Here is a 72,089-nt window from a genome sequence, read left to right on the forward strand (position 1 = left end):
ATATAGCATGGCTAGGCGAAGCAAGTCCGATCGCCACTCTTCGTCTTGTTGATGGTAGAGGGGACATAATAGTATTTCCTCTCTTTCTTGCACCTAAAATTTTAGAAGCCCACAACGTTAATGTAAACACATCTAACAATCAACAAATACTACTTAACATTAAAACAACAATACCTGGCCTAACATCTGCAAACCACTCGGTAGGCTTTGTCATAGCTTGATGTAGGGTCACAAAATAATCAAGGTCCTTAGATTCGTACATCGCCCACTCTCTTGGTACTCTATCAATGTGAGATCGTCAAAACCTCTTATCTTGTTCATCTTCATCCATATGCACTTGAAAACGCTAAGTATATCCACGATGTACTCCTCCCTCCCCTAGTCTATGCCTCTCCTTTGTTTGCGACCCCTCTTCCACACAATTTTTACATCTCTCCTTATATTTTCACACACACACACACACACACACACACTCTCTCTCTCTCTCTCTCTCTCTCTCTCTCTCTCTCTCTCTCTCTCTCTCTCTCTCTCTCTCTCTCTCTCTCTCTCTCTCTCTCATGTACACATGCATAAAATGATAGATATGCATTTGCATCTAGGTGTATAGAGACTCACATATGTATACAATGCCTTTTACACACCAAACTTGTAAACTTTACCCATACGTACTTTGCATGATACCTAGAAGTAGCTCTATACGATCCTTAGATGTTGCAATTGGAAATAACATTGCACCAAACCATAAACAAAAGACGTACAAAATGCATATTTTGTATCCTTGAGTGCAAGAAACTATATGCTTCCTTACCATATTCTCTCTATTCCCCTCCCTATCTATCTTCACCCCCCCTCCATTTGTTACCCATCTCTCTTTCTCACATCTATCATCCTCATTCCCTCCCTCCTCCCTTGTTATCTTTATTCTCTCTCCACAACCTCTATCTCTTCCTCCCTCCCCCCTTGTCACCTCTCACTCCCTCCCCTCTTTTACCCCTCTCCTCTACTCTCTCTCTCTCCCCTTTTACAACTCTCCCCTCCTCTATTCACACTCATTCACTCACACTCTCCCTCCCTCCCTCCCTCCCCCCCCCCCCTCTCTCTCTCTCTCTCTCTCTCTCTCTCTCTCTCTCGCATGTACAAAAGGCCAAACATGCATCTAGGAGTACATAGACTTATATATATACATGTAATGACCATGTACCAATATTGTAGCTGCATCCATACTTGCTATGTACAATAGCTAGAAGTAGCTCTACATGATCATTCGATGTTATAATCAGAAATAACATTGCTACGCTGAAATGAACCACAAAGTGTAAGCATATCCAAGCATCAAATACAGATAGGTGAAGCAAAGCCCAAAACCAAATCTTGCTCTAGAGCCGAAAACTTTGTACCATAAATCCAAGTGTCAACAAACCACAAAGTACCACTTCTTGATTACACCTATACATCTACATCCAAACGCTACAAAAATGCTGAAACTTTCCATGGGATCTAACCAAGATGAAGCTTTCTTTTCTTCAAGGAATCACTGGGAAAATTTCCATTCTCCAACATAGCATGCTCAGGTGAAGCAAGTCCCATTACCACTCTTCGTCCCGGTGATGGTACAGAGGGCATGATAGTCTTTCCTCTCTTTCTTGTGCCTAAAATTTTAAAAGCCCGCAACGTAAACATGAACACATCCAACAATTGACAAAGATCACTTAACATTGGAATAACAATACCTCGCTTAACACTTGCAAACCACTTGGCAGGCATTGTCACAGCTTGATGTAGCGTCACAAAACAACTAAGGTCCTTAAATTCATATGCCGGCCACCTCCTCGGTATTCTATTAGCGTGAGATCACTGAAACCTCTTATCCTGCTCAGCTTCACCCATATGCACTCGAAAGCACTGAGTATACCCACAATGCACCACCTCAATAAAAACTGGAAGTAAAATCTCTATGTTGACATCATCATACAAACGCTCAATGACCCTTGCAAGCGTTCTTCTTATAATATCATGTGTTGTCACTACACACAAGTTACATTGTAGTTCCTTCTAATACTTAGAAGCTGGATAATAACCCCAGCTTGGAGTAGGCATCTGCAAAAGTCAAGCAAACACTTATATACAGTGTAGGGAATATATACTCAATTACCATTGAGCATATGCTAACCGAATACAGCTTCGAGGCTATTTCACATACACACTAAGCAAGGACTACAAAGCCATCAAAATTCAATAGATACATCTCTGAAAAAATGCAAGCATATCTTCCACCCTCCAAAAAATTCATTTGTGTATGCATCTTTGCAAAAAAGCAATGCACCTCATTGCATCTTCTGAAGTACCTCCTTGTACACAATGTTTGTCGTGACATTCACAGTACTTTCATCCTCATCTAATAACACCCTCACACCGCATGAGGATTTCACCCTTGAAAATGCAACATACAACTGTCCATGTGTAAATACTATTGTCTTTAAGTAAAGACCAACAACAGATAATATCTGACCTTGCGACTTATTGATCGGCATAGCAAATGCCAATCGAATAGGAAATTGCCTCCGCCTCATAGCAAACGGAAATTGCAAGGTGCTAGGAATAAAAGTATCCTAGGAATAAAAACTCATTCCCCTACATTTGTCCCTATTATTATCTCAGCATCTATCACCTTTTTATTGAATGCCTTACACATCAACCGTGTACCATTACACAAACCTTTTGCTGGATTTAAGTTCCTAAAGAGAATAATAGGTGCATTCATCTTTAGCAACAATAGATGGGGAGGAAACCCACCTCCAAGATCTAGTGTATTTAAATACTCTACAGAGTATAAAAATGAGCTATCATCCATCTCTGCAATTGAATCCGCACTATAGTACTGTATAACTTCTCCTGGCATCGATTGCAATGCACAATGATTCAAAGAAGCCACCTTTGTATTCCATGCTGCAAGTATAGCACGCTCACTGAAATATGCCCCAAAGTCTCTCACCGTGAACACTTCACCGTACACACTATTAACCAAGGTTTCAATAGAGCGCCCTTTCAATACCATGCTAGATGGAATATGTAACTTATCACAATTCTCCGTAATACCCACTCCATCCCCTATCCCTTGAATCTAACCAACAAATCCATTATCCATTACACCACTAGCAGTTGACATCCTCATATTCCCAGACAACCTTAGCACCTTAACATACTACCATAAATGAGAGTAACATAGTGCCGCATTAGCAATATCTTCATGGGATCCCTTCATCACGACGGGTAGGATTTGCCTAAAATCACCCCCAAGCAAAGTAACCTTTCCACCAAATGGTTTATCACAGCTCATAATATCTCTTAAAGTTCTATCAATAGCTTCAAATGCAAACCTGTGCATCATGGGAGCCTCATCCGATAAAATAAGGTTCGACTATCTGAACAGTTGAGCAAGATCACTCTGAACAGGAATATTACAGGTGGATCGATTACATAGATCCAATGGAATTTTAAACCTCGAGTGAGCAGTACGACTGCCCTGCAGAAGCAAAGCAGCAATGCCAGATGATGTCGTTGCTAATGCTATATAACAATCATTCCGCAACCTAGCAAGCAAACACTTGTAGAGAAATGTCTTTTCAGACCCACCAGGACCATCCAAAAAAAAACATCCCCAAAGTTTCCACCAATGGCACCAATTTGTACAGATGCAACCTCTTCCAAGCACACAACACACTCATCATCACCCTCTAACATGCCCTTTGCAATGCAGGCTTCCTTAAAGGTGTTGTACACCACGTTGCCAATAGTACGCAAATCATGAAAAGACATACATCCTCGAGACACTATCAAGAGCATTCGCAAGTAATAACGCTCACCGAATGTGGGCAGCACAAAGTATATTCAACCACATGTATTTCCATGCTTTCTCTTCATCCATACCTTTCATTGTGCATTCCACACCCAATACACCGGGAAGTCTTGATACTGAATAGCTTGAGCCTCTGGATGAATACGATTGCACACAAACAATTTCATAAGAGTAGTTTTCTTGATATCTTCATTCTGCATAACATCTGATATGTTGTTTGTATCTTGAAACACCACATAATTCTCATCAGGCAACTGCACCTGCAACGACTGTATATCAGGCTTCTCATTGTGCAATGCATAGTCATATATTCGCAAACACGCTTTCGAAGCAGAAACATACCGTGCATCTAAATAACTCTCGATCTCATCCACTTCACGAAAGGTTGTACCATTTAACCCTGAGTTTCCAACAAAAAATTTAATCGTTGCATGATCATGTCCCTTGTATATATACTTATACAAATACTTAACAGCTACCATTGTTGAGCATACCTCAACATTTATATGTGCATTGTATTTTTTACTCAAGTACGGATTGTATGGAACAATCCATCGATTATCAATAGTATTACCCTTTATTGTGACTGTCTTTCCATCATCTCGTCTTCTATAAATAGGATAGCCAGAGCTATCAATAGTTGTTACATTCACAAAGCTCCGAGGGAATTTTTTAGTGCATCGACCATTGCGCATGCAAGTGCTCTTGGGATTCATTACACCGCAAGGACCATGGACATTGCATTTTGAGATAGTTTCAAACAAAGTTGAAAAATTTGCTCTATCAGGAAACTCAACACAAACAAATCTATCATAATGGGATGCTTCAGAGGGTTTAAAAGGATGCTCCAAAATTAGCAAAGTATGAGAATGCGGTAGCCCCCGCTTTTGAAACTCAATCACACTAACATAGCCTGCAACATTCCCAAACAGATTCCTTTTCACCAATGTATGCATCATATCAACATGTTTTTTATGGAATACCCGAGCAGTCAAATCAGGACGATCATAAGCGGTCTGTCCAGGCAACAAAGCATTAGTTATCTCTAACCACTTTGGATTACATGTCATCGTTATAAACAGATTAGATTTTCCCTTACTTCGCACTATAGACATGGCATCCTGATACAACTGATACATGTGACTTGGCCCACTAGTAAAAGAAGACGGCAGAACCACCCTTTTACCAATAGAGGCACCAATAATCCCCACCGGCCCATCATCCATCACTCCCACCATATGTGCTAAGCCCTTATAAACTTCCGAGCGTAAAACTGATTGATTTTGACGACACCAAGCTAACCTACATTGCTCTATACTACAATAAGCATCAACAATAAATTGTTGCAACAATCGGCCACCCTGCAACATGCACACCTCAGTGTCCTCATGCACTTGTAGTCGAAACGCATAAAATTGCATTTGAGTAACACAGTCCTTATTAGACAATCCATGTATATTAATTGGAACATTAACACCACTATAAGGTACCTTTACATGCCAACCATCATCACCCATAGGAAAAAGAAGAACGCATAGCATTGGCATATATGCCCTATGCAAGTTTGAAATAGCAATACATCGTCCATCCCGACTATAAATATGTATGTCTCGATACTCAAGAGTATTCTCATCGCCTTGTCCTGGCATGATAGCTACAACCTCAGTTGCCACTGGAGCTGAGTATTATCTATTAGCATGTTGAACCCCAAAAATAGTCATTCTCAAATCATGCAAGGGATTGTTTTGCAATTGCATACCCACGGATCTAAAAGCTTGTGCATATGCATTGTGTTAATGCATCATAGACTGAAGCTCCCCAAGCAAGTTTGGCAATAAATTAGGCATAACATCCAACCGATTAGATAACTCATGCTCAGTATTATAAACATAAAGTTGTGCAAATCTTGACCTTTCCTGTCGTTGCACATTAGGAATTAAAGGGCCTATACGATGATAAATGGAGCCATGCACTCTAAAGGTATAAGAAATTCCCACAATAATGCAAGAGCACTATTATATGCTCATATATTATTTTTAAATACTATGCTTTGAGGATGCATACCATGCAACAAATCATGCAATAGTTGTGGTGGATATTGCAACTGTGGCAACATTACTTTTCCATTTCGACAACAATGTTTACCAAATAAAACAGACCCCTGCACTTGAGCCTCATCTCTACAATTTAGCCGAAACATTGCCACACATCTCAGAAAGACTCCCCATGGAATGCACAATTGGGTCTTGAAATAGCAATATTGTAGTTGCAGGATGAATATCCATTGCAGGCAAAGCATGTAAAATGGAGCAAAAACCTCCATTTCGAGCACTAAAGGTTGGAGCATTATTAACACGTGACTCATTAATCATAGAATTTCCTAGGTTTTGGTGATTTCAACATCACAATTATAATCATTAGCAAATTGCTGCTCAATCAAACTATGAAGTCCCTTACGAATCAAGCTATCATGATTTAGAGCCCCTCCTTGCAAAACGTTCCAACACTCAACTATAGTAGAACACATCTCTTTATACCCCCTCCGGTCATGTCTTGCCATTTGAGCCCTAAGCCTAGCAATCTGTCGTCGTCTATATTGTGTGGAGTTGAGTCTATGCCTATGAATACGCAACACATAATCCCTGCTAGTTCTCAGATTATTTAATCTCATATTGTTTGGATTCTCACAAAGCTTGCACATTAAGAGAAAACATGCATTCTTTCAACGAGAGACTTGATTGGGATTAGTATTTTCAAAAGGACTTAAAAGTAGAATCAATCTAGAATCATATAATCCAAAATACTACGACAATTTAAATTAGCATTGCAAAAATCAATGAAGTTTTCTCTCTAGATTGCAAGACATAATAATTATATCTATAAATAAACTATAGATCAAACCTCAACAAAGAGACAATGGACACATACATAGAATTATAAATGCGATCAATGTTTACAAACTCTTTAAAAGAGAGAAGAATGAATCACCCCCAATAAATTGAACCAAACACTGGAGAGAGAGAGAGAGAGAGAGAGAGAGAGAGAGAGAGAGAGAGAGAGAGAGGGGAGAGAGAGAATATTACAATTAGACCATACAATTAGAGAATATTACTCACATGCATTACACCATAAAAATGAATAAAGTTATATGTCCACATTGTTTGACATGATATCAAGCGTCAAGAAAGAGACATCACACCACACTATAGATACCCAATACAGTTTACTCAATTTAGTATCGTTACAAAAAAAGAAAGCACACATTATCACAAAAAAAGTAGTGGCCCATTTCAATATCTTCATAAGCGAGACAACAATAGATCATAACCTTCATCCAAATGTTGGAGAGAGAGAGAGAGAGAGAGAGAGAGAGAGAGAGAGAGAGAGAGAGAGAGAGAGAGAGAGAGAGAGAGAGAGTGAATATTCAAACATTACAATTATAATTAGACCATACAATTAGAGAATATTACTCTCGCGTGCACTACACTACAAAAATAAAAAAAGTTGTATCCACATTGCAAGACATGATAATTCTTTATACAGATCAAACCTCAAGAAAGAGGTATCACATCGTTGCATTAAAACCAATATAAGCTTCACAAAAAGGAAGCACACATCATTGTCAAAAAAACATTGGTCCAAGCACTTTCAAGTAAGATATAAGCCAGACGATAATAGATCATAAGCCCCAACCAAGCAAATCCTCCTCAATTGGGACCTTTCATTTGACGAGTCAATTGTTGCAGCAAGCCATTGAACCTACTAACATTCATTTGGAACTGCAAAAACGGTAGTCAACAACCCCTCTGGCAAATCACATGCTCGTGGTCATCTCTAAGCCCCCAAAACGATGCCTACATATCATTCAACAACAAATTCATCAACCTACTTGTCTCAGAGACAATTGCTGAAAGTTCCCTCACTTCACCACCCAAATCACTCGAGACTTGTTGAAGAGCACTCTGGGTGTGCTTTGTCTTGCACACAACACCATACAAACCTTTAGCTTATTTATGCAACTCTGCAGAGTAAATAACAAGTGCATGATTGACACATGTGGATAAACACGTCTACAATTCCATCAACTCATTCATCTTCGTCTCGAGGCATTTAAACTCCAAAGAACTTGAAGCAGCCTTTGTGTTTCTTCGGATCGTTGATGTCCTTGTGGATTTACTAACATGCCCTCCCTGTTGCCTCGTCACTTCTTTCATCTTTCGCACATTAACTTTATTCACTCTATTAAACTCCACATTTTGGCTGCAACAAAATACACAAATGACTATCTCCCCAAAAAGAACACAATACCTTGGCGAAAATACAATGATTAGAATAACTATCTCCCATACCCATGCGAACTGCTCCAAGCAGGCAAGCGTCGAAGAGATGATGTTGTGGCTGTTTTCTTTGATTCAACCAAATCAATTGCATTCAATGGAGTCGAATGCACTATGTCTGGAACATCGTCCATAGCTTTGCTTTGTTCCATGGTGACTACATGAAACTTTCAATAGAGTATAAGAGTCCCAATAGAGAAATCTCAAAGCCATTAAAGACAAACACATTTTCAATTGAAAACCCTGAATCAAAAGTGTCTCGGACTCAAAGACAAAAGAATAGTCATGCACGAACACATGTGTAAACAATCATGCATGAGCACATACATACACAGTGCTCGCCAAAAGCCAATTAATGATTCCCCTCTTCAATGGATGTCCATTCATCCACATGTGCACATGACACTCATCAAAGGCCCACCAAGCATCACTCAAACTTGAAGACATGTTAGTCTCGATGATATCCTAGACTCAAAAGTGAAAAAATACACATGTATTAAGCCCAACACGTATAACCAAATGCATATATAGCCATGCCTTACCTCCTCTCCTCTGACGCTCTGTGTGTGTGTGTGTGTGTGTGTGTGTACAAGCCTTACTAATGGATGTTCATTCGTCTAGATCCATACATAGGTCTTGCCAAAGGCTCGAATGTGTTAAAGATCCAAAGATGTTCGACGCTCAAAGATGAACGAATACCAAGGTGAAAATATGGAAATATAAACTATTAAAATGAGATAAAAAATCTTAATAATTTGGAAGAGATAGATAATGTTTTTTAGAATGGAGATTTTCATCAATCGAATAAAACACAACTCATTTAAAAAGTTTTGCAAAGATTATATATATCAAGTATGTGGCAATTTTCAAGTTGGAAGAGATAGACAATGTTTTTCAAAATGGAGATTTTCAAGGATGTGCTTATGCAGCGGCGACTCATCCAAGTTAACATTGCCAAAAACCTATCTAAATAAACTTTGAAAGAAGCAAATTGCACATCAAGGGCAATGCTCTCGAGTGAAAGGGAATCCCACACGTTGATTCATCTAGGTTAACATTGCCGAAAACCTATTAAGAGAAACTTTCAAAGAAGTAAGTTACACATCAAGGGAAACATTTTCATTCTTGTGAGCAATTAACTCATATACGCCATCCTCTATACGACCAACACTATCAATAAGATCTTTCATCTTCTCATCATGATCATCCAAGGATCCAATACGTGGCCAATACTTTCGGACATGGTCATATATCTCCCCTATGTAACCCTTGATTTCTTCCAACTCATCCTATACCCTCACCCCGTCACAAAGGTTTCCTTCGTATTTCTCCTCCAAAATTCTCTCAATCCTTTGTAGACAGCTATCAATGCTCTCACAAAGAGAAACTGAAGCCCTTTCACGTCGAAATAGTGCCTTTACTTGCTTCTCAAGCCAATCCAAGCGATGAATGACTCTCAAAAAACTAACATAACTTTCATTTCCTCCAACATGCCTGAGTGTATGACGAACTGCCTTCTTCCTTATAACCCCTTTCCCTTTGCACACATTCATTTGCACACTAGGAGCGCACTGGACAACATTTGCTACAGACACATTTTTGTCCTCCATGCTGCGCAAAACACATGCATCAACATCAAGGTGCATATCAACTATTCTTATCTTATCTTAAAAATTAGAAACAATGGAAAATCCTAAATGACATTAGATTAACTTCCAATGCATTAAATTTAAACATACGTGCATTAGACCATATGATTGACTACAATAGAATTTGCTATAGTAAGTAGAGGTTTCAATTTGTTTATCCCACACATAGGACTCAAGTGGGTCTTCAATATGCATTCATGGCTCCCTAGCTGAGAGATTAGGCTTTTTGTCACAATGGATGTATCTATTTTATGATGCAAAACCCCCCTTGCATAATGAGAAAAGTCAAGGATCAAAGCCAATGCCACAATGACCAGTGAGTTGGTATTTTAAGTGGTGTACCTAACGTTGCATGGTGCACACCACACAATATCCTTTCTTAGAAAATCATGCCCCAGGACAATGCAACATTCCCCACCCCTGCCAATAAAACTATAGTTCACACATTAAACAATCTCCTAAGTTTAAAAACATCAATAACTGATTTTTAATGCCATGAAGGGTTATTATATCCATGCCAACCCCACAAATCACAACGAGTGAAGGATAGTTATACCTCTCAATAATGAAAGTCACGACCACGAATAAGTAAATAGTAATATGATATAATATAATACATATATATATCTTATAAAGTTACTACAAAACCTTCCACTCCATAAAATACATGTGTATTAGACCTAAGTTTGTATGATGCCAATAAAAATATAGCTCACACACTAAATAACTTTCTAAGTTTAATAATGCCCCACGAATCGCAATCGGTGAGGCAAAGGATAATTCTATCCACTCCATGTCTTAAAACACATATCCTAAAACGTTTATTAGTAAGATAATAACAATAATAAAATAAGATAACAATATTAATAAACTAATATCTATATCTATCCAATCTAATCTTCTATATCTATATCTATTTATCTATATATTATTATAATATAATTTAGCTCCACATATCTTAAAGTTACCTTCCACTCCATGTCTTAAAACACATATCCTAAAACGTTTATTAGTAAGATAATAACAATAATAAAATAAGATAACAATAACAATAAACTAATATCTATATCTATCTAATCTAATCTTCTATATCTATATCTATTTATCTATATATCTATATACTAATAAAATAATAATAATAATAATAATAACAACTAAATGAACTAATTAATATAACAAAATAATATTATTAACAATAAATTCAATAACAACTAAACTAATAACAATAACAATAACAATAATAAGTAAACTAATAATAATAATAATAATAATAATAATAATAATAACAAACAACAATATCTAACCAACAACTAAACTAATAACAACAACAATAACAATAATAACTAAACTAATTAAAATAATAATAATAATAATAAACAATAATATCTAACCAACAACTAAACTAATTAAAATATCTAAATAGCAAAACTAACTAACTATTAACTATTAATTACTATTACTATTTACTACAACTATAACTAACTATAACTATTAACTACAACTATAACTAATTATTTTATATTATCACTATTAATATTATTTAATATAATATTAATTATTTTATTATTATTATTATTTTGTATATATATATCTATACTAATAAAATAACAATTACAATACCATAATAAACTAATAATAAATGGAATAATAACCAAACTAACAACAACAACAATAACAACAACAACAACAATTAAAATAATAACACTAACGAAAATAACAATAACAACTAAACCAATGAAAAGTAAAATTAAAATAATAATATAGCCAATAAAAAATAACACATACAACTAACAATATCTAAATAAAATAATACCATAATAAACTAAATAATTAATAATAGAACTACATAACTATAATTATAACTAACTATTAACAACTAATTAAACTATTTAGCTATATAATATAATAATAATACGATAAGAATGTAATAATAATAATATAAAGTAATATAACATTCATAACTATACAATACAATATAATAATATAACAATAATAATATAATAATAACTAACTATTAACTATACTATTATTATTATCTATATTTATTATTAACTATAGTATAATATCAATTATCAATATATGTATCTGTATTTATAATTAGTCTACTATACATAAATAATACATTAATAATATTATATATATATATATATAATATACTATACTTTGCAGGCATAATAATAATAATATAATAACAAATAACAAAGAACTAACAATACATATAATATAATATAATAACTAACAAAAACAAAGTAATAAGACCATAACAATAAAATATAATAACTAAAACAATATCTAAATCTAAATAAAATAACATCATCATAATAATAACAAATAACAAACTAACAATATATATACTATAATATAATAATAATAACTAACAATAACAAAGTTAAAATAACAACCATTAATAAAATTATATAACTATGTAACAATAATAATAGTAAAATAATACAATAATAATAAAAATAAAAAATAAACAATACGATAATAATAATAATATAAAATAATATCTAAATCTAAATCTTATCTTAATCTAAATAAAATAAAAAATAATACCACAATAAACTATAAACTAACAATAAACATTAACTTTAACTATAACTATAACTTTAACTAACAATAGTTAACGTTAAAGTTTATTAACTATTAACTTTAACTATAACATTAACATTAACAATAACTATTAATTAAGAGAGAGAGAGAGAGAGAGAGAGAGAGAGAGAGAGAGAGAGAGATGCCATCACAGTGGAGGGGAGGCACTTGCACCAAGCAATTCCAAGGGATTCCAAGCATGCTCCCCTGCTGAGTGCTCCCTTGCTCCAAGCGTGCTCCTCTTCTCCAAGCAATTCCACCTTGCAAACCAAGCAATCAAAAAGAGAGAGAAAAAATAGATATAGATGTCTCTCACTAATCATGAGAGAAAGAGGTCGTGGGGTATTAAAGCCATGTTAACCTCCTTCAACCCTACATGCATGCAATTCAAAAATTCAAAACAGGCTTTGGGGTTCAAAAATAGGCTTGGGGAAAGAAATGGAGGTTTGGGAGATCGAGCCAAAATGATAAATAGATATAGATATAGATTATATTAGTCTAAGTTCTGAAAGCTTGGGATTATTCCCTTGTACGAACCTCTTACGAAGCCTCCTGCTACACCTGACCTTGGCGCAAGGCACGAGAACACTGGGGTAACGCTCAAGGAGTAGGTGATGGGGATGGTCTTGAAACACTGAGAGACAGAGAGAGGGGTTCACCAGAAGAAAGGAAAGGGGCATCAGTACCTTCGCATGCACGCAGGCCGCTTCATCAGTTCCTGCAATGCAGTAGCCTAACTTCAGCATTCCTTCATTGCAGGAAGAATTCTCCAATTCTCATCGTAGTTTCAGAATTCTCAGACACCTGCCCTCCCTCTCTGTTTTTGGATAACTCTGGTTCCTTGTAAAGATGGGGGACGCTGGCGATAACACCACTTCATCACAAGATGATTTCATGTGGACTCAGGCCAGTGCTGCTGCCGAGGCGAGCAGCGATGTTGAACTGCTGCGGCGAGTCTGGCGCAATGAAAAAGCTGCACCTGAAATCTTGCCTTTTGAGAAGCCTCTGGTAGATCGTGTCCGCGAGCAAATCCTTCTCATGGTACATGCCCTAGTTTGTAAAGTTCTCTGTTCATATCATCAAAAATCGCCATGTGCTTGAGCCTTACAGCTCATGCCTGCTTGATCGTCTCCACGAGCAATTGGTTGGCCTCCATTTTTATCACAATTGTGCTTGAGCGTGCACAACAAGAAACTTATTGCATTTGTTTGCTTTACCTGGATAAAAGGGGTCTACAAAATAATCAATCTTCGTACTTAGTATGTTAAGAAATCTGCCTTCTCCAACAGCATTATGTTTTCTGTGTAGGAAGAGACCCTTTCAACCTTTACAGGTGAAGCATCAGAGGAACTCATGGTCTCCATGTATAGAATGGATGTTGATCGAACCATGTTTCTTCTCAGGGCTTATCTGAGGAACAGGCTGTTAAAAGTGAGCTCTTTTTTCTTTTGGGCTTCTGAGTAATGCATGATCACCAGCGACAGGATAAAGTAACAGCAGTCTTATGGTTATGCTACGTGCAGATAGAGCAATTTGCAATGCACATTTTGCGAACGGAAGAACTTTGGGACAGGCTTTCAGACCAGGAACAAGATTATGCACAAAGGTACACCAGATACACTTTATTGAATAGGGAAACCTGAGAGTTTTTTTATGCATGCTGAATGTGTCAAGAAAACAAGTATGCTTTGATACCATGTCAAGAAATGATTGAGCAGCTAGAGAGACAGCAGGGTGTACAGGGAGAAACACAGTGTGTGTATTGCAAACACCGAGAAGAGAAGAGAAGTGAAACTCAGGTGAATGAAATGAAATAATGAAGTGAATCTGATACAAGGTGCCATAGCACAAAGGATATCCTTGGAGTAGGGAGGCTGCCGAAGAATCCTTTGAGTCTATAAATGTAGGGATGGTGAGGTGTCACTTGGAGCAGGGAGAGTGCCATCGAAGAGGAGCCTATGAATCCGCAATGCAAGGATGATGACTAGTGATGCCTAGAGCAGGGAGATTGTTGTCGGAGGATGAGGAGCCTTTGAATCTACAAATGCAGGCCTGAAGGCTGACGCCAGCTGCTTGAGAGTGGCGCTGGAGAAGATGGAAGAGCCAGAAACTGAAAATGCAAATGTAGGAGCCTTTGATGATGGAAACGCCAGCTGTGATGTGATGCCAAATGGAGGAGGATGGGCTAGGCTGCCTAAACGCAAGCAACATTGGTCTTTGGGGCTGTTGCCAATTGGAGGAGATTGCCTATTGTAGAGGAACCACCAGGCAGTCAAAACACAAGTAGGGCCTGGAGATGATGACGTTTGGAAGAGGTGGAGCTAATGCCAGATGGAAGATGTTGATGCGAGAAGGTGGAGTGCTGTCACCAAGGTGTGGATGGTTGCCAGCTAGAGAGGAGAAGCCACTACCACCACAAATGCAGCTCAAGAAAGCTGGAGATTGGCACCTGGCAACAGGCATGGAGATGATGGAAGGAGAGGAGAGAGAGATGATGGTCTCATGAAGTGAGTGAAAGAAGTGGGCGAAGAATGAATGGGAGGTGCTGTATATATAGACATGAATAGTCTCGAGTCTTGCCTATTGAAGTCTCTCGTACGACGCTCCGACTCTCTTAGAAAGCCTTTTTGGAAATGGGACTGAAGAAGGGAAACTGTATAGAATGATGTGGTTTCTCAATAGGATGTGTATCACAAGTTTCTCAAATGCTACATATAAACTAAACGAAAGAGGGAATAGTAAATTGGTTGAATTGGATTAGTCAATCTCAAGTGACACTTATGTCTAGATTAAACATATGGAATGTGGAGTCCTTTATTTGCACATTCTTGCATTTAGACAGGGGTGCAATAAGCTTTTGCCAAAAGGTGTGCTCAAGTCCCAAGCAAATACATATTTGTGCAGACCAGTCAACATCCTTTCTTGTTGCTGTTGATTTGACCTTTCCCACAAGAGTTGGTGGGCCAGTTGTTCATGTGCAGGTTGAGGATGAGGCTAGCAGTGAGCCTTTGTGGACCGTTCTACAAGAAGGTGGGTTGTGTAAGCTTGTGGCTCTTGCAACGAGGTCATCCTTTGAGTTGGGCCTTTAATACCATGCGTATTATGGCCATTTACATTATGGGGCCTTGCGATAGGCTAGCCGTTTGCATTTGATTGAGGGGTCACTAGTTTTTAGGGTGTGCCTTTTGGCATCTTGTCTTAGGTGCATATGAGGCAAGCAACATAGTGAGCCTTTCTTGCATAAGGCACCTTGTTAAGCCCCCACTCCTTGAACTTGTCTACATGGATTTGTGTAGCCCCATGCACTCTCCTTTTCTAGAAAAAACTATTTACTTCATGTTGATTGTTGATGACTTCTCCATAATATATGGGCTTTCTTTTGCCTTTGCGATTGGAGAAGCATGGTAGAGAGGCAGTCTGCTCGCATAGTTTTGACTATGATAGCAAATCAAGGGGGAGTTTACCTCCCATGAGTACCATCTAAGAATGGTGAGGTAGAGTGACAGAACAGGATATTCTTGGAGATTGCTTGCTCCATGTTTGAATATCGTAGGCTACCTCATTCCTTGGGTTGAGAATGTGGTCATTGTGGTTCACATCTATAACCATTATAAGTATGACTCCATTTGAGGCTTTTTGTGGGAGAAAATCCTGTGTTTCTCATTTTTGTGTTTTTAACTATGATGCTTACTTGCTTGTTCCTATGGGGAATAGAGGAAAGTTGGACTCTAAGTTTAAGTTTTACATCTTCATTGGTTATAGTTAGACTATTTGAGGTGATTGCCTCTATGATTTTTTTCTCTAGGAATGTCATTGTTGGCTAGGATTTTGTCTTCCTTGAGAATGAATGCTAATACACTACTATTAGGTGGTTCTTCTAGTTCCATTAGCATGGAGATACAACCCTTCATTGTTTAGGAGACACGCCCTTTGTTAGCATTTCTTGTGTTCATGCTGGTCTTCTCTTGGTTGTGAGCTCTGTTAGAATCTGATGGAGACAAAGGAGCTTTGATAGTTAGTTGTGCATTTGCACGTGTATTTCTAACATTACAAAGTCAATTTTCAGTTATGTACCACATTGTACAAGTTGAGTGCTTTATGTTTTTGCCTCTTAGTAGGCTTGTAAGTTATGACAATATTTAGTGCAATCCAGCAACAATTTATGTAGGCCAACTAATTTTCATGCCATTTATGGTATGTGGTTGGCTAGTTTTACTTCCATCAGCTTTTTATAGTTGGTCACCCTTAGTGTGCCACACTCTATTAGTTTCATGCTAGCACAACACTCTCTCTTTTAGCTTGCCGTACATTTGTCTGCTTGTTTTGGTGCCCTCACTAATGTGTACCAGCTGCTTGTAGGGGGTGATCAGGCCAGCCTTGTATCCAACATTCTTTTGCAGATCAGGTTCAGTCCCGTTCCTTTATTTTCTGCAGTCTTTTAGTCACTCTCTTCCCTTTTCTCTTTGTGTTCGTGATTCTCTTTTGTTGTACACTCACATGGTATCATCACCTAACAAGAGGAACCGGAGGTGCCCCAAAGAGGAGACAACACAAAGATGCTGATTTTTTGCAAGCTTTGCTGCGTTTATAGCACCTATAAGTTAATTGATATCAAAATGCAGCATCCTTCGTGATGGATTTGTCTATTTCAGCCTTGATGATGCTTCTATAGCATGCTGCCATCAAAACACAACTGTTGTACTGGTTGTCTTTATCTTTTGAAGCAGCCAAACATAAAAACTCAACAATTTTCTTGTGTATCTTTGTGTTTTTTCAGGAATTCTTCAATAACAAATGACAAACTGGTATGATTGGCAAGACAAGGTGGATTTTCACTTAGATGATGATTGTGAGGATTGAAGATGCCATGATTGTGATTGTGAAGACCGATGGGAATATTGGGATGATCGTTGGTTGCGGAGAGTATCATGAAGATGAAAGAGATTGTCGATCCAAATGAGGTTGAAGATTTGAACGAGATCGAAGGTTAGAGTGTGTTCCAAACTATGATTGTGCACCATCATCACGCCTCCCCCTTCATCTTTCTTCCCTTAGAGCCATCAAGGGATCTTGCCTAGCTATCATGGTATCTTATGCGTAGGTACTTGTGGAAACGTCTCCTTAGGATCCAACGTGCACATGAGACACGATGCATGCCAAACTCACCATAAAAGGGACTGGACATGAGATTCACCTCCCAACTGTAGAGTTAAACAGACTCACCTCTGAGCCTGGGAGCTCACAGCATTGTGGTTCACAATCACATCCCAAGGGTTGGCGTCCCATACCACCAATCCATACCATCCCGATATATGGATGCATTGGCTAACAAGCTAAGAGTCCAAGAGTGGTGATCACACAATAAATGTGCACAATAGGGCCTTGAGTCCTATAAATAGGACTCGGCTGCTCTAAACCCGAAGTGTCCCTAGTACATTCGTACTGAGTCACTTTGTAACCACTGTGACCAATGCTACTAGAGCCCATCCAAATGTCCAGGGATATAACACTTCCCCCCCTTATGAATGATTGTTGTCCTTAGAAATATCCTCAAGAATGAGGTGAGAAGAACTATTGTTCAATGAACGTACTGACTCCCAAGTAGCCTCAACCTCTAGGTGGTTTTCCACTTTGATTAAATGCTCGTGATAAACGTTTGTTGAGATTATTTAGTCCTAAGGTCAAGAACCAATTTAGGTTTGAGTGGAATGTAACGAGTAGTATCCTCAAGGCACAAGACTTTCTCAATTAGTTGGATTTCGAAGGTAAGTCTAATTCATTGGATATGCTAGTTATCTTCTTGGTAATTTGGAAAGAATGCAGTACCTTGAATAGCACTTGCCGGTAGTCATTGAATCAAAGTCCTTTGGACTTTAAGGTTGATTCATATGCCTTTCTAGAGCTTCCTAGGAGTACGATGTTATTCAGCATAAAATGTGGCACGACCTTGGGCTGTTTTAATACTTTCCCTAGCAATCATCGACATCTTCAGCATATCTTGCAGAAAGTCGACTATGAACTCCATTTTCACCCCCTTGACCTCTATGGCAATTGGTGGTTTCGGCTCATAACCGTACATAAAGCATAAACGAACTATAACCAGTTGCCGAATGCTTTGCATTGTTGTAAGCAAACTCAATCTGAAGAAGATAGCGCTCCCAATCAAATTGTCTATTGGAGATATATTTACAAAGCATATCCTTCATGGTTGATTTGTTGGTTTAGTTTGTCCATTGGTTTTAAAATGTTTTAAGGATGACGTGTACAATTGAGTTTTCAGTTTTTGAAAGGCCATTTGATAGAAATGGCGAGTGAACTTATGATCCCAGTTATTGACTATTTCATTGGGCAGACCATAAAGTCTATAAAGGTGTTCAACAGAGAGACCAATCAACTCATGGCTTCTCACGGTCGTCTTTGTAGGAATGAATTGAGCCATTTTCGTCGATTGATTGTCCACAATCTAGATTGCATCACGACCTTGATCGGTATGGGGCAACCCTACTATAAAATCTATAGAAATGCTACTCCATTTACATTAGGGATTTGTAAAGGATGCAACACCCCCGCCTATTTGTTTTGCTTAGCTTTGTTAAGTTGGTACTGTGGGCACTTATGCACATAAGACTCAACAATAGTCTTAATATGTGGCCAATAAAAATAACGGGTGGCCAAGGCCAAAGTTCAGTGTATGCCAAGGTGTCCAACCTCGGTGCATTGTAACACTTGCATAAAATTTTCTTATGGATATCTTGATCAGTGGGCACACACTCTTGGCCTCGTTTAAAAAGTAATCCATTCCGAATGGAATACTTTTCCGCCATCTTTCTCTTAGTAGCTAGCCTTCAGGCATTCGAAACGCCTTCTTGGCTACTAGGTCCCTTCTAAACTAGTTGCCAGATCTTACCAAAGTGAAGATTGTTTTGGCAATGCCCTTTGAGAGAAAGATGGAAATTAGTTGAAATTTCAGAGAAAGACAAGGCATTGATCTTAGGAATTCAACTAAAAGCATTGGTAACCATATTAGTTGCACCCTTCCTGTAGCGAATTTCGAAGTCAAACTCTTGTATAAGCTTTGCCATCATGCTTTGTGGCCATGGAGATCGGGCTAATCACATAGATATTTCAATGAATGGTAATCTATCCAAATAATAAATCAAGCATTATAAATAATGATGCTATATTTTAAGCGTATGAATGACCGCCACGTGGACACTGTGAGCTTATGGCTCTTAAATACGATAGATTGGTTGTCTTGATAAAGGACAACACCTAGAGCATATGGTTCCTTGCATTCATATAAACCTAAAAAGGTTTATTTTGATTGATAATCTACAAGTGGTAAAAAGTCATTTTAATGTTTGAAAACATTGATTGAGCTCACTAGTCCAAAAAATTGGCGGACTAACGTGCTTCTTTTTGGTTCAGATATCCTTAAGAAAATGTGTCAACGATTTAGCAATATGAGCATAGTTCTTAATGAAATTTCGAAAAAAACGAGTAAAACCTAAAAAGATTTTACTTGCCTTATGGTCCTGGGAATAGGCCAGTCAAGTACTAGTACCTTTTTAGGATCAATTCGAATGTCATTAATGAAGATGAAATAACCATGGTATAATAGCTCAATGTGAAACAATTCACACTTGGATAGTTTGGCAAACAATTGCTCTCATCTTAAGAGACGTAAGACAATATGTAAGTGTTTGGCATGCTCCTCCAATGACTTACTATAAATAAGGATGTCTTTAAGAAAGATGACTATTCACTTTCCAAGATATAGATGAAGTAAGTTATTCATCATCTGTTGGAAAGTTGCGTGTGCATTGGTCAATCCAAAAGGTAGAACAAAAAATTGATATTGTGCATAACATGTTCAAAACGAAGTTTTTGGGACATTCTCCGAAGCTATTCGTATCTGATGGTATCTGGATGTTAGATTGATTTTGGTGAAATATTGCGCACCAGAAAGTCAATCTATAAGGTCATCTATCCTCGGTAACGGATATTTATTCTTGATGGTCACATTATCGAGGCCTTTGTAATTGACACAGAAGTGCATGATGCCATTTCTTTTTTTGGCAAGAGGGACAGACGCGTCTCATAGGGATTTACTCGGGTTAGTATAACCCTTAGTCAAATAGTCATGAAGTTGCCTAGCTATCTTATTCTCCGCTTTTGAGCTAAACCTATAAGGTTGCCGAGAGACAGGATGGCTACCGTGTTAGTAGTCTAGACAGCTCATGTGCTAGTTTGGGGGCATGGCTAGGTTATTCAAGCATTTTATTATGGTTATTATGATGCTTATTTGGGGCATTTTATGTTGGCTGACCTGCCCCTATTTTGGCATTATTTTCTTCTTTATATACCTAGCTCTCTCCTTATTAAGCCACATCATCACCTATAGGTTTTGTGGAGAGAGGGAGCCGGTGCCAGTGCCTTGGAGCTAGAGACTCACTGTTGTACACATCATTCTCATGTTTGGTATATGGATTCCATATCCCAAGCACATCTAAGTTCTCCTCTTTTGCATTGTTTTTTTGTTTCCTTTCTCTTCTGTCTTGTGTTCAACAGTTTATTTCAGCACTTATCTATGCTTCCATTGATACACCATTTTTGACATGGTATCAAATTACAAGATCTAGGTTCTTGCTGTGATTTTTCTGTTGATTACAGGTCTTTCTTCGCTTGGTGATCAGGCCTGTGTTTTTTCAGACCAGCAACTTGCATTTTCAGTTTGCACCTAGATTCCGGCTTGCAATCGTCAATTTGTTGCATTAAATGCTCCCTTAGCTTGTGTTTTTCATCTTCTATGCCTAAGTCATATGTGGAGATCGAAAAGATTTCAAGTGTGGCCACTCCAATAAAAGAAATTTGATCCGTGATAGCCATCTGATGAGTGATTAGGATAATTAGATTGCTTGCGATACATCGGCTCCCCCTCTACCCTGTCCATCACTGTTTGATAGAAATGGGACTGTTACCATAGTCAAACTATCCGTCAATGTCCGATTGAATTTACAAGCGATGCCCCACCATGATGGAGAAAATATTCCACCACTTTTCTCTCTCCACGACCATTTTCCAATCGTGTACACGTCTCTCTCCGATTGTCAATTGTCATCTTCTTTCTCTTGATGATAGTCGTTCTCTCTCTCTCTCTCTCTCTCTCTCTCTCTCTCTCTCTCTCTCCACGATTATCAATTATCTTCTCTCTCCCCGATGCCCACATTCACTACAATATTGACGTAACATTTAATCTTAATATTAAAATTAAACGTAATTCTAACATTAAAGGTTAAAACAATGATAACATTTAATGTTATATTTATACTAACATTAGCAATACCATTAAACTTAAATGCCAAATCCATTAACATTAAATGTTAAATCAATAGAAATTATTGTCAATTAATACTTTGATGCCTATTTGGGCTACAAGATTTCGTTCTTCAATGACCCTCGACACAAAACTTGAGTATAGGTACAAAACAAAAAACATGCCTTGCTCTCGTACCCACCACCTGCAACACATGCCCCTTGTGTATGCCTCTCCTGTTAGCAGTGTCCCATGCCACCCTTAACAAGATAAAGTTGTGCTTGATAGGCGCGAACCATCATGGTTTCATGAGCAAATGTGGTTTTGTGCACGTTATTGGATCTCTCGTCCAATTGTAGGTTAACTCTATGAAACCAATGAAATGTTCCCCTAGGATCCAACTTGCACATGAGACACAATGCAAGCCAAACTCACCATAAAAGGGATTGGTCATTGGACATTAGACTAACCTCCTTGCTGTAGAGCCAAACGGGCTCACCCTTGAGCGTGGGAGACTGTAGCACTCTGGCTCACGATTGCGTCCCAAGGGTTGGCACCCCGAATCACTAGCCCACACCATCTCAGTGTATGGATGCGTTGGCCAATGGGCCAAGAGTCTAGTGATCACACAATGAATGTGCATAATAGGGTCTTGAGTCCTATAAATTGGACTCGGCTGCCTTAAACCTAAAGTGTCCTTAGTGCATTCGCACTAAGTCACTTTGTAACCACTGTGACCAATGCTACTAGCGTCCATCCAGATGTCTAGGGACATAACACTCATGGTTCCTACTATCCCTGAGAAGGAGCATTGGTTCAATCTACTCCCTTTGGTTATGCAAACTAGAGTGCATCCTAGATTCACTTGACTTATGGGACTTTGTTACCATCTCCATCCATTGTCCTTTACTGGACCCTCATATTGGTTGTACTCTTGATCAGGCAGTCCTTTGGGATAGGCTCAATTCTTGAGCCCATTCCTTTCTCTTCATGAGCTGCTATGATTGGTCCTTCTGCATATTAGAAGAATCCTCTTCATATCAAAGGTGTGGTCTTGGTTTTCATACGTTTACCAAGTTCGCATCTTTGTGTTAGTAGTCATAAGTGTCATGTACAATCTTCTCCTACCTATGAGCTTCAGTCTGAGTCTATTGATTGGTTGGTCAACATTTTTGGCCTCTATAGGCAGCAATCCACCAATTTTGGCATATTTCAGCTATTTATAGCTATCCTCCATGCTTGGCTGGTCATTCATAGGCTTATCCTTTGTAGGTTTCAGCACAGTTTGAGGTATAGGGACTCTTCTTTGCCTTGCGATACTGTTTTCTGTCATCAGCTTTGATCTGATGCCCTCACTGATGTTTTGGGCCGGATGGAGAGGCTGATTAGTCCTCTTTTGTATTCAGCTTTCATTTGGTTTAAAGCAAATTTTCTCCTTCCGTTCTCTTCTTTCATTGTAGTCTTTCTTTCCCTTCTCTCTCTATGTTCGTGTTTCCTCTTCTGTTTGCACATTCTCACATGGTTTCAGGGCCAAAGTGAGGACTCTGAGGTTCTACAAATAGAAGGCCACACTCAGCTTGCTGTTTGGAGTAGATCTGTTGCAAGGAATACATTTTTTGCCTTTTTTGGGCCTTCTTAGAAGTGTGTAGGGCAACTATAGCTTCCTTTTGTAGGTTGTAGCTGACTTACTCTCTATTCGGGCGTCTTGACACCAAAATGCAAATTTCCTAGTGCGCTTGTAGGTTCTTTTGAAGACTTATGGGCTATCTGTTTGACAAGTTTGATGACTCAAATGTGGAGATCATTCACTCTTTTGCCCTGAGCAACATGAAGATTGACATTTAGAGCCGCATTCTCGCTTTGATAGATTGAGAAGATCGGAGCTCCCTTCTTGTCCCTTACTTCTCTACATCTTTCTCATAGGGCTTGTACTATAGGTCCTTATATAGTTGTAATGGCCCCTTCTGTTAAGGTGTTTGTGCTTCCTTCTCTCGCCAAAAAAGATTGACTTGATAGTGCAAAAGGTGCTTTTGATGTCCATTTGATAGATCGGCCAACCGTGGTGAGTGGCTAGTGCGACTAATAGGTGGAATGATGTCAATGGCGTTGTGGGTGCAAAGGTCTCCTTACAATCAATCGCATGCTTTTGTTGAAGACCTTGCACTACAAGGTGAGCCTTGTACTTATGCAGAGTTCCATTAGGTTTCATTTTGGTCCTAAAGATTCACTTAATCTTCTTATGGTTCAAACGATCCACCAAGGTCCAGCTTCTACTCTGGTCAATGCTCTCAAGCTCCTTTTCCATAGTCTCATGCCATGAGGCATGCTTTAAAGCCTCTTGCCAACTCTCTGCTTAAGAGTTTGCTATGTAATTCGTAGTGAAGATAGACACAAATGAGGTAGTAGGTCTAAGCCGGGCAGGTCTTCCTGGGAGAAGGCCCAGGTGTGAAAGACTCTGTAGATGGGTTAGTTGTGGGTTTTTAGACTCGGGAGGAATTGGCTCGGAGGCTAGGGCAGCGGGCTGTATTATATCCCTCTCGTCAAGAGCTACATATCTCCGGGTAATCACCTTCTTTGTTTGAGGATCAAACAAGCAATTGGCTTTCGCGTGGGAGAAGTATTTTACAGAAATCAAGAGATCAGCTTAGGTATAGAGCTTTTCTATCTTATCATTAGGTATGAATGACCTAGGCCAATAACTGGCACTAAATACCACAAAGTATTTGTGCAGTATAACTTATAGCAACTTTTGCCTTTGACATCCTATGATTTTCTTGGGTCCGGGGCTTCGAAATTTACTCTAACCCCAGTTGCACCTCACATGTGTAACATTTACATAATCATGTGATTAACATGTGGATTAACATGTGCAACATTTACTTAATCATGTGATTAACATGTGATTAACTATGTTTAGAAGAGCCCAAAATGCGTGATGAGCACAACAATTGGTATCCATGGGGCAGCAATTGAAAATGCATGGCTAACTTGGTAGTGCCAATCCATGGGAACATGGGAAACAAGGCAATTATGCACATGCAAGCATGGGACAGCAAGGATACTTTGGTGGTGGTACCATTTTTCATGCTATGGTTGGACAAGTACTACATATGAGAATGTATGGCACAAATCCCTATGGTATCTAGTAGTCAATGCATGGCTCACAACACCCAATATATTCTGGTAATGCAAGTGGAATGCCTAATCCCATGTATGGTAGTATAGGCATGATATCTGGGGCACAAAGCGGGCCATATGGATATGCATCGGCATCTCCAGGGACTGTTGGAGCACAAGGATTTGGTGTTGGTCATGTAGGTGCTTTAGATATTGTTGGTTTTTATGCAAATACAGCCAATGCACCCTTTTTGCAGCAGCCCATTTATGATAACTTGACTCCCATAGGTCCACCGAAGGACTATGATGAAGGTGGCAAAAGCGTGAAGTTTGAGCCTTTTAGTGGTGCACAAGATAGGCTGAAAGAACTTGTTTGTATTCAGTAGTTTGATGCAGCCTATTCCGGAGGCATCTAAGATATGTAAGGCAGCCACATTTTTGAAGGGAAATGCATTGTAATGGTGGACTACACTACTTATTCAAGGGAAGTCACCTACCACTTGGGACCAGTTTAAGTAAATGTTTGCTTCAAATTGGTTGACAAGTACCTTTGAAGTAGACATTACGACAACTTGGAATTAGCGAGAAAATCACGGGATGTTAAAGACAAAAGTTGCTATAAGTTATGTTGTACAGGTACTTGGTGTCAATTGTTGGCCTAGGTCATTCATTTGGCCATAAGTGTCAGTTGGTGACACTAGAGATGTAGCGTTTAATGGTACTTAACTCGATCTAATGGTCAAAGATGGCACAGAGAGACTCGGGAGTGGAAGATACCTAGCCAATTAATTATTGGGTAGTCAGGTTATTTTTCTGGGCATTGAAATAATTATTAGATTAATTTTCAGTAATTAAAGACTGAAAATTAATATTTAATGATGAATAATATTGGAAAACCATTTGGAAAGGTTGCCACTCGGCAAATTTGCCCATAGAGGTTGGTAAAAAGTTGAAGAAGTGGAAAAACGAGATAATTCTTGCTATAGCAAATGTGGGAGAGTTGTGAGCAGCCATGGCCAGCCTATTTTCGGCCATTGCAGCCAGCCACGAGTGAGTTTTGAGGAGACAATTGCAGTTTCAGACCCTCCATAGTTGGGCGATTGCATCGAGGTACAAGGTGACAGTTGATTTGGATGTCTCAGCTGTAGGTGACGGCATTTAATGTTGTTGTGGTAGGGCAACAATTGCATTGGATTGATTTTCAGTCATTCTTCGCGGAAAAACTTTGAATTTTCTCTCTACAGCTTTCTCTTTCATTTCCCAGCCATTTCATAGCCTTGCTCTGAAGATCTCAGCATTTGGATCCTTGGAGGTTGAGAAATTGCAAATTTCTCTGCTGTAAATCCTAATTTACAGTAGAAAATTGGGTTTAGTAGCAGCCTTAGGAAGCATCCCAGAAATTGGAAGCTCCAAGACTTGGATTTTTTAGGGTTGAAGATGAATTTTAGCTTAATTCAAGTGGAGGATTAGCCAGCCATTGAATTTGGGGCATTTTCATTGTCTATGAAGTGGGTGAAGGCCAATTAAGTGTTTGAATCAAGGGGCAAATTAGATTGAAGACTCGCTGGTCACTTTGGACAACAAGGGGAGTTTGTATTGCGAAGGGGATCGGGAGAATCCCATTGTAAATCAACTTCTTCTTCAATAAAGCTAAAGAAATACCGAAAGGGGCACCAGTTTTGGGGCCAATTGGGTGTGTATTGTCCAAGATCAAAAGGTAAATTTGTATTTTCAGACTTGTATTTATTGTTGCTGTTGTAATTAAGTTGTAATCTGGGATTTACCACCCATCTACGGAAGGAAAGCTGGTTCTACCTTGGTACGACACTCCTTGTCCACATGGCTCGACCTCTGGCAGTGTGTGTAAAATCTATTTTTCTTAGGAATCTGCTATCAAAGAGGTCGTGTTTCTTTGGTTCCGTCGGAGGAAGTGGTGTCACCCTTGGTTTGGCTTGTCTTCGCATCTTGCGAGTTCTTGCCACTGGTGGTTCTCCCTCCCAAAGAAGAGGCAACCTACCCTCATGGATTTGAATGGATGTGTGTGGAGGGTTTATTGTGGACTTGATCGTGCAGCCTTGCGTAACGTAAGAATTGACACTCAAACTTGTAGAAGGTTGGCAATGTAGGTAGTAAGATAATGTGCTGGACGAAATGATAGTATTTGTCGGGCAACTTGTTTAAGAAGAATATAACCTTGAAAGCCTTTTGACTTTAGGGAGCCAGTAGTAGCAAACTTGGCGAGTAACCGCCGATATTTGGCCAACTTGACTTTCAAATAATCCCTTTCCTTAATGGAAAACTCTTGAAGCTCAAAATCGAGATTGATACGTTGAGTATGATCTCAAGCCACATAGTGGTTAATGGGATGACTTCAATGCTTAAATGCAAAGGGAAAATATTGTAATTGAGAGTGGAACTCAAGAAGCAATCCTTGCATTAACTCAACATTGGTTATGGCATTGTGGGCTTTTCATTGATGGATGTGATTAGGGTGAGCTAATCGAGGGTCTGACTAAACAAGGGTCCAGTACCAACGATGAGGTCTTAAAGTCCTTGAGATTCAGCACTTGTTACATGAAGTTCCCTCAAGTGGTGAAATTTGATCCATTAAAATGTGCCTTATCTGTGAAAGCATTCTTGGCCGTTGCAATAGGAGTGGTAGTGCTAGGAGATGGAGGTGTATAATAGGTAGGGTGAGAAAGTGGAGTACACTTGGGAAGGAATTCTAGAGTGCCCACCATGCATATGAGAAGTGTGCATAGCAGATCCAAATGTGGGCAAGGGTGGATTGGGTATGGTGGGCATGGTATTTGCTTATGGAGCCCAAGGTGGAGGGATAGGGACACTAGGGGTAGAGGATGAAAATCCCTGCATAGAAGTGACCCAAGGGATGTGTGATGACAATCCATAAGTAAAGGATGGATATCCTTGCGTCTGAAAGATTGTGTGGGGGTTCTGTGAGTGTTCGGGACACTGAGGGAGATGCGTGCCATAGATATCCAAGAGTGAAAGAATGTGGTAAAGTGGGGGTATATGGAAGGTATAGTGTTAAAGGGTGGCATGCCTCCCTAACGATACACCAAGTGGAGTGAATGGAGGGTAGGTAGATGGTGGGATGGAGAAAGAGAAAGTGTTAGGAGCGGAGATGGAAGATCCAACTCCTAGTGTGCTTTGAGCGGAAGTGAAATGTAATCCAAGATTTTGGAATGAAGATTTGAGTAGATCAAAATGTGAACAAGATAGTGATGGGATGGAAGGGAGCTGAGAAGTGTGGTTTACTTGCTCAAATGAAACAAACGGTAAAGATATACCTACTAAAGGGTATTTGGTTCGAGAGCCTTCTCTATTGAAGTTAACATATTGAAAAACATCCGTATCTTACAGAACCAAAAAAAAAAAAAAAAAAAAAAAAAAAAAAAACAGGAGAGGGTTTTGGCTCATACAACTCAAAAGGGTTATATGAACTTGACATAAGGCCTGGCTGAGATAAAGGAGATGGATTGCTCGATGCATCGAATATTGTGGCCGTCCAAGTTCAAAGAGGTAGCCAATCTCACCAATCCGTCCAGATATAGTAGTAGTACTCGTTGGATGAGTGTAAGCCGAACTGTACATGATGCACACTCTTTATTTGTAAGGTGACCAAAACGAGAAGAAGATGGTAAAGGTGAAGGTGTACCTACTTGCTCCTCGAGACCGTAATGTCTTCTCAAAGCCTCCAATGATGGAGAAGCCTGATAAGGCGTCATAGGATCCTTAGAAGGTGTCTGAGACATTATGAGTCAAAATTGAGTTGCGTGTGAGTTTCGCACAAAGACTAGCCTCCACAATTGCTGTAGACTACTCTTTAGAAGAGTATTGGCTTTAATGCCATGTGAAGATATGCTAGGATTTACATTGAGGAAACACAACATGTATGACCAAGACTGAAACACAAAGACTCAGACAGATATGAGCAAAACTCGAACCCTAAACGCAAAATGCAAAACACAAAAATTCAAACTCAAACACAGAGACCAACATTTAAACCAGCCTTTCTTCGGTGGATGGGTGGTAAATCCTTGATTACAACTTAATTACAACAGCAAACAATAAATGCAAATTTGAAAATACACATTTACCTATTGATCTGGGACAATGCACACCTAATTGGTCCCAAAATTGGTGTCCCTTTCGGTATTTCTTTAGCTTTATTATTGAATTGTTGATTTTCAATGGGATTCTCCTGATCCCCTTGGCAATCCAAACTCCCCTTGCTGTCCAAAGTGACCAACAAGTCTTCAATCTGATTTGCCCCTTGATTCAGGCACTTAATTGGTATTCACCCACTTCATAGACTATGGAAATGCCCCAAATTCAATGGTTGGCTAGTTCTCCATCTGAATTTAGCTGAAATTCACATTTAGGCTTGAAAAATCCAAGCCTTGGAGCTTCCAATTTTTGGCACACTTCTCGAGGCTTTTGCTAAACCCTCATTTCTACTGCAAATTAGGGTTTACGGCAAAGAAATCTGAAATTTCTTAGCCTCTGGTGATCTCAATGCTGCAATCTTTGGAGCAAGGCTGTAGAAAGATTGGGAGATGAGAGAGAATGCTGAGGAGAGAAGAAATTCAGACTTTCTTCACGAAGGACTGAAGAAAATATGTCATTTACTGCTGTTGCCTTGTCTCAACAGCTTGTAGATGAAAAGAATTGAAGAAAATCAATCATTTACTGCTACTATTGTGTGTCAACAGCCTGTAGATAGTGTCACTTGTTGTTGATTGGTCTTCTCTTGCCCTTGGCTACCTTAGAATATCCTTCAATGGCTGCAAATCAGACTAGTAACATCTCCTCTCTCTCTCCTGTAGGTTGAATACACTAAAAATGCCTCTCTCTAGCCTCTAAAGACGTTTTTTTGTCTTGCATGGGCATTTTTGACAAGTGGTAGCCTTCCCAAATGGTTTTTCAGCATTATCCATAATTAAATATTAATTTTCAGTCTTTAAATACTGAAAATTAGTCTAATAATTATTTTGGTGTCCTAAAAAATAATCTGATTGGCCAATAATTAAATTGGCTAGGCAACTTTCATTCCCGAGTGTCTCTGCGCCATCTTTGACCATGAGATTGGCGTTAGGTACCATTAAACGCCACTTCTCCAGTGTCACCAACTGATACTTATGGCCAAATGAATGACCTAGGCCAACAAGTGGCACCAGATGCCACCAAGTACTTGTGCGGCATAACTTATAGCAACTTTTGCCTTTGATATCCCGTGATTTCCTCAGGTCTCGAGCTCGTAAATTTACTCTAACCCCAATTACAGCTCACATGTGCAACATTTACTTAACCATGTGATTAAAAATTAATCCACATGTTAAGTGAGGTTTCAAAAATACATGTCCTCATGACAAACACAGCGAGAAGAAATTTTGAAGTGAATGAATGCTATAAATGAATGTAAGAGTGTACAGAATGTCCAAGGGCAGAGCAATATAGTGTCAGAGAGTGATGTCCACGGGAGACGGATCCCAAGTGCAGTAACCATCAGTCAGAAACGAGAGAGTGCTGAATAATGAAGGGCGGTAGGCTGGTCACCAAGTCGTAGTGGTCGGAGACTGAAATTTGGTAAACGCAACAATGTACCAGCAGAGGAAGGCTGAAAACTGGTCACTAGAGGCAGAGAACTATCGGGCAACAACAAGAGAGGTGTGTGTTGATGTAGGCGGTTTGCTGGACAGGAAAAACGCAAGTATTGTAGCATTTGCATGGTGGGAGAGATTGCAGTAGCCTGTCGCCTGGCACTAGATGCTGAAAACGTAGGCTAATTAGGTGCTATGATAATGTAGCAAATGGAGACCTCCAAACAGTAGGGTGATGGCTGAAAATAGGCTGCTTAGGGTTGGATAGTGATGGGCTGCAGTTGGTGATGGCTATACAACACATGGTAGGTGGCTGATGGCTGAAGACTGCGCAATAGAATGAGAAACCTGTACAAAAGGATAAGGCTGAATTGTGGGCAGTTTGTTTATTTATAGATGTTGAAGGGTGCCTTAAAAAATTAGGGTTTTGGGGAACCATGGAAACTTTTGAATTGCGCACCAAATTTGTGTATTTCATTTATTAAGCATGTTTTGAGATTGTTTAAAAATGCTAATCAGCTGTTTTAGCTCAATACCCTTGTGTAGGGTCCTTTGAGGCAGTTGGTTGAACTTGCGAATTCCAACAGCTTTGCTGTGGCTATTTGGATTCTGAAACTGACTGCCTGAACTTTGGAAAGTGTACAACAGTGCTTGTGAGCTCAGTGCTTCATGACTCATTATTGTTATGTGCTGACATTTTTCTGTTACATTACAAGTGTGTTGCATCAGGTTTAGGGTTTCTTGTTATCTGCTGACATTTTGCTGTTATATTACCACTGTTTGCATCAGGTGTTCTGATCTGTATGGTGAATTTCAGGTACATAGATACTTTGCAAAAGCATATGGAGCAGTCAGCCCTGAGCAAGTTACCTTTTGGGTATCAATCAATGTTACGTCAAGCAGCATCAAGTGAGGAAGATGACATGAGTATCCTCATTAAAGGCACAAATCAAGTATTTGGCTTATATGCATTCTTTTTTTGTAATTTGCTATAAGGTGGAGTTGGGGATCCTTAACTAGGCTATTCCCCGAGCCACCACTGGATACATTTGTGTTTTGCAGAAGCAATGGGCCTGTGGGTTCTTTCCAATTAGACGACAAGTAAACACACAAACCATTACTCAGATTTTTATGCCATTCCCTCAGAATAGAGTTTAGATTTTTATGTCTGCTTACTGAACTCTGTGCCTTTGCTGACATCTTCTGCCATCAGTTAGGGTGTGTACAGGGTGTAGAGGCCCTTGAGGTATCCAGACTCCTCACTAGCCTTTTTGGACTCATTGCAGGGGTGATGAATCAATTGATCTAATGGCTGATGATCTTTACATACTGCGGTACAGGCCTGTCAGAGGATTGCTGGAAACTGGTAGAATTGAGCTTGTGTGAGGACCTTGACACAGCTCTCTTTAATGCGTGGCAGGAGAAGGAAAGCCCAAAAGTGTATAGGGGATGCTTTACGCTGCAGATGCCTGCGGTGTCCTTGGAAACCCTCCGGCAGCTACTTATATGTCACTAACTGCTGTTTGAGCATATTGTTGCAAGGAGCAACCTGCAGCTTTCATTTTCACGTATTGTCACAGATTGAAAGGACATGGGAATCCAGTGTCTTCTGTGAAATTACTTGATCATTTGAAACCTCAATGCAGGTGGAGAAGCATATCTCAGCAGCCTTTGACATTGAAACCGAGCTTTATCCTTTGAAGATGTGCTTTTGGGTTTGTAGCTCAAGGTCTTCTTTGATTCAGGATTAAACTTTTGCATGGCTGATGTCTCACCAACTCAACCATCACGGAAGCTTAATGTTTTCGTAATTTCTCTCAAACTCTTTCTCCTTGCACTTCAAGGCATGTTGGTTTTTAATGTTCTCAGTACTTGCACGATGATCTCTCTCATACACCATGCACATGATGTGTAATGTCATGTGCGTGGTGGAAAACTTGTTTTTAGAAATAACTATTATGCGTTATTTCTTGCACACATGCATTACAAGTTTTCAGACAAATGGCTTCTACAAACATGTTAGTGAAGTAGAACCTAATGAGATCGACTTTTGTGGAGCATATTCACCCAAAATTCTAATGAGCTTCCTTATGAGGTCCTCGTGTGCGCATTGTATCATCTAGTTGCAATCACTGATATTTGCTACTAGTTGTAGATGCTTGGATGCTTACATTATCCTTGAAAATGCTTAGATGCTCACATTATCCTTGAAAATCCTTAAGCATCTATTTACATACAACTAATTGCTACTTTAGCTATTGTTCAACGGAGCAACTTGCACCTTTCATACTCTTGTATTGTCACAAATCAAAAGGACACAGAAACCGTTGTTTGCGGAAAGTTACTTGATCAATTTGAAGCTCAAGGCAAGTGGAGAGAGATTTCAATGTCTAAGATATTGAAATCAAGCCTTTTTCTTTGAAGATGTGTTTGTGGGTTTGTGGCTCAAGGTCTTTGTTTCTTTGTCAAACTTTTGTGAGGTTGATGTCTCACCAACTCAGAGTACAAATCGTATGTTTAGTTCTTATGTCTTTTTAAATATGAACATTTCTGTCATATGTTTGGCCCTTATGTCTTTCTAAATATGAGCTTGAGAAATGTTTGCAACTTATTAGTATCTTTTTTGAAAATATGAAGCCCAAGTCTTTTGAAAGCCTTTTTATTCTTTGGTTTTAAAGAAAGATTGAATGTTGCTCATGCTTTAAACATAAAAAATTACCATGCATATATATTATAGACAAAGAATTACCATGTAAAAATATCTAACATATGCATGCATTATCATAACCAAATCACGATATAACACATATACAAAACCACATAGACAACAATAGTACCATTGTACACGATTCTATAAACAAGTGTGCACGAGCATGCATATGAGCATTGTCTAGAGATCTTTTGCCTTGAATTGTACTTAGTGTGGTGTAAGTTATGCATTTTTTTGCTCCATTCTTACAAGGCTTAGCATTGCAATCTAGGGGCCTACTTTATCGTTAGAGATGGCATAGGAAAATGTATAATGATATTGGATAATTAAACTCCTTTATAGGGATGTTGCAAATACATACATACATACATACATACATACATACATACATACATACATATATATATATATATATATATATATATATATATAGTTATGTTTCCCTTAAATGTTAAAGTCTTTTCAAATGACATTGTAATGATAGGCTTTAGAGAGGCTAATTTGTAGGTGATGAAATTTCCATTTAAATGTACTTGTGAAGTTGGGTTCTAGATAATATCAATACAACTATGATACAAGGCTTCGACTATAGAGAATAGAATTTGTTTGGAACTAGGTGTTTGTTAAGTTGGGTTTTAGCTTGGTATCATTATGACTATACTACACAATTTGGAGTATAGAGATTAGAATTTGTTTGAAACCAAGTTTCTAATAGAGGTTGAAAAAAACTCTTATTTTTGTGAGCAAGAGTGATCTCTCTACTACATTGTCAAAGAGCTCACACACACACACACACACACACACACACACACACACACACACACATCAAGTAAGGTAATTAGTTGTATATTAGTGCAAGTACAAATATTCTATGTTTTTGTGGCATTTCTTCCTCTACATGTAATTTTTTTTGAAAGACTTTGAATTGGTGTTTTCCTCAGAGTAGGGTTGTGTTCATCATGATTTAACACATTGTATTTGATTCTCAAACTACTAAGGTTTGGTTCAATCTCCTAAGTTGTATAATATTATCTTGCAATGTTTTGGAAACCTCAGCTCTTGTTATCATTCTTGGCAACACATTTGACTAGACTTGAAGCCTAAATTATCAACTTAATAACCGAAACTTAAAGATTGTCTAGAAGAAGACATTGGTGACCATCTTGCAAGAGGGCAACACGTAGAAATGGACTAAAGAGACCCTTGGAGGAGGACAACTAGATCCATCAGTTTTGGTTCTCTTTTCACTTCTCCTTTCAAATTTTTTTAAATAAGCCCTCCATGCCTCCCTTTTTCACGATCCGTTGGTGTAGCTATCTTATGAAAGAATCAATCCATTGTCTTTTACAAAATGATGACTTGGTTTAAATATGGAAAGACCCAGGAAGCGTTTGAAGCTTGCATATATTTTGCAATGCAAGGAAAGATCTATGAGATCTTCAAAAGTGTTGCAAATTGATTTATCACCAATTATATTGAGAGTACAATTAGACCATCTTATTTTGAAGGCTTTTTTTTGTAAAACTCAAGCATCAATGTAATGTTTAGTTTTTTTTTTGACATGCGTTGAAGCCTCATCCTCCAAATTTGACATCAAATAGAATGAGGAACTACATCTTTCCATTGGACTAATAATTGCTTAACACATATTGTTGTAACATAAAGTAGTTTTTTGTTGGAACTCTTTGATTCGACTAGTTAATATGATATTTAGTATGTGCTACACCCATTATGTTCAAAAATGCCAAAAAATGGATTGAATCTTCATCGTGGACTAATGAGAGATTAGGAAATGGATGAATAGAACAAATGGTATATGTGGTCAATTCTAACATTTGACTCTAAACAAATTTTGCCAATTTACATATACTTTTAGCAAAAATATAGTGGCCTATAAAGTCCTCTTTGAGACATTTAAGTATGGGTGCTTCATGCTTGATGTCACATGTTCATTTCCATTTTTCTAAACTTCAATGCCTTTGATGTGATTCTCTAAAAAGGTCGTATCTCTCTAATCTTTCATATTCACTCACCTTCGAAGCTCAAAATTTTGAAATTTTAACCTTGAGTGAGAAGTCATGCACCTATGTATCCCCTTTTCAGTGGTCTTTATTGGGTTGTACTTGCTAATTGTCATGTTTTTTGGGTTGTATATTTGTTATCCCTACTTCAACTTGATACAAGCAAATACATGTTACAACATGGAAGAGGATAATCTATGGTGTCTTGGAAGCTACATGCTCCACTATTTAGAGGATATTAAAATTTATTGGAAAGTATGGAGTTTAGGTTTGAAGATTGAATATGGGAAATTGTAAGGTAATGTTCAACATGTCTACTCTAAAAAGGATATTTACTTGATGCATTCTATGTAGTGGTCTTTTCCATCTCATTGTAAGAGTACATTGTTTTATTGTAGCAGTTTTATTCAATGAAATTTTTTACTAAATGCAAAATTTTGTTTAAGAAACCTCATTTACCATGATCATTTTTCACCAATGTCAATTTAAAAGAGTATATCTTTGCATTTTACAACCTAGGTTGTATCGGTAAATGCAAGGTGTATGACTATTTACAAGTCTTATCTCAATTAACCCTCTAACTGAGTTGCCATTGATACTCTAGCCATTCATGTGTTTAAGTTGAACACGATTGAAGGTATTCAAAGCTCAATAATGATTGAAAGAATATCCATGCACCTTCTCTTATCTTGGTTCATGCCGCCTTTTGATATCCCTAAGAACATTGAGCTATTAATTCACCCTCCTCTTCATAGACTACTAGCTCTTAGAGGAGCAACTCTTTGCATGGGAAAATGTACCTCGCTTTCCTTTGCCCACTAGCATTGGGCACTCCTTGATTGGTTGTGCTTGACATAGAAGGTTCTAAAGCCTATACATGTTGCATGGTAAATGTAGCTTGCTATCCCTACCTTGGGTTTCTAGCTTTTGGAAATATTTGTATGGTTGTACATATAGGAGGCTTTGAAGCCACTAAAGCTTTGGGAACCTTCTTCACTATGTTCCCCAACCTAACCATCCCAAAATTAAACCTAAATAGGTAGAGAATAAATGAATTTAGTTAGAAGAACATGAAAAAATTGAAGAAAAGCATCAAGCATCAAGCATCAAGAACTTTGGTCCTATAGCATGCTAAAGGGGTTCTAATCCATTTGGAAGGTCCCCTTAGCATGCTATTAGGTTTGACTCTTAACATGACACAATGTATGCAATGAAAGCATCAAGTAAACAAATACATGCAAGGAATACATTCTAATCCTATGTAATGAGATGCTCTTGAAAAGTTGGAGACAATATCATGCTTAAAGGTGACACTCTCTTGTGAGAGAAAACAATAAAAAATGATCCAATGCTTCATTGATATTTTCTTGACATCCCATATGTGCAAGGTGGCATGTGGCAAAGATCATTCAAAAATTTGACCTAGGTTGATGCCACATATCATGCATTAGGGAGCACAATAACTTAACATGTATCTAATGCCTAAAGGAGACACATGGAAATCATACTAGAATTTAGGGGAAAATCTCGCATCTATAGTACACATGCAATACATGGCTGATCATACATGGCATGCATGATGTCACTTTCCCTTACCTCTGTGCCATTTGATGCACATGCTAAAATTTATAGTCAATTATTGATGTAGCACATGTTTTAAAATTGTTGTTTAGGGTGCATTCCATAATTTATGGCACTAAGGCACGAGCTCCTTGCTTACTAGTCGAAGGTATGTGTAGCTTCTCCTAGCATGTTGATATGTTTCTTGCTCATATTGAAGTATTTCATGATTTTCTGTACACTAATACATACATTTTAAGGGTCAAAACATCTAGATTTAACAGGATGCTAAGGGGCCTCTCAAATGAAATGAAACCCCCCTTTAGTGCACCATAGTGTTCAAGTTTAGTTTTGATGGTTAAACTGCAATGATATACTATCCGCTAAAATAATTTTCCTTCTTCAATATATCTTCAAGAAGTGTTAAAGTGACTATCCACTAGTACTATTGGAAATGTTATTGCTACATAAATTCCAAGCCAATGTTACAACATTTGCACCTTATTCTTGGAATTTCTCCACCCACGTTGATGGTCACTAAAGGCCTATCCAATTTGATTGGAAACCCCTTTAGCATGCCATATGTCCAAGTCCATTGGTTTGTAGATGTATCTTGCCTTTGTGGTTCTTTGACTTGTAATGGATATTGGATGGGTAATTTGGCAATGTAGGAATGGGTTTTGTCATAATTTTAGGTTGCCACATTTTTGAAGTCTCCTACTCACTTCATAAACCTTGATGACCCACCCATACAATGCTTTGTGTGAGCAATTGTAATTTCTTATTGTGCCCAATTTTATGATAGTAGGTTGCTTTGCCGAGTGGAACAATTAGGATACTTTTTTGTTAATCACATGCCTAGAGTTGTAGAGTCTTATGCTTTGAGGGAGTCTAATAGGAGATGATTAATCACTTCGTTAGAGATATGGTATTCATCACTCACCAATTCAATGGGAAGCCAAATCTTGAGACGACTAAGTTCCATAACTTTCTAGATCACACTTCAACCCACTTCATGAGTCCACAACAAAGATGGTGATTATGCTTGTGAGTATTGTGCAATTAGATTGATTGGACCAATAAAGTCTATTGCACTTCTTGATGGGATGGTGGGCTATGGCATTTTCAACTCCATCTTGTCTTGTTTCATTGTTTTGCAATCTTTGAGCATTGGTACTCATTACATTGCTTAGTGAACAAGACACATCCTTAAATTGGGTAGGCAAAAAAATCTAGGATTGAAATACTTTCCATTGTAGTGGTCTAAACGTTAAAGTGTATGCCATTTAGTCCCTTTTGTGCTTTTTGAAAGAACTCTTGATTTTTTGCTTGCACACACATCTCCTTGGATCTCCATCATCTTGACTTGGTCAATATTATTATCGAGCTATAAGTTGATAATGCTAGATTTTTATTAACAATTGATACTTTTCATGATTTGAATTGTATCATCCAATCCGTAAGGAGTAGATTGAACTTAAAACAAGTTAATCTATGAGAGCATAAGCATATCAAGAAGGTTATCATCAATTTCCAAGGTAGGTTTACTTGCCACTTGAGACATGTGATCCACCATGTATTGTTGCTCTCTTTCACACAAGTATTAAAAAGTAGAACTTAAGCAATAATAAAATCAGTTAAGCATTTTCAATTATGGTGCATTCGTTGCTTACAAGGTAAAGCAATGTGTCATGATCAATAAAGATATTAGATGGGGTGGCTAGCAGATAACATCTAATTTTCTTGATGGCATAAACCATCTCCAAATAGAGTCCATTCTATTATAAAATAATTCATTTCAACATAATTGAAATCTTAACTAACAATGCTTACTCAAAAATCCAAATTATGTTCACTAAGTTGCTAAAGCACCACTCTAATTGCAAATTTTTATGCATCTATGTGCATATGGAAGGTGATGGTCTAGTCTAGGGCTGCAAGATTTGTGTGGTAATAAGAGTCTTCTTACGCTTCTTAGCATTCCTCACTCTACATGAACACTACAAGGAGATTGTGCAAGGGTATAGTAATAATAGCTTAGCTTAGCATGAAGTACCTTTAATATCTAGTATATCTAAAGAGCACCAAACTCCCTTGGGGTTAGTTAGCAAAGGCATTGAGCTCCATTAGGGTTAGTTTGTGGATGCAAGCTGATAGTCACATTATATTGGTAATAGTTGTTTCTATACTATTTTCGGGTTCTACATGTCCTAAATGCAATTGTGCTTAATCTAATATTGGCATTTCAAAGGATTTAATACAAGAAGATTGCTTCCATCTCTCAAATACTCTTTTTATGTTCTTGTTCTCTTCTTAATTGGAGTTCATATTAAGGTTGTCTCCAAAGTCTTCTAGGAACTCTCTTAATGTGCCCCTAAAGACCATGCACATTAAGCATTGGAAGGTGGCCAATGAATTAGTTAGGCCAAAGGGTATGACAATATACGTGAACACTTCCCATTCAGTAACAAAAGTTTTTTAATTCCTATTTTCTAAGTGGGCTCCAAACTTGAACATATCTCAAAAATCATTTGCTAAGCCATAAGATTCTTTACTACTACATGCTCCAACATGAACCCCATGTAAGGCAAAGGGTAAGTATCTCATTTTGCTATCATTGCATTGACCTTCTTGTAATTTTTGGATGCTCTAAACTTTCCATTCCTTTCGAGTGTCACAATGATTGGTGATACCCAATCTATGTGATTGATTTCATAAACAACTTGCGATCTATTACTAATTTGTTGAGTTTATCGCTCATAGCTTGCTTTTGTTCCAAGTATAACTTTTAACTTGAACTTATTCTAGAGATCTCCCTACATTAGTAATTAAGAAATTAAACTACTAGATATTTTATATCACAATGTTGCGATATTATCCCTAAAATCCACAAGCAAATGATTGAGTTGAGTCCATGAATAAGATCCTCATTGTCAAACTAACACAAGGGGATTGGGATAAAAAGCTCATGGCAGCTTTACAGGCTCATAGAATGGCATACAAGATTGCAATAAGAGAGCGAAAATATGGATTAAGGCGACTCCGTGAAATTTTTTTTGATAAAAATCAAAGTTCTTAAGGAGTAATGGATTGTTGCAAATGAGATTTTGCTAGATAATTCACTCATGCAAACTATTCTAAATGTCTTCTTGATTCTTATTAGGATTTTTCATCTATTCTCCATTTGATGATGAAAGAAAATCTAGTGCTTTCTAATTTGATGAGTTGGTTTCTATTTTGTTGCAAAAAGACAAAATCTTGGAAAAATAGGACCTTTATGCATGTTATATATCAAACTTTTGTGGTAGTCAAAAAAGTAAAGGAAAAGCTACCTTTCTAGTAGAAATTTGCAAATACTATTCAAACAAAAAAGGTTGATAAAAATGAGAAGAAAAGTGACATTGAAAGCCACTGTAAGGATTATTAGACAGGAGATCATGTTAGTAAGAACTATCCTAAATTGGCTATAAAAAAAAGCTAAGAATAAAGAGCCTAGTAAGACTGCTATAGACGTCTCTCCTTCTAATTGAGAATCTACAAATGTTATGCATAGGATGAAGAGTGGGGATTTAGTACGTGATGATGTTATGATCCTTTTCAACATGATCCTTACATGTATGTGTGGTACTTTGGTAGTGGTGCCACCAAGCATATCACATGGAAACAAAATTGGTTCACTTTTCTCGAGTCTACTCATAATGATAGCAAGATAGAAGCTATCGGGTGCAAGAGGGCTGAGAGAGAGAAGAACACAAGAGACTTATGTGGGTACAAAATGAATGGCGACCTTATTCTTTGTCATCTTCACTTATACATAATAGTATAGTGTGCATGTATACCAAGGGTGCTTGCCCAACTATTGACCATTGGCCTTTACCCCCAATGAACTCCCACTCAAAGGCAAATGCACCTTTATGGGAATATAAGAAGAAAGTGAAGATACTATCCAATGGCCATCAACACTCTATAGTATACAAAGGGCTTAGAAGGTAAACTCTTTGCGAGAAGACCTATAGGGTTATCATCTATATGGATCTCAACAAGCTCAATGCACTTGTCTTGAATAATCTCCATGATGAATTGATACTCCATATCATTGCGCTTTGTCTTTGCATGAAAGATAGGGTTTTGTGCCAATTGAATGGTACTCTGACTATCACAATGAAGTTTAGGTACCTCTCCTACAATACCCAAGTCTCCCACTAGATGACTAAGCTATATAGTAGCTTCCTTGCACGCCTTAGTGGCTATAATACACATTCTTTCAATGGCAGATAAAGTCACACATGGCTACAATTGAGAGACCCAAGAGATTGCACCACCTGTGAAAGTGAAGAAAAACCTGCAGGAGACCTCTTAGAGTTTACACTCCTTGTAAAATCAGGATCTACATATCCAAGAACAAAGGCATCATTCCTTTTGAATCATATGCACATAGATCTTGTATCATTCAAGTATCTCATGATACTCTTTACTACCCCTAATTCTTCTTGCCATGATTGCCATATATTTGCTCCCACTACATAGGCAATGTCTAGACAGGTCACAACCATGGTGTACATCAAGCCACCAACTGTGGATGCATGAGAAACCTTGGCCATTTCAGCCTTTTGCTCATTTGACTTGGGGATATCCTCTTGGCTACGTTTCCAATATGAGGCAACGGAACATTGATGGCCTTTCCTCTCTCCATATTGAAACGCTCCAATACCTTCCCAATGTATTCCTTCTGAGACAAATAGAGTATCTTTTTGTCTCAATCTCATATAGCACTCCCCAAGTTCTTCATGTCAAAGGTTTCATGAAACCTTTTCTTTAAAGCATCCACATCCATGATTGACTTTCTAGAAATTAGCATGTCATCCACATAAATAATTAAGACAATAAGGCTACTATCCCTAGCTTTCCTTATGTATAGGCAATGATTGGTCTCATTCCTAGTGTATCTCTACGATTGCACAAAGGAATTGAACTTATGATACCAAATACCATTCCCTAGGAGATTATTTCAAACCATATAAACTCTTATGTAGCTTACACACCAACTGCTTCTTGCCTTTCACAACAAACACGTTAGGTTGCTATATGGAAATGTCCTCATGCAAGTCTCCATGCAAGAAAGTGATCCTTACATCCAACTAAACTAACTCCATATCCTCTCTATCAACCAAAGAAAGAATCATGTGAAGGGTGGTCATCTTTACTATTGGTGAGAATATCTAAGCAAAGTTAATCCCCTTCTTTGACTTAAATCCTTTGGCCAACAATCTTGCCTTGTACTTATGTAATGCATTAGATGGAGATGCCTTTAGGTTGTAGACCCAATTATGTAGCAATGCATGCTTGCTCTTAAGTCAATGAACTAACTTCTAATATCACTCTTTTCCAAAGAATCTATCTCAGATTGTATAGCCCTTTGCTACTTATGATTGTCATCTCTAGTCATAGCATTAGCATAACAAGAAGGCTTACTGTAATCATTAGTAAGCATGATATAATCCAAAGATGGAATGATTCTTTTGGCAATCTAGAAACCCATGTAGATCTACATAAATCTAACTCAATAGGAGCCTATGGCTATCCCAGTTGTCTATCCTATAAGATATGAGATTGTCCACCATCATAGAGCAGATTTGAAGGTTTCTGGTTATCTCTATTCATTTCTCTTAAAACTATATCCAAAATTATCAAGTATATACCAAAAACCAAAAAGACTAGTCACAGTTTGAGTGGAAATGGGTAGAGGGTGACCAACTTAAGTGGGAAGCTCTAAAGTAAACCCTATGTATATATGATGAAAATTTGAATAGAGAGCTCATTATTTTATGTATGATTCTGAGAGTAGTCCTTCTTTGTGCTTCCATCTTATCATCTTCTACACAATTACTTGAAATTAAGGGCCTAAGAGAGGGACTTGGAGAGTGAAGCTCTTCTTCTCTTGTTACTTTCCTTCTTTTCTTCCCCTTTCTCTTCCATGGCTTGGTGGATGAGGCAAGAGTGTGTGTAAGAGAGAGCGAGGAATTGATTGGAGAAGCTCTTATCTATACCTTTTTTCTGTTTATCTATATTTTCTCTAATTGGTAGAGATATTGTGGATCAAATCAAAAACAAAGGAGTAGGGGAAGTGGATTGAGGAGCACCACATAAATTATGAAGCCACCAAAAATGAACCTTCAATGATATCTTGACTACAACATGATAGATATAAGTAGGTGAATCTACTACACCCTCTCAAGTCATTTGGCTTCCTTGCTTGCATTGAGATTGCGAGAAGAGAGTATGATGACTTGGAGTAGGCCAACTAGATGAGAGATAGTTGAGCCACAAGTGGGTTGACCTCTTTAATGAGTAAGAGTTATGATCAAATATCACATTGTGGAGCTCTCATTGAGGCCAACATTCTAGTTCCATTGATGGGACAAAGGACAAAATCAAGACACTTAGATGCTTGCATTTAGCTAAGTGGTAGAATAGGAAGCTTGAGAGCATTAGTAGGTTGGAACAATAAAGAAGCGATCTTCCAATTATACATCTTGCTTACTTTGAAACACTTGCAACTAGCTAGGAAGCCAATCGATGACAAATTAGAAGTAGATTAGAGAGAAATAATGGTAGATAGAAGAAGAATCAAGAAAAATAGGAAAAATTATAAAAAGAAAAAAGTATTAAAAAATACTTATAGATCTTGTGGGATCAATGAGTACTTATAGGCTCATCAATAAGTCACTTGCATAGGAATATTTGAGCTTCATGATTTTGAGTAACTTGAGAGCACTTGGATGTTGACAAAATAGCATGGTTTTGCATATGAAGCATGACATTGTGCTATCCCTTCACAACACCACTTATCTACACCTTATAGGTGTTGCATCACCTATCATATCAAGCCATCATGGGATTGAAAGGTCCATGTGACACAAGAATAATACTATTGTTAGCCTAAGCTTTAGATATGATCATGATTAATACAATTTAGCTTTAGTTTTTAGCTATAGCCCTTTATGATTCATAAAATTGGATACGTAAATGAACCTTAGATGCCATGTGACAAGTAGTTTGTATGCTTATAGTAGCTCGAGAGAGGATATTATTCTCTTTGTTTTGCTAGCCACACAAGTATATGATGATGAAAGTTTATGTTGAAATCAAGAATATGACAAATTGCACCTCATTTCTTATGTTATGTTCTTGAGTATTCTCTATCTTCTTTCCATTCTATGTTGTCATAAATATCATTCAATCTCTTTCTCATATCTCATGATGATATACTTGTTCTATTTTCCCATTTCTTGAAGTAGTAGTGTAGTTTTGCTGCAATGATTAATGATGCACCAATGCATCCCTATCATATATTCTGTATGAATGTACAGTTGTGACATTGATGATCTTGCATATGCTTCCTTGTACCTTTGGTTTAAAATTCAATAAAAAAAGACAACTTTTCATGGTCAATATATGAAATTTCTTGCAAATCTTGCAACAATTGTATATTCTTTCAAGTTGTTAAATGTCATTTTGAAAAGAAGTAATTTGAGAGAGTTGAGAGCATATAGGAAAGAAATCAATAGCAAGAGTCGCCATAGGATAATTATGAGAATCTACAACCCTAGATGAGAAAATCTATACAACTTATATAGAAGATTACCAATATGTCAATACCTTTGGAGGACTACCATCAGTGTACCATTCTCCCACTGATTCCATTGAAGAAGAGGAACCAAAACCTTTTATCCTAGATCAAACTGCTCTTCTTATCAAGTGTGATTGAGAGATTGCAACATTCAATATTGGGTAGTGTAGTCCTATTGTGGATTTAGTTGTGGCAGCAAAGAAGTCTCTGACTTTCAATCCCTTACCTCCCTTTTGAAGAAGCCAAATAAGTTTTTCATAATGAATCCAAATTAACTAGTAGCCCTAAGACAAGGGATTCCAAGTTTTCTTGAAAGAAGAAGAAAGATCTAGACTACCTTATGGCTTAACTTGAGACAAGATGAATTGCTAGTGGCTTCAACAACATGGGTTTATGTTGAGGTAAAGAACAATGGCCAATAGCTAGCGGGTAGTCACCCCTTGTACATGTACACATTGTATAGTCATATGTAAGTAGAGATAACAAAGAATAAGGGTACCATTCATTTTTTACCTACATAAGTCTCTTGTGTTCTTCTGTTTATCAACCCTCTACACTCCATAGCTTCTACCTCACATCACACCATTGCTTCCCTCTCAATTGGTATCAGAGTGGCACTTCGTGTTTATGGGAGATCGTGTTTGGAGAAAGGAGTGTGATGAGTGAAGTTTTTTTGCAAAGGTCAAGGATTTGAGCTTCTTCTTCAACATTGATGCTTGTTGTCCACACATTGATAGAGGTACTATCCTCACTGTCAAGATCTAGATTTGAGTTACTTAAATGCTTGATTTGGGCCTCAAATATCCCGATTTGCTAGTGATTTGGAAACTATTCATGGATGTACTTGGAAAAAAATAGGTTGTCTTTAGATGCTCAAGAATAGATGTTGGCATATGGTTTTTGATGTATGGAAGCACAAGGGGTGCTTAAGCATGGGGATAGCTTGTTTTCCAAAGCAAGGGGTTTAAGCACGGGTTTTGCTACTAGGATCTAGTAAGGGGCTTTCTTAAGCTCTAGCTTTACTTTGAAGTTTGGGATTTACTCGTGTTTGTAAAATAGAGAAACAAAAAGGAAGAGAGACTTGATGATTTGTTGAGATAGTGATGTTTATGGACTATGCTAATCTGGATGCTCTAGGAGATTGTCTATGTTAAAAAGAAACTTATGTGGATGCATTTTTCTTTGGTTGGGATACTCCCCATATTTTTTATATTATCTAGAAGCTATAGGGCATCTACTTTATCACATAAACCTTTCTATAAGGTTTAAACATTAGTGGACAATGACTAGTTCGCATGTGGAGGTTCCTTGATTGCTCTTAGATTTGGATGACACACAAATTTTGATGCCTTTGTCATCTTGGAGGATTTTCCATGCTGGTTTATGCTCACTTTTTACAGAGATGATGTGGGTTGAAATTGATTTTTGTAGGCAGTTTGCATGTATTTGGTCTCCAATGGTTGGTCTCCAATGGACTATTTAATGCTCAAAAGATAGCTAGAATACTTAGGAAAATTTTCTGAAAATTCATATGCCTTTGGGATGCTAAAATAACATTTTTACATTTTTTATGTTGTTTTGATGTTTAAATATTGTTGATTGGCTTTGTAAGGTATCTTATTTGTAATTTGTCGGTCTATTTTGAGATTATAGTCGGGCATACCTTGTTGTTTTTGGTGTGCAAAGATACTTTTGTCATTATGGCTTCTTTATCAAATTCATCTGAGTACCCAGCCTCAGATAATCTCTTAATGAAGAGATTCTTGAGATCATTGAAGTCATTATGCTCTACGATGTCTAGGATGGTGTACCAAGTCCTTCCCTTATCACCTAAGCATAAGCCAAAGGATTGCGATTGTTGAGTGAGATTGGCGAGGCCGTTGGCTTCAGAGACTTGCTCGAAGTGCTCCACAAAGCTATAAGGGTCATCGCCTGACTAGTATTTATCTAGTTACTTTGCGACTATAGGGATTTTAGACTGGCTCTTGGATCCCTGAATAACCCCTAATCCTACAAGCAATGAGGTTGCCACTGCAGTGGCACTTTGCTCGACGGATGCATTGTCCAGTCAGTCACTTCATGAAAAGCTCACTTAGCATAAGATCTCCTTCCAGTGCTCTTTGCATCTTGGCATCAGGGCCTGTTCTATTCCTATTTGCTAGCTCTAGCACTTGCTGAATTTCACACACTTCCATATTCTATTGCAAGCTCCTGGCTTGATGCTCTTGATTGTAGGTCACTAAGCTTCGCGCGCTAGTCTCCTCTCCTCTCCTAGGCCTGCTATGACATCCTCAGATGTTTTACCATGGTGGTCTGTCCAGGCTTGTAGATCATAATTGGTGACTAGCCGCTGGTCGGGAGACTGCCTAAGTCGAGCTCCTTGTCCCGCCTGTGGTTAGTGCTTGTCTTTGCCATGTATGTGGTCTCTCTCTCCACCAAGTTGTCGATGAGATTGATTAGATTGGGTAGATCCACTTCTCCAATGGTATCTGTCCCTCCTAGCTTCCCTGTTGTGTCTTTCAGTTGGTCCTACGCTTGGTGTTTCAATCACCCGACTATGTGTCCAGATCTTCTTCTACGGATGGGTTCATTATTGGGTTATGTCTGAGTGCATTCCTTGTTAATTACAAGCAATTCTCAATTTGCAGTCACTTAGTATGTGTGTGTGTGTGTGTATATGTGTGTGTGTGTTCTTTTCCATGCATTGTGCGCAATCAGGCTTTCAGCTTTTCTTAAGTGTACTTCAAGTAATGGAAAACAATACGAGTGCAAAGACAAGATGACTATTCAGCTTCCACACTCTCGCTTGTGTTCATGGCTTGATGGGGATCTAAGCTTAGTTTCTAGCCTTTCTTGCTGCTTGCTAGGGTCTGTGCCGTGTCGTTCAGTTCGTTTAGGGTCAATTTAGGGTTTGTTGGTCAGCCTATGGCTCTAAGCGTGTCAAATTTGCTACTAAGTACATCACATTGTTCTTGGCCGTTTGATCGATTTCTAGGTTTGAAACTGCCTATAAGGCGTTTGGTGAATTCTCCTGGTGCGGGTCGCACTCTATGTCATTCAGGATGTGTTAGATTCCCAAATTTGTCTGTTGGGGTGTGTCCGATTGTGCAAGGTTTGATTCTAGAAATCGGATATCCGATTTATTGGTGGTTTGATTTAGTCTGGTTTGATTCAGGTATGTCCGATTGTCATAATTGGATAGGGTGGCTGGTTCGATTTGGATATGTTAGATTTTTGGGATTGGACGGGTCTAGTCAGGTAGTGGGATCGATTCTCAAAATCGGACAGGATGAGATGGTTCGAGTGGTGATGTGGTAGAGTCCGATTCTAATCATCTGATTTTCAAAATCGAACAAGTCATTTGGTCCGAGTGTCTGATTTTGCAAAATTGGACATTGGTAAACCTATCCGATTTCGACTGTTGAAACACAATTTCGATTATGATTTGATCAAAATCTAGCGATTTGAGCAATGATAGCTAGTAAGACTTTCCAAAAATAAAAAATGGGTGTAGGGCAAGGGCCTCATATACCTGAATCTCGCAAAAAACTTTGGCACACTCCGATTGATCCGACGTAAGCTCGTGGCCTCCAAGCTCTCTCTCTCTCTCTCTCTCTCTCTCTCTCTCTATCTCACACACACACAAAGCTAGGATTGCAAATGAGACTTTCCCTTGCCTCCCGATGTCTTAAACCCTTGTTGTGGGTGGCACAATCTTAATCTTCCCAATCACTCCCCTTGCGATTCCAACACATCTAAGCACTCATTTTTTCCATTTTTCCCTATTTATGCCTTGTTTGGGCCTGTTTTATAATAGCAAACCCTAAGCTTTTCACTCCAGTTTCTTGATCTTAACCTACTTTAAATGCAACAAAAATCAAAAGCAAAGACTGAAATGATTTCTCTCACTCAACTAATCATCAAAAACCAAAAATAATTGTAGCACAGATTAAAAACCCAAAACCTCTTATCTAACTGATGTCAGAGAGAGAACTAGGGAGAGAAGAAGAGGAGAGAGAAAGACTGCAGAGGAGAGAGAAAGACTGCAGGAAGAGAGAGAAATAGAGTGACGAGGAGAGAGAAAGACTAGAATTGGAGAGAGAAAGACAGGAAAGATGAAGAAGCCATGGAAGCTTGGAGCAAGAAGGGAGAGAAAGATTGTAATTGTATTGATATGTCAAAAAGATCTGGAAATTTACAACTTATCTCCTTATATACCAATGTCAGTGTGACATGGCATATTATCAACATTTTAACTATTTCCAACTTCTTACAATCCATCCCTTCCCAAAAGTTTTTGTCCTCAAAAACAAACCTAGAAACAAGCTAAAAAGGAGATGGATAGAACAGAGTACTACTCTGTACAGCATTACAAGGGATAAAAGAAAAGATTACCTAATACTCAATAGTAGTACTAATCTATACAGGAGGTCAAAATCAGCCTGTAGCCTCCCGGATCAAAAGGAAAAGTTGTATCTTTGCCATGCATAGGATCAACTTTCATAAGATCGAAATCAAATACTGCTGGAAACACGATCATCATGATAGTACTCACTAATAAAGTCTCCATTGCATGATGGTCTTCCAAGTCCACATGCTGTCCATAATCTGCCTTCTTGAACTGAACTTCTTGTTGTGGACTCATACCAGAATGGTCTTCAACAAGATGTTCTCCATCATTTACATCATAATATTCAAATAGCAAGATTATTTTGGCAGACTTTGCCCTACATGTGGCTTGGTGATTACAAGATAGTGGCTTCGCACAACGATAGCATAAGCCCGCAGCATGCAGTTCCCGTATTGTATCACTAGTAAGGTGTCTAACACGTTTAGATTTAGATAGCAATTTACACACCTGTTCATCACCATTAGTCAGCTCTATGATATTTTTGACATGCTGCTCATAGTCATCTTGCTGCTCATGCATAACAGATGGCTGTCCATGCTCATCATGTACAACAGATGGCTGTCCATACTCATAACCATATTGCTCATGCTGTTCATACTGCATATGGTGATAATAGCCCTGCTGCACATCAGAGGAACAGTTTGGTTGAGCATATACATTTGCTTCTACTGATGTTTGCTGCTCATATACATAAGCATATTGCCTTTGATCATTGATCCCACTGTACTGGTCATAATCACTTGCTTGCTGTTGATCAAAGCTAGAAGTGTACTGATAAGCATAATCATTTCTGTTACATCCGTAAGAACTATTTTGCTGAAGAGATGGATGCTCATAAGCATAAGCATGTTGACCATAATAACCATTCTGCTGCCAAGGTTCAATGGGATGATACTCATCAGCATATACATGTTGTCCATAGGCATAAGCATTCGATTCAGGTGTACCATCAGCATATTGATGCTGGCCATGAGCATAAGCATTTGATTTAGGTCCTGCTGTTTTTCCCATAAGAGCAATACACTGTTGAATCGAAACTACAAGTTTGTCAATATTAGCTCTTGTTTGAAGCTGATCTTGTCCAAGTTTGTCCATTTTAGCCTGTGTTTGAAGCCAACGTTGTTCACTAGAGCTGGAGCTATTGTTCTTAGCTGCCATTGTAGTCTTAGCTGAAGAGATATGTTGTTCCTGTCCTTGCCTTAAAATTCTGGTTTCACTCATCTGACATGCATACTCCCAAAATACATAGTCCCCAAATCAGGACCAGCAGACACATTCAACTTTACCCTGCCCTGAGATTCAACACATGCAGACCAAAAGAAAAATCTCTGACTGCCCTGCTCCTAAGCTCAACAGCAGTGGTTGAGCCCAGAATCCAACTGTATGCTCCCAACAAACACCAGAGCAACTGCTATAATAGTAGACGGAGGGATGTGGTCACTCAGCCACTTTACCAACAACATGTGGTTCCCCCAGGGTACATATAGATTTCAAGGTAGACAGTCTGATGCAATGGAAAGTGATGGCGGTCGTGACCACTCCCTTATAGGTGGAAGAATTACATGGGATTTCTTATTGATCAGTTGATTGGAACAAGTGCAGGGTTCAATTTGATAGGCCTGAAATGGGTGTGGAATTGGTTGCTGATATTGACTACATGCCTGTGAATACCCTTGGTTACAGAAAATGCTAGCAATGCAGCAAGGGCTTCTTCAATTGAAAGGACTGAAAGTGTTTCAGCTTTATCTGGTTTAAGCTCTTCCTCAAAATTATTATTATTATTTTTTGAATGCACTTTGTAAGCAAGCACAGGCTGCGGAAGGCTGCTACACTTGAACTTGAGGTGGTGTTCAGGGATTTCAAACTGGACCGCGATTGCTATCGGCTCTAATTGCAAGGAGCTTCGAAGCCTGGACCTCAAACATGGCTGCAAAACATTACAGATGCTGGATGTATCAAGATGTCAAAGTGTTAGTTATGGTGGCCTGGTAGGCCTTGCTGATGGCTTTGCTACTCTGCAACAAATAATTGAGCCTGAGCAAATGCAAAGGTGTCACAGATACTGGCTTATCTGCTGCCCTTGCTGGTTGCCAAGTGCTTCGGAAACTTGATCTTACTTGCTGTCAGGAGCTGACAGATTCTGCTTTGTCTTCCCTTGCAATGTCTGCCTCAGAATTGGTCAGTCTAAAGATGGAGTCATGCCATCATATTTCAAAAGCTGAGTTTTCTAGCCTGGAGAATTCCTGGAGAATGCCTGTCCTAAGCTAGAAGAGCTCGATTTGACTGATACCAACTTGAATGATTCTGGTCTGATGTCAACTGCCTGTGTACTACCTTTTAAACTCTGAGATGCTAACACCTGTACATCTGTTTGACTGTAATTTTTTTTTTTTAATGTAATGAGAAGAAGGAAGATCTGCTAGCATAAAGCACCCCTGCAAATCACTGACATCATCTCAGGAGTTTGGTTCAGGGAAGCTTCCATCTTTCACATGAACCAACAGACGGATTTTTGTGGACTTGCTTGGCTTGGCAGGGACATGATTGTCTTCTGGGTATAGTGCTGCAACAACAGCCACGAGGAAGAGAAATGAACCTGTGCACAACAGCAACAGCGTCCTCCATTTCCGGCCTCCTTCCGCAGACTGATTTCACACCTGTTAGCGGAGCAGCCTCCACTGTGCAGCTGCATACCAAAGGAAGGATGCTGTCTGAAACTCCGACACTTCCATGGTTGCCTCCTGCTGCAACAATCCTACTGACTTCGGAGCTCTTGAACTTGATGACCTGGCTTTGATTTCTCCAACTCTATTTTAGCTTGTGAGGTGAGTCCCTCTTGAAGCTCAGCAGCACCAGAAGAGCGATAGTTGTGATGATTCGAGTTTTGTCCAAGAGCAGCATGGTCTGCTACAAACTCGCCTCCTCTTTGAGGCTTTGCAGCACTCCCGCAGGACTTTGTGGCACTGAGTTACGGCATCCTTCACCCCGAGCAAATTGTTGCGGTAGGAACTCCTTGATGTTGCACAATGCAGATGCTCTAGCTATCGCTGCGGTAGGAACTCCTTGATGCCACACTATGCAGCTACTTCGGCTATCGTCGATGGCTGGAACTCAAGAAACCTTAGATCTCAAATGACAAGGCGAATCACTTCTTCAATCTTGGCATGGAGAACCTGTTGAGCGCTGTTGCTTAGCCCAGTCTTCGAATGAAGTAATCAACGGTGGATCGGGCGTTGTGTGCAGATTCTCCTTAGCTACGGAGCTTCACCAAGGCCTACTAATGTATAGGGAAAGACTGCAGCAGAGCTAGCTGATGATGATAGTAATGTGCGCAAGATTTTGGAGGCAGCAGTGTGCATGGAGAAAGCAGGTATCAAGAGTCTGGCAGGCTTGGTACGAGTGATTCTCAGCTAGGAAAGTATGCTGAAGACAATGCTGCCCTGAGCTATGGTGACATTGGTTGGAGGGAAAGCACGGAACAAAAAGATATCAATAGAACTGTTGTAGCAGATTAAAGCTGAAGCTGAAGATGCAAAGGAAAAGGTTGTCTGAGGTGCGAAGACATTTCTGGAGGCAATGAGTCCCTGGTTTTGGTGAAGCTAGCTTGCAGTTATCTCCCAAACGTGCCAAGATAGAGGATAAGCCCGATGAGCTGTCCGTCGCCCCTCCCCCAGAGCAGAACGACTCACAGTTATGTGACCCGGCTCCACAGAAAGAAACTCCTGAACAGGATTCTGCCCGGCCCACCCAGCTACCAGCATGCGATCAGGCAGAGAGTTCCCCGCATACGCCAAAGCCGCGATAGCAAACTCACACGTCTTCTACAAGATTCTTTAGGAGGGAACAGTCGGACAGTAATGATTGCATGCATCAGCCCTGCTGATTCAAATGCTGAAGAGACTTTGAATACCTTGAAGTATGCCAATAGAGTCCGCAATATTCAGAACAAGCCAGTTGTGAATCGTGACCCTATGGCGGCAGAGATGCAGAGGATGCGGCAATAGGTGGAACTTATGCAGGCTGAGCTTCTTTGTATCAGGGCAGGTGTTTCATTTGAAGAGATACAGATTTTGAAGCATAACAAGGCTATCTCGTTATCATGTACCCTCGCTCTCTGACCTATCTGAAAAGATTGGCTACTGGAGGTACATCACCATATACAGGCATCTTAAAGAGCACCCAGAGTACCAGTTGTACCCCATCTTCAAGTATTTCGAGAACTGGTGCCAGGATGAGAATAGGCATGGAGACTTCTTTTCAGCTTTATTGAAGGCACAGCCACAATTCCATTAATGCTCTGCATGCAGTTCTTGTGGGCTGGAGGTGTAAACTCCCAAGAAAGCTGCCATTAATGCGTCTGTATGCAGTCCTTGTGTTCCAGAGATGCTTTGGAAACTCCCCTACTGCTCCCATACTTGTGTACCTTCAATTTTGCATAAAATTTAGTGATGTCCAGCCATTTAAACCTTTATCCGCCATATCTGACCTTGGATATCTCCAGATGTAGTCACTTGCTAACTGTAGTTGTCCTGCAGCACTCCACTAGTCACTGTCTTGTACCATTTTTGTCTGAAATTGGTTTTGAAATAGGAAAATAGGAGTGAAAATGGAAGAAAATAATGGATCAAAGACTGAAGCTCTGATACCACTTGTCAGAGAGAGAACTAGGGAGAGAAGAAGAGGAGAGAGAAAGACTGCAGAGGAGAGAGAAAGACTGCAGGAAGAGAGAGAAATAGAGTGACGAGGAGAGAGAAAGACTAGAATTGGAGAGAGAAAGACAGGAAAGATGAAGAAGCCATGGAAGCTTGGAGCAAGAAGGGAGAGAAAGATTGTAATTGTATTGATATGTCAAAAAGATCTGGAAATTTACAACTTATCTCCTTATATACCAATGTCAGTGTGACATGGCATATTATCAACATTTTAACTATTTCCAACTTCTTACAATGCTCTGAATTGGAGAGAGAAAGACAGGAAAGATGAAGAAGCCATGGAAGCTTGGAGCAAGAAGGGAGAGAAAGATTGTAATTGTATTGATATGTCAAAAAGATCTGGAAATTTACAACTTATCTCCTTATATACCAATGTCAGTGTGACATGGCATATTATCAACATTTTAACTATTTCCAACTTCTTACAATCCATCCCTTCCCAAAAGTTTTTGTCCTCAAAAACAAACCTAGAAACAAGCTAAAAAGGAGATGGATAGAACAGAGTACTACTCTGTACAGCATTACAAGGGATAAAAGAAAAGATTACCTAATACTCAATAGTAGTACTAATCTATACAGGAGGTCAAAATCAGCCTGTAGCCTCCCGGATCAAAAGGAAAAGTTGTATCTTTGCCATGCATAGGATCAACTTTCATAAGATCGAAATCAAATACTGCTGGAAACACGATCATCATGATAGTACTCACTAATAAAGTCTCCATTGCATGATGGTCTTCCAAGTCCACATGCTGTCCATAATCTGCCTTCTTGAACTGAACTTCTTGTTGTGGACTCATACCAGAATGGTCTTCAACAAGATGTTCTCCATCATTTACATCATAATATTCAAATAGCAAGATTATTTTGGCAGACTTTGCCCTACATGTGGCTTGGTGATTACAAGATAGTGGCTTCGCACAACGATAGCATAAGCCCGCAGCATGCAGTTCCCGTATTGTATCACTAGTAAGGTGTCTAACACGTTTAGATTTAGATAGCAATTTACACACCTGTTCATCACCATTAGTCAGCTCTATGATATTTTTGACATGCTGCTCATAGTCATCTTGCTGCTCATGCATAACAGATGGCTGTCCATGCTCATCATGTACAACAGATGGCTGTCCATACTCATAACCATATTGCTCATGCTGTTCATACTGCATATGGTGATAATAGCCCTGCTGCACATCAGAGGAACAGTTTGGTTGAGCATATACATTTGCTTCTACTGATGTTTGCTGCTCATATACATAAGCATATTGCCTTTGATCATTGATCCCACTGTACTGGTCATAATCACTTGCTTGCTGTTGATCAAAGCTAGAAGTGTACTGATAAGCATAATCATTTCTGTTACATCCGTAAGAACTATTTTGCTGAAGAGATGGATGCTCATAAGCATAAGCATGTTGACCATAATAACCATTCTGCTGCCAAGGTTCAATGGGATGATACTCATCAGCATATACATGTTGTCCATAGGCATAAGCATTCGATTCAGGTGTACCATCAGCATATTGATGCTGGCCATGAGCATAAGCATTTGATTTAGGTCCTGCTGTTTTTCCCATAAGAGCAATACACTGTTGAATCGAAACTACAAGTTTGTCAATATTAGCTCTTGTTTGAAGCTGATCTTGTCCAAGTTTGTCCATTTTAGCCTGTGTTTGAAGCCAACCTTGTCCAAGTTTGTCCATTTTAGCCTGTATTTGAAGCCAACGTTGTTCACTAGAGCTGGAGCTATTGTTCTTAGCTGCCATTGTAGTCTTAGCTGAAGAGATATGTTGTTCCTGTCCTTGCCTTAAAATTCTGGTTTCACTCATCTGACATGCATACTCCCAAAATACATAGTCCCCAAATCAGGACCAGCAGACACATTCAACTTTACCCTGCCCTGAGATTCAACACATGCAGACCAAAAGAAAAATCTCTGACTGCCCTGCTCCTAAGCTCAACAGCAGTGGTTGAGCCCAGAATCCAACTGTATGCTCCCAACAAACACCAGAGCAACTGCTATAATAGTAGACGGAGGGATGTGGTCACTCAGCCACTTTACCAACAACATGTGGTTCCCCCAGGGTACATATAGATTTCAAGGTAGACAGTCTGATGCAATGGAAAGTGATGGCGGTCGTGACCACTCCCTTATAGGTGGAAGAATTACATGGGATTTCTTATTGATCAGTTGATTGGAACAAGTGCAGGGTTCAATTTGATAGGCCTGAAATGGGTGTGGAATTGGTTGCTGATATTGACTACATGCCTGTGAATACCCTTGGTTACAGAAAATGCTAGCAATGCAGCAAGGGCTTCTTCAATTGAAAGGACTGAAAGTGTTTCAGCTTTATCTGGTTTAAGCTCTTCCTCAAAATTATTATTATTTTTTTTTGAATGCACTTTGTAAGCAAGCACAGGCTGCGGAAGGCTGCTACACTTGAACTTGAGGTGGTGTTCAGGGATTTCAAACTGGACCGCGATTGCTATCGGCTCTAATTGCAAGGAGCTTCGAAGCCTGGACCTCAAACATGGCTGCAAAACATTACAGATGCTGGATGTATCAAGATGTCAAAGTGTTAGTTATGGTGGCCTGGTAGGCCTTGCTGATGGCTTTGCTACTCTGCAACAAATAATTGAGCCTGAGCAAATGCAAAGGTGTCACAGATACTGGCTTATCTGCTGCCCTTGCTGGTTGCCAAGTGCTTCGGAAACTTGATCTTACTTGCTGTCAGGAGCTGACAGATTCTGCTTTGTCTTCCCTTGCAATGTCTGCCTCAGAATTGGTCAGTCTAAAGATGGAGTCATGCCATCATATTTCAAAAGCTGAGTTTTCTAGCCTGGAGAATTCCTGGAGAATGCCTGTCCTAAGCTAGAAGAGCTCGATTTGACTGATACCAACTTGAATGATTCTGGTCTGATGTCAACTGCCTGTGTACTACCTTTTAAACTCTGAGATGCTAACACCTGTACATCTGTTTGACTGTAATTTTTTTTTTTTAATGTAATGAGAAGAAGGAAGATCTGCTAGCATAAAGCACCCCTGCAAATCACTGACATCATCTCAGGAGTTTGGTTCAGGGAAGCTTCCATCTTTCACATGAACCAACAGACGGATTTTTGTGGACTTGCTTGGCTTGGCAGGGACATGATTGTCTTCTGGGTATAGTGCTGCAACAACAGCCACGAGGAAGAGAAATGAACCTGTGCACAACAGCAACAGCGTCCTCCATTTCCGGCCTCCTTCCGCAGACTGATTTCACACCTGTTAGCGGAGCAGCCTCCACTGTGCAGCTGCATACCAAAGGAAGGATGCTGTCTGAAACTCCGACACTTCCATGGTTGCCTCCTGCTGCAACAATCCTACTGACTTCGGAGCTCTTGAACTTGATGACCTGGCTTTGATTTCTCCAACTCTATTTTAGCTTGTGAGGTGAGTCCCTCTTGAAGCTCAGCAGCACCAGAAGAGCGATAGTTGTGATGATTCGAGTTTTGTCCAAGAGCAGCATGGTCTGCTACAAACTCGCCTCCTCTTTGAGGCTTTGCAGCACTCCCGCAGGACTTTGTGGCACTGAGTTACGGCATCCTTCACCCCGAGCAAATTGTTGCGGTAGGAACTCCTTGATGTTGCACAATGCAGATGCTCTAGCTATCGCTGCGGTAGGAACTCCTTGATGCCACACTATGCAGCTACTTCGGCTATCGTCGATGGCTGGAACTCAAGAAACCTTAGATCTCAAATGACAAGGCGAATCACTTCTTCAATCTTGGCATGGAGAACCTGTTGAGCGCTGTTGCTTAGCCCAGTCTTCGAATGAAGTAATCAACGGTGGATCGGGCGTTGTGTGCAGATTCTCCTTAGCTACGGAGCTTCACCAAGGCCTACTAATGTATAGGGAAAGACTGCAGCAGAGCTAGCTGATGATGATAGTAATGTGCGCAAGATTTTGGAGGCAGCAGTGTGCATGGAGAAAGCAGGTATCAAGAGTCTGGCAGGCTTGGTACGAGTGATTCTCAGCTAGGAAAGTATGCTGAAGACAATGCTGCCCTGAGCTATGGTGACATTGGTTGGAGGGAAAGCACGGAACAAAAAGATATCAATAGAACTGTTGTAGCAGATTAAAGCTGAAGCTGAAGATGCAAAGGAAAAGGTTGTCTGAGGTGCGAAGACATTTCTGGAGGCAATGAGTCCCTGGTTTTGGTGAAGCTAGCTTGCAGTTATCTCCCAAACGTGCCAAGATAGAGGATAAGCCCGATGAGCTGTCCGTCGCCCCTCCCCCAGAGCAGAACGACTCACAGTTATGTGACCCGGCTCCACAGAAAGAAACTCCTGAACAGGATTCTGCCCGGCCCACCCAGCTACCAGCATGCGATCAGGCAGAGAGTTCCCCGCATACGCCAAAGCCGCGATAGCAAACTCACACGTCTTCTACAAGATTCTTTAGGAGGGAACAGTCGGACAGTAATGATTGCATGCATCAGCCCTGCTGATTCAAATGCTGAAGAGACTTTGAATACCTTGAAGTATGCCAATAGAGTCCGCAATATTCAGAACAAGCCAGTTGTGAATCGTGACCCTATGGCGGCAGAGATGCAGAGGATGCGGCAATAGGTGGAACTTATGCAGGCTGAGCTTCTTTGTATCAGGGCAGGTGTTTCATTTGAAGAGATACAGATTTTGAAGCATAACAAGGCTATCTCGTTATCATGTACCCTCGCTCTCTGACCTATCTGAAAAGATTGGCTACTGGAGGTACATCACCATATACAGGCATCTTAAAGAGCACCCAGAGTACCAGTTGTACCCCATCTTCAAGTATTTCGAGAACTGGTGCCAGGATGAGAATAGGCATGGAGACTTCTTTTCAGCTTTATTGAAGGCACAGCCACAATTCCATTAATGCTCTGCATGCAGTTCTTGTGGGCTGGAGGTGTAAACTCCCAAGAAAGCTGCCATTAATGCGTCAGAGAGAGAACTAGGGAGAGAAGAAGAGGAGAGAGAAAGACTGCAGAGGAGAGAGAAAGACTGCAGGAAGAGAGAGAAATAGAGTGACGAGGAGAGAGAAAGACTAGAATTGGAGAGAGAAAGACAGGAAAGATGAAGAAGCCATGGAAGCTTGGAGCAAGAAGGGAGAGAAAGATTGTAATTGTATTGATATGTCAAAAAGATCTGGAAATTTACAACTTATCTCCTTATATACCAATGTCAGTGTGACATGGCATATTATCAACATTTTAACTATTTCCAACTTCTTACAACTGAAGCTTTGGTTCATGGATGAAACCCTTACTTCAATGCTCGATTTGAGGGGTGTAAGTGCTCAAGATTGGATCTGTTGGTCTCGGCAATGGAACCAAAATGTTGGGAGCTCACGCTCACCTGCCAAGACCCACGAGCCGCTTATTGTTCAAGCATTTTAAGCCAAGCACTAATGGCTACCTCTCACATAGCCAACATGCTATCTCTCTCTATGAGTGTAGTGAGCTTATCTCCATGCCTGATTGAGTTGCCTCCTCTCTCGAGCACTCTAGTAGCTCCACGATCCAAGTGCAAGCTTCAAGCGATCTCGATCCTTAAGGTCCATGCTCCAAGCTCCATTTCCACAAGCAAGAGAAGAGAAGAGAAGAGAAGAGAAGAAGAGAGGACAATATGGAGAACTTCTCCACCACAGTCCCTCACCCTCACACACTCACTCCCTCACACTCTCATACTCCCTCTCTCAAGCATAAGCTCAAGCAAGCAAGAAGAAGAAGAAGAAGAAGAAGAAGAAGAAGAAGAAGAAGAAGAAGAAGAAGAGAGCTACTTTTGCCACACACAAGAATGAGCTTCTCATTCACTTTTCAACTTTATATATAAAACCCTAAATCCCTTTTGGGCGGTCATCCCCTTATCCCCCTTTTTTACATGGCCGACCGTGCCCTACGCTCTCTTTCCCATTGTCCTCCTATCTTCCTAGTTTCCTTTCTACCACCCATCTACCTTTACAATTTTCATAGGAGGGAGCCTGTCGCTCTTTTACAAAAAGTTTTAGTGGTGTCTTGAATTAAGAAATGTGTTTTTTCCTTTGACTTAGCTTTTGAGGTCGCCCTTGCACTTTTGGTCATTTCCCTTCCTACTTCTTCCATTGTGTCTGATTTTGTTCTGGGTTACCTCTTTTAGGTCCCAACTTGCGCTTTTCCACTTTTTTTGCTTTCTTCTTGTGTTGAGGTTAACACCTGATGATACATCTATCACAATAGGCGAGTTTCCAACTTTCTCTTTACCTTTCTTGATATCTTGGATCTTATAAACCTTACCACTTTACCATATCATAGAGCAAAAAAGAAATTCCTTTTTACAAAGAAGAATGAATGATGGCCAGGGTAAATAAGGTGGTTAAAGTCTGCATGCATGATGCTCAATACACTTGTCAATGACTTGAATGTCTTCTCCTCTCAGATTTGTTCATGGGATTGTATCTACACAAAGTTCTAATGGTTAATCCTAAATTTTACTTGAGCTAAAAATAATAAAAGTAAATGCTATACTCATAACCTTAGAATAAGGTGAAAAATACTACTAAATAAAATGCACTATATGAAGATATTTTCTAGAATATACAAGCTAAATGTTTAGATACTCTTTTTCACTCCATAATTTGAAGCTCAGAATCCATCATTTCATGTGAAAGTTAACATGATCTCTTTTCTGCTTATTATTCTTGTGAGGATCTTTGTAAGAGAGGATCAATGTTATCCATTCATGAATCTTGTATGTTATTGGATGGCATACATCGTCCTCTCTTGTATTTTGATATAGGTAATACCCATATAGAAATATATAATTTTCTCATAAAAGTCATGGAAGAAGTTTAAGGTATTGAAAATAAATAAGATACATTGAATCTCAAAGCTAGTTTACAATGTAAAACAATAAAAGCTATAGAGGCATGCTCATGCTCAACCACCAAGACCCATGAACCGCTTATTATTTCAAGCGTTTCAAGCGAACACCTATGGCTATCTCTCACCTAGCCAACACACCTTTGATCCTATCGGGGTGTAGTGAGCTTACCTTGATGCCCAAACAAGTTACCTCCTCTCTCAAGCATAACAATAGCTCCATGATTCGTGATGCGAGCTCAAGCAACCTCAAGCCTCCATCCTCCATAGCAGCATGCGAAAGAAGAGAAGAGAAGAGAAGAGAAGAGAAGAGAAGAGAAGAGAAGATGGGGAGCTTCTTCTCCTTGATCCCTCACCCTCACACACTCACTCCCTCAGACTTACACTCCCTCTCTCAAGCACACACAAGGAAGCAAGAAGGAGAGAAAAAGAGAAGAAGACGAGTCCACTTTGCCACACACCAAAGAATGAGCTCCTAATTCACTTTTCGACTTTATATATAAAACCCTAAATCCCTTTTGGGCGGTCATCCCCCCTTATCCCCTTTTTTACATGGCTAGCCATGGCCTAGGCCCTTTTTTCCATTGTCCTCCTATCTTCCTAGCTTCCTTCTTACCGCCGATCCACCTTTACAGTTTTGCACAGGAGGGAGCCTGGCACTCTTTTACAAAAAGTTTTAGGGGTGCCTCGCATTGAAAAGTGTGCTTTTTCCTTTGTCTTAGCTTTTGAGACCGCCCTTACACTTCCGGCTATTTCGTTTTCCCTTCTTGCTTCTTTCGTTGTGTCTATGAGGTGTCCGCTAGTCCCAATCCACGATACACCTTTTAGTAGTCCATCAGTAGGTTTTTCCATAAATGATGCCGCCCGCTGCTCCCTTGGAATATCACGGGATTGTCACTTAGGCCCTACCGAGTCTACTTCGCAACGGGAGAGTTCTGGTCGAACCCACTAGGATCGACCTGAAGACTTGGGTTCCTAAAATCGGATGGGTCTCCTAGCAGCCAGCTAGCGTCAGTAATTTCGAGTTCCACTTTTTAGAGGATTACTCAATCTGAAGCGGACTTGCCATTGCACTTGGTTCAAAGAGAATGGGAGATGGAGGGGAGTGTGGTACGTCAACCCTCCTGCCCATAAGGCAAAATCCCATTCCGGTCCCCTAAAACAATGCAAGTCGGTTCTACCTAATGACTACTTGGTCAATTTATCGTCTTCCTATTTCTATATTCGATGTAGAAAAGCTCCCAGCTAACCGGGACTACCCTACCATTGGACGGACCCGTCGGGGGTTACGCCCACCCTCTTTCCTCCGATGATGGGTCATCTTTAGTTTTTTAATTACCTACAACAGATTTATTGGAACATATACAACCAGCTTCCTTAATTAGTCCATTTAGTCACACGTTCCTTCACATAATTTATCTCACTAACATGCATACCATTCGAATAGTAAAGCAAACTTCTTTATTATATTGGAAGTCTATTACAATTTCCATCATTCCGTCCTAGCGGAAGATACACAGAATTCCATAAGGACATTCTATCCACCAAGATTCCACCCTCATAACTAGTATTTAGGGTTCCAGGATCCCATCCTGGGTCACGAAGGGGCTCGTCAGATTCTTGTAACAATGCAGGATTTACAGCCAGAGCCCCCTCTGGCACCTACAATTCCTACTGCCCGAGACTATCCCTACTGACAGACCTTTCGCCTACGGAGCCGGTCCAAGCCTCTCGTAGCGATAATCATGACCCCCTTGGAGTAGGGTCTCGCCGCTAGCTTGGGGGTAGCCTAGCGCGATCCTTCCTTTTATTCTGTTAGCAATAATTTCAATCAAAATCTAGATTCTAGCAAACACAAACAGTCCTTTCAAATATGTATCAAATAGTGCAATGACAATCATCCCAACATGTAAATCACAGTTTCACATAGCCAAGGTAGACCTTATCCTAAGGTAACCTTTCATTCTAATGAGGATTCTTCTTCCCTTAAAGAAGTGTTGAGTACACCTCTTCAAAACATGTTAAGCAGGGCATGAGTTTTCCGTTTGGATTCACTTATCTAACATAAGCAAAATCCCTTAAGAAAATATATTGTGTCAATAAACTCAACGAGATGGTCTTTAGGATTCCTAAATAGATAACCAGTTTTTATAACCTTTACTAATCAATTCTTAACCCTGTCGCATTTGATCATAACTATATTGAATTCGCATAAAGACATATGTATAATAACCTTTTGCAATTAATTCTATCATGATTCAATGCCTTAGTATCCCAACTATTCTAGCTAGAAATCATAGTGATTAATCGTTTTATGCTTGAATTAATATGTCTTTCTAGATGAGTTATGTGTAAGCGAAGAATATGAAAGCTAATATCCTATGTAATTTATCTTATATTGTAAAATTGATAATCTAGTAATGAATAACCTGGTTTGGCGGCATGACGACATTAGGAACTTCATCTTTACTCGCGCTCGCATTAGCCACACCCGATGTTCCAATTGTGGTGGCAATTCCCGCAACCTCGGGCACTCCCGTATCATTGGCAATACCCGTTGCTTGACCGGTTGCATTGATTTCCATGGTTTTTCCACTTTGTCGCTTTGGAGCCATCGTCCACGAGGAGTTTGAGAGATAGGGAAGGTGGGATAGATTTTAGATGAGAGAGGATGGAGAATATGGCTTAGTTAAAGATCGAGACAAGGGATTTGAGCTAGCTCTCTTCCTCTTTCTCTTTCTCTTTCTCTTCTCTCTCTCTCTCTCTCTCTCTCTCTCTCTCTCTCTCTCTCTCTCTCTCTCTCTCTCTCTCTCTCTCTCTCTCTCTAGCTTCTCGCAGCCTCTTGAAGAAGTATTCTTCCTTCTCTCTTCTTCTTTCTTGCAGCCTCTCGGGGTCTCCTTATGTCCCTTATGCCTCTCCCATGCCTCGTATTTATAGTGAATTGGGGAAGAGGGCTTGTGGTTGAGAAGTGGAGCTCTTTGTGGAGGGGGATCTTGGAAAGATCAGTGATCTGATGCTCAGATCATAAATCTGATGGTTCCATTGGCTTCGAAAGGGGGGTAAAACCCCTAGACACTTGTTTAGAAAGCTCTCAGTTCACTCTTTCTTCTTTTCTCTGTTCGAAGTGCTGTCTACTGCCTGTAAACTGCGATCGCGGCGCGCGCGATTTCGCCAGTCACTTTTCTTTATTTTTCTTTTTATAAAATCTTCAAACTAACTAACACATCACTTGTTTTTTTCTTTTAAATGACATCTAGTTCTAGTAATCTCCATATCTCTTTTTTTAAAAAATTAAGATAATCTCTAAAATATCTAAAATATTCTAGTCTTGTCCAAAGGTCTAATATTTTTAGACCATCCAAACTATACACATTATCCTAGTGATTAATATAACTCATAAGTTTCGTTCACGTTGTAATTTACGTGAAGGATGGCCACGGTCCTTGCCAATTCGAAAAAAAAATATCGAATTTACGACTCTTGATTTTTCTAAATAAAATATTTTAAATTAAATAAAAATTATTAATAATTAATGTTAGTTAGTTTTTACCTTAGTTAGTCTTTAGTTAGTAATCTTACTAACTTATTAATTAACTAACTAACTTTTGAACTAACCAACTAACTTTTATTGTGTGGAAATATTACATCCTTCTCCCCTTAGAGAAATCGAGATGTCCTCGTCTCGAGAGAAACTGTGGGTATTGTTGATGAAGAGCATCCTCATCTATCCATGAAGCATCTTCTTCAGGGTAATCCTTCCATTGGACAAGGTATTCTCTAAGGGTTCTACTCCTCAATTTTCTCTCCCTTACATCAATTACTCTGTTAGGTTGTAGCTCAAGGACTCCTTGGCTAGGTATTACAACTTGTTCATCATCAAGGATATGTTTAGGGTTAGCTACGTATGCTTTCAATAAGCTAACATGAAATACATTGTGGATTTTTATATTCTCAGGGAGTTGTATCTTGTAAGCGCTTGGTCCTAGGCACTTGAGAATCTTATAGGGTCCACAATATCTTGGACTTAGCTTCTTAAACTCACCTAAAGACAAAGAACTCTTCTTTGGATGGACACGGATGAAGACCATGTCTCCCTCTTTGAAGATTCGTTCTTGCCTTTTTAGATCAGCATACACCTTTTGTCGATCCTTGGCAGCTTGAATATCCTGTCTGATGATCTTGATTTGATCATCCATCTCTTCTAACATTTTTCTCGAGGCTTCTACCCTTAGAGTAGGATCGGAAAAATTAAGTGGCATACGACAATCTTGACCATACAGTGCCTGAAATGGAGTCATCTGAATACTTCGATGATAGGAGGCATTATAGGCAAATTCCACTAAGGATAGATACTGAATCCACCTTTTAGGTTCCTTGCTGCAATATGCACGTAGAATATCCTCAATTACTTGATTAACTCGTTCTGTCTGCCCATCAGTTTGTGGATGATAAGCAGTACTGAAACAAAGTTGGGTTCCAATGGCTTCAAATAAACTCTTCCAAAAGTGTGATGTGAAAAGAGAGTCACGATCACTGATGATCCTTTTAGGTAACCCATGTAACCTAAAAATCTCTTTTACAAAAATTCTAGCAATATCTGAAGCCTTGTAATTGGTTTTTGTTGGTAGAAGATGAGCGACCTTTTTTAGCATGTCTACTATTACCATTATTGAGTTATATCCTCCTTGTACAGAAGGTAACCCAACTACAAAGTCCATGCTAATAAATTCCCATTTCATCTGGGGAATGTCAAGTGGCTAGAGTTTTCCTAGTAACTTGACACGTTCAGATTTTACCCTTTGGCAATTTAGACATTCAGTGACATACTTAAGTACATCACCCTTGAGTTTTTGCCAGTAATAACTTTTCCTGACAGCATTAAGAGTTTTTGCATATCCTGGGTGTCCTGAACAAGGAGAATCATGTGCTTCCCAAAGTATCCTTCTCTTGAGAGTCTGACTTGAAGGAATGCATAGTCTCATTCTGAAATAAACAAGTCCTTCAACTTCATCTATAGAGAATTCCTGATACTTAGTCTTGAGTTTGGGATCTTGCTCCTTATTCTGAACTTCCCAAAACAATTGTTGATAGTCTGGGTCCTTATTTGCTTCATCCTTGGTCAACTCGATGATAGGATTAGTCGGCATCGATACCATTGTAGCTAGAGTTTCTGACCTAGATGGTTCTTCAGTGATAAGAGCATTAAGGAAGGCTTTACGGCTAAGGGCATCTGCTACTACATTTTCTTTACCGGGTCTGAACTTAATTTCAAAGTCATATTCTTGTAGAACCTTGATCCAACGTCGTTGCCTCATATTAAGATCAGGCTGAGTAAAAATCCACTTAAGACTTTTATGATCTGTGACTAAAGAAAACTTATTTCCAAGCAAGTAATGTCTCCATAATTTGAGAGCATGAATCACAGCTAATAACTCTAGGTCATGAGTAGCATATTTCTGCTCATGGATTTTCAACTTTCTTGAAGAGTAAGCTATAGGATGTCCTTCCTGCATTAGTACACATCCCAATGCAAGAGAGCTGGCATCTGTGACAACTTCAAATTCCTTGCTTAAGTCAGGTAGCCTTAAGATAGGAGCAGTTACCAGACTATGCTTTAGTTGCTCAAAGCTAGATTGTTCGATTGGCGTCCAATTAATGGCAACTTGCTTCTTAAGTAAATTTGTAAGAGGTGCTGCAATTTGAGCATAGTTTCTGATGAATACCCTATACCATCCTGTTAGGCCAAGGAAACTTCTCACTTCCTTGATAGTGGTTGGGGATGGCCAATCTTGAACATCCTTGACCTTGGCAGGATCTACGGATATACCCTCAATAGACACTATGAATCCCAAGTATTCAATCTTTCTTTTGAAGAATGCACACTTCTTCTTCTTGGCATACAACTTGTGTGTTCTCATTGTCTCTAGGACAATGCGAAGATGTGGTTCATGATCCTCTTCCTCCTTAGAATAAGTTAGGATGTCATCGAAGAATACAAGGACAAAGTCATCAAGGTGGGGTCTAAAAATGTCCTGCATTAACCTGTTGAAGGTAGCTGGAGCATTTGTCAATCCAAATGACATCACAATGAATTCGAAATGGCCGTATCTTGTGTTGAAGGCGGTCTTTGGAATATCTTCATTCCTGACTCTAATCTGGTAATATCCTGACCGAAGATCAATCTTAGAAAAGATCTTTGCTCCTTGTAGACGATCAAGAAGCTCATCAATCCTTGGGATTGGGTACTTATTCTTTACTGTTACCTAGTTTAGCCCTCGGTAGTCGATACAAAGACAGAGAGTTCCATCTTTCTTCTTTTGGAATAATACTGGGGCTCCCCATGGTGAACTACTTGGCCGGATATACCCTTGTTCTAGCAGTTGCTTGAGTTGCTCTTTTAGTTCGATGGCTTCAGGAATAGACATTTTGTAAGGTCTTTTTGCCACTGGAGCGGCTCCTGGAACAAGTTTGATCTCATGATCAACTTCTCTTTCCGGAGGTAACTCAGTTAGCTCTTCAGGAAATATGTCAGCATACTCTTCTAACCAGGATGGTTCTTCTTCTGCATGATCATCTTGATTTACCTTATTAAGCTTGATCAAGTAAACATGTAATCCTTTCTTCAAGCCTTTCACAATTCGAGAAGCTTTTGCCAATTGAACTTTAGGTTTCCCTGTTTCACCTTGTGTTGTTGCTATTTCACCGTTCAAATCCTGAAATGTGACTTGACCTTTTCCACAATGGATATGAGCATCATTGGGAATCAGCCAATCCATTCCTAGTAAACATTCATAGGCTCCTAGGTTCATTACCCTGAACCTCATACTTGAAAGGTTTTCCCCTAGGTTAAACTCTACCTTGGCAGTTTGCTGTGTAGAAAGTACTTCCTTTCCATTTGCTAATTCCACAAGCAGCTTTGATGCATTTACAGTATCTATACCTATCTTCTTAGCACACTTGGGTGAAATAAATGAGCGTGTACTTCCACAGTCAATCAAAACTTTAAATGATTTACCTTGGTGACAAGCCGGTGTCTGTATTACCGAATATTGACGATTTGGTCCTTTCCTGTGGAATGCAGCATGAACAGTTGCTCTTTCAATATCTTCTTCCATAGTAGGGTCTTCCTCCTTATTAGTCTCTTTTAGGGTAATATTTGACGTTCTTCCTCTTGCCATAGCTACATGACCACGACCTTGGGCAGCTCTGCCTTGACCTCGAAATTGGCCTTGGTGATGGTTTCTACCAAGCTTTGGACAATCTCTCCTGAAATGTCCTGTCTCATTACAGTGGAAGCACCTAAGACCATCCCTGTTTCCTTGGGTAGGAATAAAATTTCCAACTGCATTGGATTTTGCCTTCTTCTTTTGTCCTTGGAAAAATTGTCCTTGGGTTCTTTTTGCTTGACCTTTGAATCCTCCTTTGTTCTGGTTATTGTAGCTCCATAACTTATTGTTATTAGGCTTTGATTGTACTTTCCGCACAATAGGAGCAGCTCGAATCAAAGCATCCTGGAGGTCTATGGGACGCATTGATTCTAAACGAGTGTTCAGAGGATAATTTAGCCCATTGCAAAACTTGGACACTTGTTGAACAGTATCCATGGGGGGTGCATATTTAAGAAGAGAAACAAACTTGGAGTAGTATGCTTCCAAGGTCAGTCCCATTTGCTTCAAATTGAAGAACTCGTTCATCTTTTGGGTGCGATAAGCTGGAGGTAAATACCTTCCTCTTACAGCTTCTTTCAGCAAGTCCCAAGTAATGGTATTTTCAGGGACACCTTGATCTCAGCACCACTGCTTCCACCAAAGTCGAGCTTCGCTAATTAATTTTAGCTTAGCTATCATGGCTTGGTTGGCTGGGATAGTTCCAGCAGCAGTAAAATAATCTTCCATCGATTCGATCCAAATTTCTGCATCAGCTTCCACATTTTCACCTTTCCCATTAAACTCTGGAGGTTTGACTTGCTTCAATAAATTCCTTTTCTCTTGAGCTTCATTGGGAATTATTGTGGGTGCGAGATTCTGGGAAATTTTTAGCAATTCGTAAGTTAAATTTTACAACTCTATGTAGCGTCGATAATAGAGTTCAGTACTCAAAATATCTCTCGCTTAGTTTACTGAAACAACTCTCAAATCAACTTTCTTCCCATAAAATTAAATTGCAATTTCAGAGGTTTCAAGACAAAAATAATAAAATAGGATTGCATTATTTGTTTGATTGATGAAGTATCAATCAATCTTTTATTACAACGGATATACAAGGTAATCAGATGGAAGGAAATACATTATTCAGATGGCTCACAGGCTCATCTTATTTTCTCTCAGGAAAGGATTCGCTACCACAATCTACGTATGACACTCTGATACATCCTTTATGAAGTAACTTGGATTCGGAGAGTGAATATCTAGGAATCTATATTTTTGAGGGAGTTCAGGAAATCCCTCTTTTTTGTAGTTGCGGCGGCTAGAGCGACCTATGACTTTTATTCTGTCAGCCGGAAGGATCTTCATAACTTCCCCATAGATATATTGGTTTAGTTTGATCTTCTTGCCTCTAGTATACAGGGTTGAGTTTACAGTGGCCTCATGAAATAGATAGATCTTAACAATTTTAAGATCTTCCATCCATTTTACCCTTTTCAGATTATTTTGAAGATAAGCTAAACGGCTTGCATCAATATAACAATATCCTCCACTAATCATCCACCGTCTTTCACGATATAGAGGCGACGTGTTGTACAACTGATCTAGTACTCGCATCATCTGAATTCTCCAGGAAAAACTGGATGAATGCATAGCTGACATAAACATTACTTGAAAGATCAAGAATCGCTTCCAAGATTCATTACTCTGCCATAATTCAAAAAACATATGTTAATAAAGGGAAGAAAACATGTCCTAGGCTATGCTTAGAAAAAAAATAATATTTTCCTTAAGCTTACGTCGTAATCTATACTAACGTGCACTCTGATACCAACTGTGAGGTGTCCGCTAGTCCCAATCCACGATACACCTTTTAGTAGTCCATCAGTAGGTTTTTCCATAAATGATGCCGCCCGCTGCTCCCTTGGAACATCACGGGATTGTCACTTAGGCCCTACCGAGTCTACTTCGCAACGGGAGAGTTCTGGCCGAACCCACTAGGATCGACCTGAAGACTTGGGTTCCTAAAATCGGATGGGTATCCTAGCAGCCAGCTAGCGTCAGTAATTTCGAGTTCCACTTTTTAGAGGATTACTCAATCTGAAGCGGACTTGCCATTGCACTTGGTTCAAAGAGAATGGGAGACGGAGGGGAGTGTGGTACGTCAACCCTCCTGCCCATAAGGCAAAATCCCATTCCGGTCCCCTAAAACAATGCAAGTCGATTCTACCTAATGACTACTTGGTCAATTTATCGTCTTCCTATTTCTATATTCGATGTAGAAAAGCTCCCAGCTAACCGGGACCACCCTACCATTGGACGGACCCGTCAGGGGTTACGCCCACCCGCTTTCCTCTGATGATGGGTCATCTTTAGTTTTTTAATTACCTACAACACATTTATTGGAACATATATAACCAGCTTCCTTAATTAGTCCATTTAGTCACACGTTCCTTCACATAATTTATCTCACTAACATGCATACCATTCGAATAGTAAAGCAAACTTCTTTATTATATTGGAAGTCTATTACAATTTCCATCATTCCGTCCTAGCGGAAGATACACAGAATTCCATAAGGACATTCTGTCCACCAAGATTCCACCCTCATAACTAGTATTTAGGGTTCCAGGATCCCATCCTGGGTCACGAAGGGGCTCGTCAGATTCTTGGAACAATGCAGGATTTACAGCCAGAGCCCCCTCTGGCACCTACAATTCCTACTGCCCGAGACTATCCCTACTGACAGACCTTTCGCCTACGGAGCTGGTCCAAGCCTCTCGTAGCGATAATCATGACCCCCTTGGAGTAGGGTCTCGCCGCTAGCTTGGGGGTAGCCTAGCGTGATCCTTCCTTTTATTCTGTTGGCAATAATTTCAATCAAAATCTAGATTCTAGCAAACACAAACAATCCTTTCAAATATGTATCAAATAGTGCAATGACAATCATCCCAACATGTAAATCACAGTTTCACATAGCCAAGGTAGACCTTATCCTAAGGTAACCTTTCATTCTAATGAGGATTCTTCTTCCCTTAAAGAAGTGTTGAGTACACCTCTTCAAAACATGTTAAGCAGGGCATGAGTTTTCCGTTTGGATTCACTTATCTAACATAAGCAAAATCCCTTAAGAAAATATATTGTGTCAATAAACTCAACGAGATGGTCTTTAGGATTCCTAAATAGATAACCAGTTTTTATAACCTTCACTAATCAATTCTTAACCCTGTCGCATTTGATCATAACTATATTGAATTCGCATAAAGACATATGTATAATAACCATTGGCAATTAATTCTATCATGATTCAATGCCTTAGTATCCCAACTATTCTAGCTAGAAATCATAGTGATTAATCGTTTTATGCTTGAATTAATATGTCTTTCTAGATGAGTTATGTGTAAGCGAAGAATATGAAAGCTAATATCCTATGTAATTTATCTTATATTGTAAAATTGATAATCTAGTAATGAATAACCTGGTTTGGCGGCATGACGACATTAGGAACTTCATCTTTACTTGCGCTCGCATTAGCCACACCCGATGTTCCAATTGTGGTGGCAATTCCCGCAACCTCGGGCACTCCCGTATCATTGGCAATACCCGTTACTTGACCGGTTGCGTTGATTTCCATGGTTTTTCCACTTTGTCGCTTTGGAGCCATCGTCCACGAGGAGTTTGAGAGATAGGGAAGGTGGGATAGATTTTAGATGAGAGAGGATAGAGAATATGGCTTAGTTCAAGATCGAGACAAGGGATTTGAGCTAGCTCTCTTCCTCTTTCTCTTTCTCTCTCTCTCTCTCTCTCTCTCTCTCTCTTTCTCTCTCTCTCTCTCTCTCTCTCTCTAGCTTCTCGCAGCCTCTTGAAGAAGTATTCTTCCTTCTCTCTTCTTCTTTCTTGCAGCCTCTCGGGGTCTCCTTATGTCCCTTATGCCTCTCCCATGCCTCGTATTTATAGTGAATTGGGGAAGAGGGCTTGTGGTTGAGAAGTGGAGCTCTTTGTGGAGGGGGATCTTGGAAAGATCAGTGATCTGATGCTCATATCATAAATCTGATGGTTCCATTGGCTCCGAAAGGGGGGTAAAACTCCAAGACACTTGTTTAGAAAGCTCTCAGTTCACTCTTTCTTCTTTTCTCTGTTCGAAGTGCTGTCTACTGCCTGTAAACTGCGATCGCGGCACGCGCGATTTCGCCGGTCACTTTTCTTTATTTTTCTTTTTATAAAATCTTCAAACTAACTAACACATCACTTGTTTTTTTCTTTTAAACGACATCTAGTTCTAGAAATCTCCATATCTCTTTTTTTTAAAAAGTAAGATAATCTCTAAAATATCTAAAATATTCTAGTCTTGTCCAAAGGTCTAATATTTTTAGACCATCCAAACTATACACATTATCCTAGTGATTAATATAACTCATAAGTTTCGTTCACGTTGTAATTTACGTGAAGGATGGCCATGGTCCTTGCCAATTCGAAAAAAAAATATCGAATTTACGACTCTTGATTTTTCTAAATAAAATATTTTAAATT

The 72,089-nt window shown here is 39.3% G+C and overlaps 1 protein-coding gene across 2 annotated transcripts; it reads left to right on the forward strand.

Annotated features, from left to right (window-relative positions):
* Window positions 1-12,929: 12,929 nt before the first annotated feature.
* On the forward strand, window positions 12,930-32,786 carry SLD5 (DNA replication protein-like protein). 2 transcript variants are annotated; one of them, XM_087660891.1, is made up of 7 exons: window positions 12,930-13,475; window positions 13,743-13,865; window positions 13,958-14,040; window positions 31,309-31,418; window positions 31,517-31,592; window positions 31,705-31,737; window positions 31,832-32,786. In XM_087660891.1, the coding sequence occupies exons 1-6, from the start codon at window positions 13,284-13,286 to the stop codon at window positions 31,706-31,708; spliced, it is 588 nt and encodes a 195-aa protein (XP_087517017.1). In that variant the 5' UTR covers window positions 12,930-13,283; the 3' UTR covers window positions 31,709-31,737; window positions 31,832-32,786. The 2 variants fall into 2 exon arrangements, with proteins under 2 accessions (XP_087517017.1, XP_087517015.1); XM_087660889.1 differs by lacking the exon at window positions 31,705-31,737 and having other exon boundaries at window positions 12,933-13,475; window positions 31,778-32,771.
* Window positions 32,787-72,089: the final 39,303 nt, after the last annotated feature.

This window comes from Lygodium microphyllum, chromosome 20, assembly GCF_053477565.2.
Source record: "Lygodium microphyllum isolate KBCC chromosome 20, Lygodium_microphyllum_v1.1.10, whole genome shotgun sequence".
Classification (NCBI taxonomy): Eukaryota; Viridiplantae; Streptophyta; class Polypodiopsida; order Schizaeales; family Lygodiaceae; genus Lygodium; species Lygodium microphyllum.

Coding starts and splice junctions, on each gene's coding strand:
- SLD5 (XM_087660889.1), top strand. CDS start 13,284: ATGGGGGACGCTGGCGATAACACCACTTCATCACAAGATGATTTCATG. Junction 14,041..31,308: donor GAACAAGATTATGCACAAAG/GTACACCAGATA, acceptor GGTGAATTTCAG/GTACATAGATACTTTGCAAA. Junction 31,593..31,777: donor TCTTTCCAATTAGACGACAA/GTAAACACACAA, acceptor GACTCATTGCAG/GGGTGATGAATCAATTGATC.